This window comes from Anomaloglossus baeobatrachus, chromosome 5 (assembly GCF_048569485.1).
Source record: "Anomaloglossus baeobatrachus isolate aAnoBae1 chromosome 5, aAnoBae1.hap1, whole genome shotgun sequence".
Lineage (NCBI taxonomy): Eukaryota > Metazoa > Chordata > Amphibia > Anura > Aromobatidae > Anomaloglossus > Anomaloglossus baeobatrachus.
The window spans coordinates 26,946,261-27,018,349 of NC_134357.1; the positions used below are offsets into that span (position 1 = coordinate 26,946,261).

General features: G+C 48.1%; 1 long non-coding RNA gene across 1 annotated transcript; it reads right to left on the minus strand.

Moving 5' to 3' along the window:
* Positions 1-1,333: 1,333 nt before the first annotated feature.
* LOC142313238 (uncharacterized) lies at positions 1,334-27,594 on the minus strand. The gene is made up of 3 exons (XR_012754406.1): positions 27,489-27,594; positions 2,310-2,446; positions 1,334-1,408 (listed from the first exon to the last, which is right to left on the minus strand). It is a non-coding gene; the product is annotated as an uncharacterized LOC142313238 (long non-coding RNA).
* Positions 27,595-72,089: the final 44,495 nt, after the last annotated feature.

Here is a 72,089-nt window from a genome sequence, read left to right on the forward strand (position 1 = left end):
GTGCATCTCAGAAAACTAGCCCAAAGCAGGTCCCTGCCGGCTTCAGCCTGTTGGCTCCCTTACATCAACAAATCTTTGTCACTAGGGCGTTTAGCATAAAACATGCTGACCGTCATGGCGACATTAGACGCTTTTCACACTGACGATTCTGACAACCCGCCTAATGGTTTCTCTGCTGTTTCTAAGCTACACAGGCAGACTTGGATGTTAACCTCTGCTAACCTGCTTGTTAGGCTTCCAAACAACATGTGAGCCCAAAAGTCTATCATATCTGCTCCTCTCATACTTAGGTTGGAGGAGATTTTCCACCCATGCCGACTATAGTCTGTGCTGTGTTGGTCAGTGTGTTGTGGTATCCCAGACTTGCTGGAAAAAGCATTGCTTTGTGGTTGGTGTTGTTGTGGAGTTTACCTGTTGTCTAGTTGTTTCAACCCTGCTCTTGTTTTCCTCCTTATTTCTTATTGTCTTATACCTTAAATCTACTTTTCATGATGGTCCAATGGCTCCATCTATAGTCCAGTCATCTAGTGGATAATGACTTGTCCTAATGTCTTCCAATTATTTTCATTTCAATGCCCATATTGGTACAGAGCTTTTATGAGGATACAGCAAGCTGATGAGAGAAATCTTCTTAATCATACACAGACCTCTGCTACCACATAATAGCAGAGGACAAGAAATTAATGGAACTTTTTGAATCAGAAAACAGTTTCTGTTACAGTATCCAAAGGACTGTTTACTTCCAAATATGCCTAATGCGGGCGTCACACGAGACGAGCTATCGTGCGATGCATCGTCGGGGTCACGGTTTTCGTGACGCACATCCAGCATCGTTTGCGACGTCGTTTCGTGTGACACCTACGAGCGACGCTGAATCGGTCACAAATCGTGAGTCGTGTACACGTCCATTATTTTTAAAAAATCATTTATTTTTCATGGCGCCGGTTGTTCATCGTACCCGGGGCAGCACACATCGCTCCATGTGACACCCCGGGAACGATGAACACAGCTTACCTGCGTACCGCGGCACCCGCCGGTTATGCGGAAGAAAGGAGGTGGGCGGGATGTTTACGTCCCGCTCATCTCCGCCCCCTGCTTCTATTGGCTGGCCGCTGTGTGACGTCGCTGTGATGCCGAACGTCCCTCCCCCTTCAGGAAGAGGATGTTCACCGCCCACAGCAAGGTCGCTCAGCAGATAAGTACGTGTGACGGCGGTTTAATGACTTTGTGCGACACGGGCAGCGATAGATCGTACCGTGTGACGCTCGCATTAGACCAACCAACTTAAGATGCCGCTCCACTAGAACCAATGCTGAGTACATGATCTTACCTGGTGCTGGGTCCTCGGTTGGTATATGGCTCTGGGATGCAGCTGTCCTTATATCAGCGTAAACAACACTGGAGACATCTGAGGAAAAATAATGGACAAGTGTTATCAGAGCAATACCATATAGTTCAATGAGGAGTACTATAGGAGACAACTGAGTTTCCTATACTTCATCTATTCCAATACTGTAGAAAAAACTCCACTTACAACCATATTTTTAAGCAGAGATATAGCCTCATTGAAAAATATCTCAATATTCATTATACAACATATTAGGCTAAAGGTTGAGCTAGCTTGACTTATGTCTACCTTCAGCCTTAAAAACTATGAAAAAGGAATGAACCTATGTAATACGAATCCACACCCAAGCATTGTAGGCAAATTATATAATGGTCGGATGGGGTTTTGCTATTACATGTCGCCCATACGATGGTTATTCATAATAATATGTTGTGACTAAGGGTACCGTCTCACTAAACGACGTACCAGCGATTCCGACCACGATATGACCTGGTCAGGATCGCTGGTGCGTCGCTACATGGTCGCTGGTGAGTTGTCAATCAGGCAGATCTCACCAGCGACCAGTGACCAGCCACCAGCCAGCAGCGACTCGTGGAAACTATGCTGCGCTTGGTAACCAGGGTAAATGCTTTGCTTGGTTACCCGATATTTACTCTGGTAACCAGCGCACACCTCCCTGCACTCGTAGCCAGGGAACACATCGGGTTACTAAGCAAAGCGCTTCGCATAGTTACCCGATGTGTACTCTGGCTACGTGTGCAGGGAGCCAGCACTGGCAGCCTGAGAGCGGCATACGCTAGTAACCAAGGTTAATATCGGAGACATTGTCAGTAGTTTATAGAATAAAAGAACAATTTACATTTTACTAAAAAATATACCTATAAGGAGAAAAATCAGAAAAACTGACAATTTTGCAGTGGTCTTTTAATTTTTACCAGAGCCGTATATTCCCACCTCTTACCTTCCTCAGCAGGTCGCGTCTTGGGTGGATGTCCAGGACTTTTCTTGATGTTTAGTTTGGAATAGATAACCTGCTCCATATTTGTCACAAGTGTCGCTGTGCCCTTTAGAGATGGACAGTAAGTGACAGCTTGGTTTCTTAAAAAGAATAGATATTATTTATTAGAACAGGACCACATATAAAATGCACAAAGGTAGGTAACAGAAATATATCAATGCACTGTCTGCGCTACTTTGTAAGTCTGTGCTACTTTGTGATATACCACTGTGATTCATCATCGTCTTCGAGCTCTTCGCTTGCTTTACAGGAAAATCTGTGTATTTTTATAATTTGAAATAATATGAGACATGTGCACCATAACCATAGCAATGTATTGTGTTTTTAATCTGCATAAACAGTGCCTACAAGTAGTATTCAACCCCCTGCAGATTTAGCAGGTTTGATAAGATGCAAATAAGTTAGAGCCTGCAAACTTCAAACAAGAGCAGGATTTATTAACAGATGCATAAATCTTACAAACCCACAAGTTATGTTGCTCAGTTAAATTTTAATAAATTTTCAACATAAAAGTGTGGGTCAATTATTATTCAACCCCTAGGTTTAATATTTTGTGGAATAACCCTTGTTTGCAATTACAGCTAATAATCGTCTTTTATAAGACCTGATCAGGCCGGCACAGGTCTCTGGAGTTATCTTGGCCCACTCCTCCATGCAGATCTTCTCCAAGTTATCTAGGTTCTTTGGGTGTCTCATGTGGACTTTAATCTTGAGCTCCTTCCACAAGTTTTCAATTGGGTTAAGGTCAGGAGACTGACTAGGCCACTGCAACACCTTGATTTTTTCCCTCTTGAACCAGGCCTTGGTTTTCTTGGCTGTGTGCTTTGGGTCGTTGTCTTGTTGGAAGATGAAATGACGACCCATCTTAAGATCCTTGATGGAGGAGCGGAGGTTCTTGGCCAAAATCTCCAGGTAGGCCGTGCTATCCATCTTCCCATGGATGCGGACCAGATGGCCAGGCCCCTTGGCTGACAAACAGCCCCACAGCATGATGCTGCCACCACCATGCTTGACTGTAGGGATGGTATTCTTGGGGTCATATGCAGTGCCATCCAGTCTCCAAACGTCACGTGTGTGGTTGGCACCAAAGATCTCGATTTTGGTCTCATCAGACCAGAGAACCTTGAACCAGTCTGTCTCAGAGTCCTCCAAGTGATCATGAGCAAACTGTAGACGAGCCTTGACATGACGCTTTGAAAGTAAAGGTACCTTACGGGCTCGTCTGGAACGGAGACCATTGCGGTGGAATACGTTACTTATGGTATTGACTGAAACCAATGTCCCCACTGCCATGAGATCTTCCCGGAGCTCCTTCCTTGTTGTCCTTGAGTTAGCCTTGACTCTACGGACAAGCCTGGCCTCGGCATGGGTGGAAACTTTCAAAGGCTGTCCAGGCTGTGGAAGGCTAACAGTAGTTCCATAAGCCTTCCACTTCCGGATGATGCTCCCAACAGTGGAGACAGGTAGGCCCAACTCCTTGGAAAGGGTTTTGTACCCCTTGCCAGCCTTGTGACCCTCCACGATCTTGTCTCTGATGGCCTTGGAATGCTCCTTTTGTCTTTCCCATGTTGACCAAGTTTGAGTGCTGTTCACAAGTTTGGGGAGGGTCTTAATTAGTCAGAAAAGGCTGGAAAAAGATAATTAATCCAAACATGTGAAGCTCATTGTTCTTTGTGCCTGAAATACTTCTTAATACTTTAGGGGAACCTAACAGAATTCTGGTGGATTGAGGGGTTGAATAATAAATAACCCTCTGAATAAACTTTTCACAATTTAAAAAAAAAAAAGAAATAACATTCTTTTGCTGCATTTCACACTTCCAGGCTGATCTACAGTCCAAATGTCACAATGCCAAGTTAATTCCGAATGTGTAAACATGCTAAATCTGCAGGGGGTTGAATACTACTTGTAGGCACTGTAGCTGTAAACCCTATATACACACATCACATCGAGTGAGCTGATCTGGACATGAAAGATGGTGATCAAAGCCGATAACTAACTGCAGGAACTGGAGCTAGTTTTAAATTATTTATATCAGTTATTGGCTGCTTAAAAAAAACAAGGAGGAATGTAGTTTGTAGTGTTGTATTTTTAAAACTATCCAAATTAAATTAAGAAATATTAAATAGTGTGTATATGTTAATTGTAGAAACTAATGCTTGTTATAACAAATTCATAACAGTAGAAAAATGCAAAAACAGAATTAAAATTTTTGCTTAGAACAGTTTTATAAAGTAACATACTTCTTCCAATATCATTTTTTTAATTCTCTTTTTACGCACTTTTTTCTAGCCATAATTTTGTTTAGGTATTGTTTTTTTTGATTGTAGTCTTACATTATATCATACTGAATGACAATTCTTTGTGTGGTGAAAGGATAAAAAAAGCATAATTCTGCCATTGTTACTCTACTTTTGTTCTTACGGCATTTAATGATGGGTATAAATAACTTTATTCTGAAGGCTTTTGTGATTATACCAATATGAAATACTTTACTACTTTAAAAACATATAAAACTTCTAAAAAACATTTACTCTGTGTTGCTAAATTCTTAGATTCATAACCTTTCAGATTGGAGTTAACAGGGCGGATTGTTGTTGCTGGGTAACTTGAAATTTTTATTGGTACCAACTTGTTACATTTGATATTTTGATTTCTTTGTATGTTTATTTTTTGGGGAACCAATGTGAACAAAAAATAACAACTCAAAATTTTCTTATTTTTCTCTTTTTTTCTAATTATTTGGCTAAATAATGTTATGTATATAAACTCAGATTTTAATATATTTGCGTGTATATACAGTACAGACCAAAAGTTTGGACACACCGTCTCATTCAAAGAAATTTCTTTATTTTCATGACTCTAAAAATTGTAGATTCACATTGAAGGCATCAAAACTATGAATTAAAACATGTGGAATAAAATACTTAAAGTGTGAAACTGAAAATATGTCTTATATTCTAGATTCTTCAAAGTAGCCACCTTTTGCTTTGATTACTGTGTGACGCCCTGGGCAAGCCAGGGGTCACAGGTCACTGCACCATCACACCCTACATCCCAGTTAGGAACACCAAAGCTAAACTAAAATCCTTGTTGCCTTCCTCCAGAGGCTGATGTTCACACAAGGGGGTGGGCCAGGCAGTTGGCTCCGCCCACCGAGGAGTTCACAGCTCTGGAGGCGGGAAAAACCAGCAGTTGAAGTCTAGCTGAGGGCTAGAGAGAAGTCAAGCTAGGGACGGAGAGGAGTAAACAGCTAAGATGAGCTAAGGAAGTGAAAGTAGTGAAGCGAAGTGGAAGTGGTAAAGGAGGAGTAAGAGAAGCTGAAGGAAAGTGAGAACAAATACAGAAGAAAAGCTTGAAGTGTGTCCAGCTGTGTGCAGGACAGGGTCAGCAAGGTCAGCAACAGTGGTGATTGTCTGAAGGGGTGACCGTTTGGAAGTTCCTGGAAGGACCGCGGATGGGCAGTGGCCCGGCGGTCTGGAGCAGAGTACCAAAAGACAGTCAGCACCAGGGCAGGGGCCTCTCGGACCCCGGCAAGGCTAGGAGTCGCCAAACTTGCCAAATCCGTCAGTGAAGGGGACGTAGATCCCCCAACAACCAAGTCCCGAGTGAAGGTAACAGCCCAACCTGTACAACAGAGATACCGCCACCGCCAGGGCACCAGTTTCTGAGGGCCAGCGCCTGCGGGCAAAGAGTAGAGCTCCTCCGGTCCAGCTTGAAGCCGGGGAGCGGGTTACCGGTGGGAACCCATCGCGACCAACAGACAACATTAGGTGCAAGGAAAAGGGACATCACCGCTACCGACTGGGTGAGCAAGTGCAGCCGTCCGTGGGACCGACCAACCAGCCGTTTGTTTACCGAGAACTGTGTCACTGTCTCAGGCTGAGTGAGTACCACAGTGCCGCAAGGCACAGCGCTGCCCCCGCGTCCCTGCGCCCACCAGGCCCTGCATTCCACATATCATCACCGGGCCCCGGGATCACCAACCCCCTACCCACGGAGGGGCAACACAACACCTAGCTGCTCCACATCACCACCCCCGGGGACCCCCGTATTGAGCAGCGGTGGTGCTACAAATCACCACAACCGTGGGTGGCGTCACGGACATTATCCCAACACCCCAAATCCCCTTTCACTCATTGGCGAGGAGCGCCGCTCGAGAACCCCCGGGATCCGGCCCACAGCTCGAGCCACCACTGAGCAGCGGCAGCCGCCGGACCCGAGCAGAAGGGGTGAGCGTGGTGTGCTGACACCCTCCTCCCTGCCCGCGACAACTTGGCGCTGTGAACAGGATCCTACCACTCTGCCGTTTGGTAGAGGTGCGCCTTGTTACCGCCGGAGGTATCCGGCTGAAAAATTTCAAAAGCCGCCATCTTTGGCGCGAAAAGTTCCCGCTCGAGCGTCTTCTCGAGTAGCAGAGGCGCGAAGGCCAAAACCCCGCCCCGAGAGAGGAGGGGCCGGAAAGAGCTAAGGGGGACGAAAACAAGATGACTGCGCCCGACGGAGCCGCTGGAGGAGCGGTGGTCGCAGCCGCATGTAACTAACGCTGTAGCGTGCATGGACGCCAGGACTCTGCTGAAACACGTTCCTGGATCCAGAAGCAAGATGTGCCAGAAGCCCCAGGCCCAAGTCCACTTCATGCTGGCGAAGTGGATGTCGGAGATGAAGGGCCTGGTCGCAACGGTTTGGGCATCCGAAGTGGAGGTGGTCTCAGAGGAGCGGGTAAGCGACCCACGCCCCTATGTCCCCGATGGATCGGTCGATACGGCTGAGGGGCCCGGCCTGCTGCCGTCCACCACGCTACCTCCCTCACTGCCCATGCCTGCGGCCAACGCCCCGACCGACCCATTACCCCTGCCACCGGTAGCGGAGCCCGCAGCATCTGTGGGAGAGGACCCAGACCTGCGGCCCCCGGGCCTTAGCTTTACCACCGCCCTGGCACCCGTCCCGGCTTCCATCCCAGCCGCGACGGAGATGATGGCCCCGGCAGTCCGCCCGGCCGCAGCGGAGGCAATCCTCGATCAAACGCCAACGCGCAAGTCACGTTGACCGCTCCCAGGTACTGGGCCTCGGCTGAGGCACGGCGGGGATGTAGCTGCCAGAAGGCAGAGCAGGCCATGTCACAGCGGGGTCCCTCATTGATGAAGGTGCCGGTTGTGGCCGACACGGAGGGACTCCAGCTGGGCCCGTCCTTCGCACAGGCTGACCCAGAGCAGGCCACTGATTGGTGGGGCCCACGGCAGTATGAGAGGCCGGCGTAGCCGGCGTCGAGGGCACCCAGGTGGGCCTGGCTCCTGAGCGGGAGTTGCGGATGTGCATGCCCGCATTTATGTGGGAAAACAGTGGCAGCGGGATGCCGTGGCACCGTCCCCGTTGGGACATCCACTGAGTTTTTGTTGTTTGAAAGTTTTAAAAATGAGAAATGATTACCGAGTACCTCATCTGATTTTCTGTGTGATTTGCAACCGGCCGGAGCCGGCACCGTTGTCCCCGTGGGGACCGTTACAAGTTGTTTTGCATGGGAACTATCCATGGACAAGCCCGTGAACTTGCAGGGCAACCACAAACGTTAAGTGGCTTGTAAATAGTTGTTTACCGTTACCGTTTTCCGCATTGCCGCCTCCGGAGAGGCAGATTGGAGGGAGGGCCCGCAGCGGAGCCGGCTGGGGCCCAGCCACCAAATGGACCGGTGGTTACCCTCTGGAGGGGAAGGACAGATCCCGCTCGGGTACCATGTGCTGGACTGCGGGTCAAGGGGTGCTGCCTGGGTTTTAGGGGCAGCATCAGGGCCAGGTTACTTGGGTGGGAGAGAGCGGAAACCGTAACCGTAAACCGTTTGAAACGTTAAAGTAAAAGTGCCTCCCGTAAAGGAAGAGTTATTAAAAATGTATTTATGTTTTATTAACCTTGTTACCCCTTTTTGCAGAGAAATAAAACCGGTGTTGGAACGGCAGCCCGCGGACGGTCTGCATTTTGCTAAGGGGGAATGTGACGCCCTGGGCAAGCCAGGGGTCACAGGTCACTGCACCATCACACCCTACATCCCAGTTAGGAACACCAAAGCTAAACTAAAATCCTTGTTGCCTTCCTCCAGAGGCTGATGTTCACACCAGGGGGTAGGCCAGGCGGTTGGCTCCGCCCACCGAGGAGTTCACAGCTCTGGAGGTGGGAAAAACCAGCAGTTGAAGTCTAGCTGAGGGCTAGAGAGAAGTCAAGCTAGGGACGGAGAGGAGTAAACAGCTAAGATGAGCTAAGGAAGTGAAAGTAGTGAAGCGAAGTGGAAGTGGTAAAGGAGGAGTAAGAGAAGCTGAAGGAAAGTGAGAACAGTTACAGAAGAAAAGCTTGAAGTGTGTCCAGCTGTGTGCAGGACAGGGTCAGCAAGGTCAGCAACAGTGGTGATTGTCTGAAGGGGTGACCGTTTGGAAGTTCCTGGAAGGACCGCGGATGGGCAGTGGCCCGGCGGTCTGGAGCAGCGTACCAAAAGACAGTCAGCACCAGGGCAGGGGCCTCTCGGACCCCGGCAAGGCTAGGAGTCGCCAAACTTGCCAAATCCGTCAGTGAAGGGGACTTAGATCCCCCAACAACCAAGTCCCGAGTGAAGGCAACAGCCCAACCTGTACAACAGAGACACCGCCACCGCCAGGGCACCAGTTTCTGAGGGCCAGCGCCTGCGGGCAAAGAGTAGAGCTCCTCCGGTCCAGCTTGAAGCCGGGGAGCGGGTTACCGGTGGGAACCCATCGCGACCAACAGACAACATTAGGTGCAAGGAAAAGGGACATCACCGCTACCGACTGGGTGAGCAAGTGCAGCCGTCCGTGGGACCGACCAACCAGCCGTTTGTTTACCGAGAACTGTGTCACTGTCTCAGGCTGAGTGAGTACCACAGTGCCGCAAGGCACAGCGCTGCCCCCGCGTCCCTGCGACCACCAGGCCCTGCATCCTACATATCATCACCGGGCCCCGGGATCACCAACCCCCTACCCACGGAGGGGCAACACAACACCTAGCTGCTCCACATCACCACCCCCGGGGACCCCCGTATTGAGCAGCGGTGGTGCTACAAATCACCACAACCGTGGGTGGCGTCACGGACATTATCCCAACACCCCAAATCCCCTTTCACTCACGGGCGAGGAGCGCCGCTCGAGAACCCCCGGGATCCGGCCCACAGCTCGAGCCACCACTGAGCAGCGGCAGCCGCCGGACCCGAGCAGAAGGGGTGAGCGCGGTGTGCTGACACCCTCCTCCCCGCCCGCGACAACTGCTTTGCAAACTCTTGGCATTATCTTGATGAGCTTCAAGAGGTAGTCACCGGAAATGGTCTTCCAACAGTCTTGAAGGAGTTCCCAGAGATGCTTAGCACTTGTTGGCCCTTTTGCCTTCACTCTGTGGTCCAGCTCACCCCAAACCATCTTGATTGGGCTCAGGTCTGCTGACTGTGGAGGCCAGGTCATCTGGCGTAGCACCCCATCACTCTCCTTCTTAGTCAAATAGCCCTTACACAGCCTGGAGGTGTGTTTGGGGTCATTGTCCTGTTGAAAAATAAATGATGGTCCAACTAAATGCAAACCGGATGGAATAGCATGCCGCTGCAAGATGCTGTGGTAGGTATGCTGGTTCTGTATGCCTTCAATTTTGAATAAATCCCCAACAGTGTCACCAGCAAAGCACCCCCCCCTACACTGTCACACCTCCTCCTCCTCCATGCTTCATGGTGGGAACTAGGCATTTAGAGTCCATCCGTTTAGCTTTTCTACAAAAACACGGTGGTTGGATCCAAAGATCTCAAATTTGGACTCATCAGACCAAAGCACAGATTTTCACTGGTCTAATGTCCATTTCTTGTGTTCTTTAGCCCAAACAAGTCTCTTCTGCTTGTTGCCTGTCCTTAGCAGTGGTTTCCTAGCAGCTATTTTACCATGAAGGCCTGCTGCACAAAGTCTCCTTTTAATAGTTGTTTTAGAGATAAGAAGGTGTGTCCAAACTTTTGGTCTGTACTGTGTATATACACATACACATACACATACACATACTCCCTGGCAGACGTTCTGTCACTTATCCGTGTTATGTAAATAAAGGCTTATAACCCGTTTTTAAATTCATCCATTGTTTTTATAAAGTACTCTTTTGAAAGCTGAAATCCTCCCAAATTTGGTTTAGGTTATGAAAATGAAGTTGCTGCAAAGTTGAAATATAATTAATAAATATCCATAGGATAATGATTAGCGCTCAAACCCAATATTCCTATAATTCTGCAGCTAGATTTTCAGGCAAAACCCCTTAATTTAGAAAAAACAAAAAGCCAGCACCAAATGTGCACTTCAGCACTAAACATTCCAAACTGTACTTATAAAAATTTTGAGATTTTTGGCAAAAAATTGCAATTTCTTGAGCTGCCTCGCCACGTCACGGCAAATCTCATTTGAGGCAGTCCTACACTAAAATATTTTTATAAAATGTGCCATACGGCCTCACATATGAATAGTAGAACTGCTCTTAGCAGCACTCACCTGGTCTATTTCAATCCCGTACCCATGACGGAGTCATGGCTGTGGGCGGGACAGGTCCAAGCAAATGCTGCATGAAGTAAATAGCCTGTGGACAGGGCCTGATGACTGAATGTGAACAGCCACCAATCGCCAAAATCTAGACAGATGGAATACATCCAAAACCCCTTAATTTGCCTAGGGTCAAACTGAAAAAAAAATAGAAATAATTCCTATATATAAAATCTGCACTGAATTCAGGCTTAATTTTTAGTTTTTTATTATCTATTTCTATCCTTATTTCAATAATGGAAAACTTGTGATAAAAATGTACAAAAGATCACATAAATACACATAAATAACAGTATATATACTCTAGAAAAATTGTTCCTCTAAAAAGCGTGTGAAGCCCCGGCCGGCGGCTACCACCTTCAGATAGAAAAAATACACGATTACAAAACAGTTATAATGAAGAAGGGTTGGACGTTTTTTTTTAAAAGATGAAAAGGATTAAAGGACGTCCAAATAATATACATTATTCAATGATACGGTGCGTTCAGAGTCAGAGCAGTATTTTTGGGGTTTTAATAACTTCACATGGAAAGCTACAATCTCTCCAAGTCTTGCAAGTATTGCTACAAACCACGCGCTCCACATAAAACCAAGCTCTCCTTGGTATGTTTAAACTTCACGCACTCCTAGCGCTGACCACAGGAGTGTTGCAGGAATGCAACAATACACCGGGACACCCATGACGGGTACCCAGTGCAGGTTACCTGAAAAACGATACCAGTCTGGAGATTCCAAGGCAAATGCAGTCTTTGCGTGATGTATGTTTCTCGTGCCTGGATAGAGTAGTTCCATCAATGTTAGACCAGGTGTGCTCTGTGCGGAAACCTATGCTCGGAGAAACAGATGCTGGCAGGATTGTGTCAAATCAGGGCTCCGCTCTGAGAGACAAAGAGATCATTAGTTTCCGGGGTTAGAGGTTCTCCCAGGGCACGGGTAAAAAAGCTTTTCCTGGACTGTTTGGGGGTCCACCCGTTATACAAATTAGATGTTTAGAAGTCTTAGATGGATCAGACAATTAAGCTTTCACCGCAGATTAGTAGACTGAGCAAAATCCAACCCGCGTTTCGGGGGCATTAACGGTCCCCTTCCTGAAGGATGGCTCAGTCACTCCATTGGATCTGAGCAGCACCTTCCCTGAGTAAATTATTGTTGTTCAGCAGGAACCAAACATCATTGAACACTTCATTAAACTCTCCTGGAGGCGCATGAATGATGCATTTTGCTGCAACACGTACCTTGTCCTCATCAGACAGCTGATTGTCCACCTTGGTGATGTTCGGTTCCTGCTGAACAACGATGACTGAGCCATCCTTGAGGAAGGGGACCGTTAATGCCCCCGAAACGCACGTTGGATTTTGCTCAGTCTACTAATCTGCGGTGAAGGCTTAATTGTCTGATCCATCTAAGGCGGGCTTTGCACGTTGCGACATCGCAAGCCGATGCTGCGATGTCGCACGCGATAGTCCCCGCCCCCTTCGCAGGTGCGATATCTTGTGATAGCTGGCGTAGCGAAAATTATCGCTACGCCAGCTTCACATGCACTCACCTGCCCTGTGACCGTCGCTCTGGACGGCGACCCGCCTCCTTCCTAAGGGGGCGGGTCGTGCGGCGTCATAGCGATGTCACATGGCAGGCGGCCAATAGCGGCAGAGGGGCGGAGATGAGCAGGATGTAAACATCCCACCCACCTCCTTCCTTCCGTATAGCCGCCGGCAGCAGGTGGGAGATGTTCCTCGCTCCTGCGGCTTTACACACAGCGATGTGTGCTGCCGCAGGAACGAGGAACAACATTGTACTTGTCGCTGCACCGGCATTATGGAAATGTCGGTGAATACAACGATGATACGATAGCGACGTTTTTGCGCTCGTTCATCGTATCATCTAGCATTTACACAGTACGATGTCGAAAGTGACGCCGGATGTGCGTCACTTTCGATTTGACCCCACCGAAATTGCACGTGCGATGTCTTAACGTGCAAAGCCGCCCTAAGACTTCTAAACATCTAATTTGTATAACGGGTGGACGCCCAAACAGTCCAGGAAAAGCTTTCTTACCCATGCCCTGGGAGAACCTCTAAACCCGGAAACTAACGATCTCTGTGTCTCTCAGAGCGGAGCCGTGATTTGACACAAGACTGCCAGCATCTGTGTCTCCGACCATAGGATTCCGCACAGAGGAGAGCTGGTCTAACATTGCTGGAACTACTCTATCCAGGCACGAGAAACATACATCGCGCAGAGACTGTATTTGCCATGGAATCTCCAGACTGGTATCGTTTTTAAGGTAACCTGCACTGGGTACCCGTCACGGGTGTCCCGGTGTATTGTTGCATTCCTGCAACACTCCTGTGGTCAGCGCCAGGAGTGCGTGAAGTTTCAACATACCAAGGAGAGCTTGGTTTTATGTGGAGCGCGTGGTTTGTAGCAATACTTGCAAGACTTGGAGGAATTGTAGCTTTCCTTGTGAAGTTATTAAAACCCCAAAAATACTGCTCTGACTCTGAACGCACCGTATCATTGAAAAATATATATTATTTGGACGTCCTTTAATCCTTTCATCTGTGAAAAAAGCGTCCAACCCTTCTTCATTATAACTGTTTTGTAATCGTGTATTTTTTCTATCTGAAGGTGGTAGCCGCCGGCCGGGGCTTCACACGCTTTTTAGAGGAACAATTTTTCTAAAGTATATATACTGTTATTTATGTGTATTTATGTGATCTTTTGTACATTTTTATCGCAAGTTTTCCATTATTGAAATAAGGATAGAAATAGATAATAAAAAACTAAAAATTAAACCTTAATTCAGCGAAGCTTTTATATATAGGAATTATTTCTATTTTTTAAAGCTGAAATATTGATCATTTAATGAAACACAGAAAGGTCAGATTTTGGCAAGACAAAAGTTTTGTCGCCCTGTCATATAATGCACCCAATCCTAGTTTACATCCACACCTGTGCTCACTAAATGATCGGTTAATTAGTGGGTGTGTATAAAAAGAAACCCAGCACCTCAGACCTTCACTTGAACTGCAACTTGACCTGTGACAACATGCCAAAAATCCACCCTGCGACCCAAGCCTTGATTATCAAGAGGCTGAAGACCAAATCCACTGCAGAGGTGGCTGGCACCTTTAATGTGTCTCAGCGTCAAGTACAAAAAATTAAAAAAAAGATTTGAAGAGACTGGAGATGTTTTTGACAAGACCAGGTCCGGCAGACCCCGCAAGACAACTGTTTAGGAGGAACGTTTGTTGGTCAGAAAATCCAAAGCCAGCCCCTTTTCCACTGCGGCAGAGCTCCAAAAGGTCTGGTCACCTCAAGTCCCTGTGTAAACTAGAACAGTTTGTAGGATTTTGTCTCGCAATGGCCTCCAAGGTCGAATCAGTGCCCAAAAGCCAGCACTAAACAAAAGGCAATTAAAAAACCGTGTGGCATTTGCCAAGTCCCACAGCCTGCTAAACAGATGGACGCTGGAAAAGTGGCAGAAGGTGGATTTCTATGATGAATCTTCAGTTGAATTACACCACAGCCACCGCAAATACTGCAGGAGACCTACTGGAGCCCGTATGGATCCAGAAAACAGTTAAGTTTGGTGGTGGAAAGCTCATGGTCTGGGGTTACATTCAGTATGGGGGTGTGCGAAACATTTGCAAGGTGGAAGGCAATATCAATAGCCTAAGATATTAAGAAGTATTAGCTACCTCTTACATTCCCAATCATCAAAAGGGTCAAATTCTGCAGCAGGATGGTGCTCCATCTCAAACATCCATCTCTACAACAAAGTTCCTCCTGGCAAAGAAGATCAAGTTGCTCAAGGACTGGTCAGCCCAGCCACCAGACATGAACATCATTGAGCATGTTTGGGGGTAGGATGAAAGAGGAAGCTTGGAAGACAAAACCAAAGAATCTAGATGACCTCTGGGAGGCATGTAAGATGCATTCTCTGCTATTCCTGATGACTTCATCAATAAAATTGTATGAATCATTGTTGAACTGCATGGATGCAGTCCTTCAAGCTCATGGAAGTCACACAAAATATTAAATATGGCTCTAATAGCACCACAACTTCATTCACCAATGTTATGCAACATATCTTTGTATTAGAAGTTAATTATTTCTTTGAATTTCACATTACCTTCTGTGAGCGACAAAACTTTTGCCTTGCCAAAATCTGACCAAAATCTGACCTTTCTGTATTCATTAAATGATCAATATTTCAGCTTTGCAGCAACTTTATTTTCATAACCTAAACCCAATTTGGGAGGGTTTCAGCTGTCAAAAGAGTAATTTTTAAAACCAATGGATAAATTTAAAGTCAGGTTGTAAGCGAGTGTCAGGGAGTGTATATATATATATATATATATATATATATATATATATATATATATATATATATATATATATATATATATATATATTTTATGTATGTCTATTTTTCAAATGTTTTGTCCTTCTACGTGAACTGGAGATACAGAAGGGACACAATTGATCCCCCATAAGGTGTTAAATTGTAGAAATCAGTGCTAGCTGAGATCTCTGCATTTGTAAGCTGATTGTATGATATCACCAGCATTTGCCCTGTGTGCACTACGCGGGCTCAGCTCCAGAGGCAGTACCAAACACCGACACTGATATCGCACGTCAGGAAGGGCTTTAATGTTACTTTTTTTTATGAAAAATTGTACAAAAAATACACAGGAAAACTAAAAACAAACAATCAGATGATGGGAGGCAAAATGGAAAAATATGTTGCATTGTGTAGAACAAAAAGAACCAAGTTCTTAAGGAGGTAAAGAGAAATTAATCCTACTGTAGAAATGTGCGCATTTCCCAACTGATAATGTTTTCCTTAGACACTGATGTCCTATCCTTAGAATAAGTCATCAATGTCTTATCAGCCAGGGTCCATCACCCTGCACCCCCGCCGATCAGCTAGTCTTGGTTTCAGCGGCAACAGGTGGCAGGAAAAGCTCAGTTCTGGACCTGCCCGTACTGCACATTGCCTCCTATTGATTTGAGTGTGAGGCAGATGTGCAGTACCTGGACGCAGCCACTATCAGAAGACGGAGCGGCTCCAGAATTGAGCATTTCCAGTCACCTACTACCACCGTTGGCACGTAAAACAGCTAATCGGCGGATGTGCGGGATTTCGGATCCTGACCGATCAGACACTGATGACCTATCCTAAGGACAGGCCTTCAATGTTAAAATTGTGGAGAAACGCTTTTCTAAAAGCATCTTTGAAGCGCCATGAGTCGAACCCCTTCATAAATCTGTTTCATCCTGCATAAGATTTGTAACAGAAGTTGCTTGCCTCTCCACTATGGATGTTGGGCCATATTTATTCCCTCAACTTTAGACGTTTGTTTAAAGAAACATTTTAGGAAAGGGAATATCCTTAAATTGCTAAAATGGGTGGACAAATTCAATTGTTATAAGTTTTAGTTTCTTAAAAGAACAAATTCAGGTGTTTCCACAGGTTTAATAATTTGAGACAAAAGTTACATACATCTTTAACCCCTTCACCACATGGCGATTTTTCCATCTTTGTTTTTTCATCCCCCTTGTTCCAAGAACCATAACTTTTTTTATTTTTCCTTCAGTATAGCCATGTGAGGGCTTGGTTTTTGAGAGACGATTTGTACTTTTGAATGACACCATTCATTCTGACCCGTATTGTAGAAAATAGGAAAAAAAATCCAAGTGCAGTGAAACTGCAAAAGAGTTGCAATTCCAAGATTGTTTATTTACCATGTTCACTATATGGTAAAACTGACCTGTGATTATGATTTCCCAGGTAAGTACGAGTTTGTAGATACCAATCTTGTATAGTTTTATTTTTATTTACTTGGTAAAAACATAATTCAGAAATTTGGCAAAAAAAATAATTACTCTTTTGTCACCATTTTCTGAGACCGATCCAATTCATGAAGAAAAAATCCAGCACATTCATAAATAAGATGTACTGTCGAAACGCATTGTTCTGAGACGTTTTTCATATCATACTGCATGTCTCCTAACTTTTTAAAATACTGGAATAAAGAGTGATATTTTATTATACCTCAAGGAACGTGCTGGATTTTTCTTGATGAGTTGGATTTATCTCTATTGGCTACCTCAGCCTTGCCGTGCACAGCCTGTTGGATAAGGAGGAAAGACTACATCAAGTCGGTGAGCTGAAATTACTATTTCTTTCGGATTTTCTGAGAGCAGTAGTGTTCTCATTTTTCGGGATCTAGGGCTCAGTGATGGCTTATTTCTTGTACCCTGAGCTGATGTTTTTACTGATACTACTATGTTTTTGTTTTTTTTATCATAAAGGTTTTTATTGAGTTTTCAGAAAAATACAAACTTCTCATACAACAACATCAAGAACAGGAGCATTGAGTAGCAAGAGGTGGAATAGCCTCGAGCCATTATCAGAATATCAATCTGGGACATTAAATACCCCTTACAACAACAACCTGAACATAGGAGCAGGGAGGGAGGGGGGAAAGAGAGGGGGTGGGGGAAGCAGCTCTACAAGACATTCTTAGGCATAATCAATTTATTTATGGTGTAGGTGTCGGTATCTGGGGGAGGGCCGTTGCATAAAGGGAAGTGGCCCACGGGTGCCATTGTTTAAGTCTCGCCGTTCTCTTCTCTAGGTTGGGGGCCAAGTTGGTTTCGTATAGCCAGTGTAGGTTGATCCTCTCAATTAGATCCCTTTTTGTAGGGGGGCTCACCGACCTCCACTTGTATGCCACACAGTACCTGCCCGCTATGAGAATGTGAGAAATGATGTTTTTTAAAAGATCCGGGATCCCATCTAAGCCAATATGTAGCACCGCTAAGGTTGGGTTTGGAGAAAGGCGGAGACTAGTAACCTCATGGATTAGATTGAACACCTCCTGCCAGAAGTTAGATAACTTAGGGCAAAACCACCACATATGACATAAGGTGCCCCTGTGGTTGCAGCCCCTCCAGCACAGTGGTGACACATGTGGGGAAAAAGAAGCCAGTTTAGTAGGGGAGTTGTACCACCTCAGATGAACCTTTTTTAATTGCTCTATATGATTGAGACAAGAAGAGAACTTGTGGATCCATTTTGAGGCCGCGAACCATTCTTGCGGCGGAAGCGGAGAAGCTAGATCTTTTTCCCATTTGAGCATATACGGCAATTGTTTGTCCGGTTGTGGGGAGTTTAGCATATTATGGATATATGAAAGGCCTTTGATTTTGCTATTTTGAAAGAATTTTTTAATTGAGGCGTGGTCAGCTTGTCGTGGGAGCCGGGAGATGAGGAGCGGACTGAAGAAAGTGACGTATTTGAAAAAACTGGAATAGACTGTGTCGGGGAAGGTTAAATTTATCACACATTTCTGAGTACGGGAGTAGGACGCCTTCTCTATAGAGATCTGCTAGGGTGATTGGACCTCCACGTGTCCAGGCAGCAAGATTCAAGTTCGGAATGAAGGCTTCTAGCGATCTAAGGGGAATGCTGGGACCTAAAGCATGTGACACTGGCTTGCTCCACAAGGACCAAGCTTTCTTTAGAGCTGCTGTGGTGGGTAGAAGATCGCCGGGGGGCGAAGGGGTTAGGAGCAGGGAGTCTATGAATTGTTTAGGGGAGTGGACCTGTGCCCAGGTGTACTCAATCTGTAACCATCTTAAGTCTGAATCATTCCTCCACCAATCTCGAGCCGGTTCCAGGATAGCGGCTCTGTGGTATGTTAGAATATTAGGAATACCCATTCCTCCACCACTTAACGGGGCATGCATGCATCTCAGGGCTATTCTAGGTTTTTTCCCAGCCCATATAAATTTACTCATTAGCGAATGAATTTTGGTGAGATACCGTTGCGGAATTGTTATGGGCAGGCACCGAAGTAAGTAGATAATTTTTGGGAGGCAGATCATTTTAAAGGTCTGCATTCTCGCCACCCAAGAGAGCGGGAGAAGAGAAAGGCGAGTAAGTTCTCTATCCAGTGAGGTGTGCAGGGTCAGCAGATTTTTCCGGATCACGGAGTGTAGCGGGGCCAGTATAATACCCAGGTAGGGGATACCCTCGTCTTCCCATTTGAAAGGGTAAAGATGAGAAAGAGTGTCTCTAGTTGAGGCGGGCAGGAAGAGCGGAAAAATTAAGGACTTGGTAATATTAAGCTTGTAATACGAGACTTGAGCGAAGGAGGACAGGATCTCCATTACGTGTTTTAGGGACACCTCTACATTAGTGCAGGATAAAATCACATCATCCGCATATAGACTGATCACATGGTTTGTACTCCCCACTCGAATCCCCGAGATCCGAGGGCATTCACGGATAGTCTGCGCCAGAGGCTCTATAGCAAGGGCATAGATGATAGGGGAGAGCGGACACCCCTGGCGTGTCCCATTGGATAATTCAAAACTCCAAGATATAAATCCAGATGCCAGAACTTTGGCGTTAGGGTTAGAGTATAGTGCCATTATGGCGGTAAGTATGGGGCCTTCAAATCCAAACTTGGCCAGTACAGATTTCAGATATCCCCAGTGCACCCTGTCAAACGCCTTCTCTGCGTCCAAGGACAGGAATACACTGGGGATTTTCCTCCCCTCAGCCACCGCAATCAGGTCCAGCATACGTCTCGTCCCATCTTTCGCCTGCCTCCCCGCCACAAACCCCACTTGATCCGGGGAAATCAGTGATGGAAGGACTTTATGTATTCTAGCTGAGATTATTTTGGCGTACAATTTTAAGTCGCAGTTTAGGAGGGATATTGGCCTGAAGTTTCCTGGTGATGTAGGGGGTTTTCCTGGCTTTGGCAGGGTAGTTATAATGGCCTCTAGATTATTTGGTGAAATATCTGCTGTGGCTCGCCAAGAGGAGAAAAGTCTCAGGAGGAAAGGAGACAGGGTTTCAGTGAATTGCCTATAATAGGAGTTAGTGAGGCCGTCTGGGCCTGGAGCTGAATTTCTTTTGGCTGTGATCACCGCCTGGCGAACCTCTTCCAGGGAGAAAGGGGAATTTAGTTGCTCTAGATGTACTGTAGAAAACCGAGGAAGATTAATATTGTTTAAGAAGGAATTAATTGCCGATTGGGTAGGCTTTGGGGCAGTGGGGTCATTTTTAAGGTTGTAGAGAGACTGATAGAAATCAGCGAATGCATTGGCTATTTCCGTTGGGTTGCGTATTGTGGCATTAGAACCCGTCACGAGGTATTCAATTTTGTTTTGCATTTCTCGTTTTTTAACCCTCCTGGCTAGTAAGGCACCCGCCCTGTCACCCATCATATAGTACCGCTGTTTGAGGGATCTTAAATTTTTCTCATAGTCTACCATCAGCAATTGGCGGAGCTGTGTTCTTAGTTTCCTGAGTTCGTCAGATGTTGACATGTTTGGGGCAGATTTATTGTGGGCTTCTAAAAGCGCTATGTGGGACAGTAGAGCTTTGGAAGTTGCCTGACGCCTCCTTTTCTCCCTAGTGGCAATTTTGATGAATGACCCCCTAATAAAGGCCTTGTGTGCAGACCATAGCGTTTCCTCTGTCACCTCCTTGTTGTCATTAAATTTAAAAAACTCTGCGAGGTCGGCCTGCAACTCCTCAGAGAGTTGTCTACAGGCCAGGAGGGAGTCATTCATGCGCCACCGGGTAAAAACGGGCGTGCGGCTTTGCTCCTGGACTGTCAGGTATATGGGGGCATGGTCCGACCAAGCTATAAGTCCAATTTTTGAATCTGAGCAATCCAAAATAAGTGAGCTTTCAACCAGAAAGTAGTCCAATCTGCTGTATGAGGTGAACCGAGGTGAGAAGAATGTGTAGTCCCTCTCATTTGCATGTTGGTATCTCCATATATCATGGAGATGCCTTTCTGAAATTATTGTGCTCATTTCCTTCCTCTTTACAGCAGTATTGGAGCAATCCAGAGTGCTGGACATTAACATGTTAAAATCCCCGCAGATTATTTGCTTACCCTCTGTAACGGATGAAAGCTTGGAAAGAAACCTCCGCAGAAAGCTGATCTGACCAGAGTTGGGGGCGTAAAGGGTTGCAATAGTATACTTAGATCCATTTATGGAGCAATTAATAATGGCGTATCTACCTTCAGGGTCTAAATGTTGGGAATGTAGTGTGAACGCAACAGTATTTTTTACACAAATGAATACTCCAGCCTTTTTTTTTTCCCACAAGCCAGCAGTATGAAAGGAAATTTAGCATTATTTAACCTGTGCGAGTCCCCCTGGAGGAGATGAGACTCTTGACCACAAATCACGTCACATTTGGATTTAACCACTTCCCGCCAAAACATGGATCTCTTGGCCGGCGAGTTCAGGCCCCTAACATTTATAGACATACAGTTCAATACCATTGTACATGAAAAAAAGTCTCTTGCCTAGAGCTGCGGGGGGAGAAAGGAAGGTTAGGCAGGAAAGAGGTAACACTGACAACATTAACATCACTAACATTACTGATGTAGGGAGCATCAGTCCACATAGAAAAAAGCCCAAAAAGGGGGCCTGCGGTATGGTGGAAATGTACCGCCATGGGGGCTCAGGGTCCTGGTTGAACAGAACCAGCGGACCTTAAAAGTAGCAACTAAATCTCAGCCGCGACTCAGACATATCACATAACTCACGCGACGGACCAATCTTCATTCACTTTATCCCTTTGGGATGATCCTGTGGCTCTTGGAGATCTGGCCGGGAGATTTGCCATGTTCCATGAGGATAGGAGCTTTGCCAACTGTTGTGGGGAATGGCAGACGTGGGTGTTTCCTGCACGGAAAAGCAGGATCTTTACAGGGAAACCCCATCTATAGGATATAGCTTCATCCCTGAGAATTTTGGTATAAGGGGCAAATTCCCTCCTTTTTGCCAGGGTTCCTGCAGACAGATCCGGAAAAATGGACAGGTGCCGGAATTGCTCAGACAGAGGCGGCCTCCTTCTCAGGGCTTTCAGCAGGGCTTCTTTGGTCTTGTAAAAGTGCAGGCGAGCCAAAGTGTCCCGGGGGGCATCAGCACTGAGGGATTTAGGCTTAGAGACTCTGTGTATTCTGTCCACCAGGAAATCAGTTGCAGACAGGTCTGGGAGCAGCTCCTGCAGCAAGGAGCCTAGAAAGCTCTGCAGCCCCTTGTCTGGTATGGCCTCTGGAATTCCTCTGATTCTTATGTTGTTTCTGCGGGACCTGTCCTCTAAATCCAAGACCTTGGTATGGAGCTTTTGCACTTGTTCCTCCAGTGCTGCATTAGCATCAATGAGGCTATTGTGTGACTTTGTCAGCTCCTGCATTTTAGTTTCAATGTGTGCTGTGCGACTGCCTATGGCAGTGATATCTCCCCTCAGCTCAGCCACCATATCTTTCCAATCCTGCTGCAGTGATGAGCGGAGGGCACTGAGCAGTTTCTGCATGGTACCTTTGGTAAGCGGTATACCTGCAGCGTCTGTGTCCAAGTCTGGGTCTGCTGTGGATCCCCTCCTGGATGAGCGTGAGGAAGCTGTGGAGGAGGATGCTGCTGCCATTTTCCCTCGTCCCGTGCTGGAGAAGAAGTCTGTAACTTTCGCCGGGGACGGCTTCTTCTGGGACTTTCCCCTTGGCATGCCACGTTCCTGGGTACCTCCGCAGCACTTTCCCCCCGTGTGCAGAGAGATTGGTGCCACTGGTGAGCCGCAGTGAGCCAGTTAGGAGTCGAGGTGGCTGGAGCTCAGCAGCTAGGTGACCGGTGCCATTAGCAAGCAGGCCACGCCCCGATACTACTATGTTTTGATCGCCTTTTACTGTGTTTTACTGCAATCAAAAAAACCTAATTCTGGCATTTTGATTTTTTTCTCATTACGCCCTTTGCGGATCAGATTAATTGATTTTATATTTTGATAGACCGGGCATTTGTGTACTCGGCAATACCAAATATGTGTATTTATTTAAATAGTTTTATTTTCAATGGGGCAAAAGAAGGGTGCTTTGAACATTTTTTTTTTAGTTTTGTCATATTTTTAAAAACTTTTTTTAAAATTTTGTATTGATTTTGCTAGTCCCCTTAGAAGACTTGAAGCTGACACCATTACCTCTGAATGTCGGTGCTCAGCCAATCCACTCACTCTTGTTAGCTGCACATGTCGGCCGATCAGCTCAACTGATATGTGTGGGGAAACATGTGGGCTCGCTATGGGAGCCCGCATTAAAGGGACATACATGACCTTGGATGTACCAGTACGTCAAGTTTGTGAAGGGGTTACGATGCTCTAAGTTTGGCATCATTAGACCTGCGAATGGGACTTGATTTGTGAGTGCATGGATAAAGATGATATCTGAAAATCACTGTGGAATATGATCAAGCTATATAAGTAAGTAACCTGAATACGTGAGTAAACATGCCAACTGATCGTGTGAACCTCTGCTTAAGGTCCATTCTCACTACATTCATGTTATAATATTGTTTTTTTATATTTAATTGTGTGAATTTTACCAACACCACAACGACCTCCTAAATAATTTATAGATTCTGTATTTCCTTATTAGATTTTAGTTGCATGGGCACAGATTCCAATAGACACAATTTAAAATCTTGCCTGCAACGTTTCTTGAAAATTAGAGACTGGTAAAGCTGCCAAAGGGGGGAACCAACTTTTTTGGAATTGCAAACTCACATAGGTAGTTATCTCTGCTTTAGGCCCCCTTCACACGTCCGTGAAAAAAACGATCCGTTTTTCATGGACGTATTAAAGGGGTGGTTTGCCCCCCGTGTGCCGTGTTTGTGGCACATGCCTGTTCTTTGTGTGTTATACGTAATAACACATGGAGAACGCATAGTCCCACCTTACCTCATTCTTCCGAGTTGTCTGTGGTGCTGAATGACAGTGTCCGGCACAGGCCACACCCCGCTGACGCTACTTCCGGCCCCCAGTGAAGAAGACGCGTTGTTCAAATTCACTGGGGGACGGATGCAGGTGACAGCCGCAGCAGAGACTGCAGGGCTGGTGGATTTGAGTATGTTTTTTTTTATTTTTTACAATGCCACGTGTGTTTCTCCGACGCGCGTCACGTGGACCCGCATCCACACTACATCCGTGTGGTACGGGTGCCGGCCGCGTGACACCTATGCTGCTGGAGAATAACGGACATGCCTCCGTATGGAGCAGACGGGCTCACGTCTGCTTCACATGGAGGCACGGGCCACTGGCTACACACGTGCGTGCACATATACCCATTGATTTTAATGGGTATAAGTGTGCCCGTGTCTCTGGTACATGCGGGCACGGACCTAGCACGCACCGGAAACACGTGCGTGTGAAGGGGGCTTAGGCTGGATTCACATGAGCATATGACATCCGATTTAAGAGTATCGGATTTGAAATGCTAATGAGCCTCAGCTCCTGCTTGCTGTGAGCATGAGCCGAGTGTCATGCAACTGTTATCCAATCCAATCTTGTCATGCCAAAGAAGGGGGGAGCCAGTACTGCTTGAGAATGGTATGCATGCAAAAAAAATAAAAATCCAATCTTGTCAGTCTGTGTGTATATCGCATTGCACTCAGATGACATCCGAGTGCAGACCAATGTTTCACTCGCACCCATAGACTTGTATGGGTGCGAATGATGACAGACTCTCCGACAATTGCAGCATGCAGAGATTTTTTCCTCTTCCCAATAGGGCAGAGGAAAAACTCTGAGCTGCACCATTGTCTTAAATGGAGCAGAGTGCAATGCGAGATTTTCTCGCATTGCACTCGTGCAAGTCACACACTCGTGTGAGCATACCCTAACATGGTGACTGCAGTGTAAAGCCCACCTTGTACTTTAGAGAGCTCGATAGTTTTGTCAATCGTGACCAGCAGATTTCTCTCCAAGTTTCCCGTACACACGAGCACTCGCTCCGCCGGGCACTAAGATGTCCTCTATGACAAAGCTGCTGCCAGACTTCTATGGCAGCAGCTTATTTCTTAAAGAATAAAATGATCAGGAGCCCAAAATCAGACATTCTGGATACTTATTTCCCTGAAATAATTTGTCAGGGAAGAGCCAGGAGTCCCCCTACATTTTCAACTGTTGACCATAACCAATGATATCGGCAGGTTCAGACGACGTTAGTCTAAAGTGTATGGGGGACTCAAGGACCTGTTGAAGCACATTCAGCAAGAAACGTCCATCGTCCCCTGGAGTGCCTGCACCCGGCCTCTTCCTCACATGATTTTAGTACACCTTTTCCAATATAGCAGAATTTTACGCTATGGCAATGATGAGTGTCGCTTCCTTCTTCTACGCCTGAACAATTGATCAGGGCGGCACGGTGGCTCAGTGGTTAGCACTACAGCCTTGCAGCGCTGGGGTCCTGGGTTCAAATCCCACCAAGGACACTATCTGCAAGGAGTTTGTATGTTCTCCCCGTGTTTGCGTGGGTTTCCTCCGGGTACTCCGGTTTCCTCCCACACTCCAAAGACATACTGATAGGGACTCTAGATTGTGAGCCCCAATGGGGACAGTGTTACCAATGTATGTAAAGCACTGTGGAATTAACAGCGCTATATAAATGAATAAAATTATTAAAATTATTATTATTATGTTTGCCTAATTACTGGCGTGCACCCCTTGCCAGCATTCCACAGAGCACCTGAGCAGACTTCTTTTCTGACACCACCTGACAAGGTAATATCTGGTGGTGCAGGATCATATTATTCTGTTGCTTCTATGAAGATTACAGTTTTTACCCCTGCCAGCCAAGAAAAAATTTGCGAAGCTGGAAAGAAATAAACGCGCAATAGTGTCTAAACATTAATAGGAGGTCTGGGATAGACTCACCTTGTGTGATTGTGAGAGTCACACCCACTGTAGATAAGAAGTAAAGCCGGGCACTCCACGATGAATGCAAAAGTTGAATTTATTTATGAAGCAAATTCAGTGAAAGGTAAACAGCTGCATAATGAAAATCACCATTTGCATTCATCATGGAATGCCAGGCTTTACTTCTTATCTTCTGGATTTGTACCCTTCCGGTGCACCCCGACTTATACCATGAGTGCCACGATATCTCTTTTGACAACCACTGTAGAAACATAAACGGCTGCAGCAGAGACTCATGTGGAAGTCAATCAACAGTGAAGAGAAAGGGTTAATGCTCTGCGCTCCTGTGGGGATGAAGTCAATGAACAGATTAAATAGATTCATAGATTATGATTTATTATCAACGCATTTCAGAGTCGTCTAGGCGCCTTCCTCATACATATATATGATTTGTTCTGAGGAAGGAGCCTACGCGGCTCTGAAACGCATTGACAATAAATCATAATCTATACATCAATTTCATCTGTTCCTTGTATTCATACCCATGGCAGCGCGGAGCTTTTAATCTTTTCTCTTCACCGTTGATAGCCATGAAAAAATAACAGAAATAAAAGAATTCTGCATATCTACACATGTTGGATTTACTTATTTCCTATGTCTATTAGAGGATCCACAACAGAAATCCAAGTCTTCTCAGATTTCTGACTTGGGTGTTCCGGGTATGTGTCGCTCACTCGTTCCTCACATGGAGTGAACCGTAGCATGGAGCTAATCTGTGGCTTTTTCCTCTACAGCAGAGGTCTCCAACCTGTAGCTCAGGAGTCACATGTTGCTCACAGGCCCATGATGTGTGGCTCGTGGCTGTCTGCCAGCTTGGTGCATAAGCACCTGGTCTAACAGCTATGAAGAGCAGGTCTTCAGATGGTGACTTTTGTGAGTAGGTTCACATAGAAGAGTAGATCTGGATAGGGGTAGGTTGGGATCCCCTGGATTTTGGAATACTACCTTAGTGTGAGTTCTGTGGAGAAGTTTTGGCTGTCATTATACCAGTAATGACGACTCTGAATGTCACTACTGTGAGGGGTGTGAGCCAGATGTGGCTCGCGACCCTCTCTCAGAGCTCAATGTGGCTCTCCAGGTCATAAAGGTTGGGGACCATTGCTCTACGGTCTGCAAAAAGTAGAAAAGCGCTCATTCTTCTAGTGTTTTTTTTATTTGCAGCAAATTCAAGATGTGTGACTATACTAAAGATATTTCAACCAATAAACTCAAGTCTAGGAACATTCATCTAAGGATTGGATCATTAAATATTATAGCTACACATATGTCCAGCACCACTCTAAGTACAGTATTAAACATGTTCTCAGCAGTATTTACTATATATTTATTCTTCCTCCCAAAGTACAATGCTGCCTACAACAAATACAAAAAAATTGTTTAAAAGAACAGAGAGTCCTCAGTGGTTGATACCTTTTAATGGCTAACTGAAAAGATGGTAATAATTGCAAGCTTTCGAGACTACTCAGGTCTCTTCATCAGGCATGGTATAACACAAAATCTGAAGAGTCACGTATTTATACACAACAGGACATAGAATAGTGCAGTAAAAAAAAAAAAAAAAAAAAAAAAAAAAAAGATTTTGTGTTATACCATGCCTGATGAAGAGACCTGAGTAGTCTCGAAAGCTTGCAATTATTACCATCTTTTCAGTTAGCCATTAAAAGGTATCAACCACTGAGGACTCTCTGTTCTTTTAAACAATTTTTTTATCTCTACTGGCTAACACGGTACAAAGATATATTTTACTTGTACAACAAATACACAAATTACCTTCATGTGTTCTTGGCTGATGAAATTCTTCTTAAGCCAGGGTATCCATGCCCCAAGTTACAATGTAATTATTGTATTCACTGCTCACGTGTGCCTTCAAAATTAATAAAACAACAAACAAACAATTAAATTAGTCAATGAGCCCAAATAGATGAAGCTTGAGGACATCCTAGATAGCTAAGAATATGTCTCATATATACTCGCTTGTGCGCAATTTGTTTTCTAACACTACTTCCTCCGTGGTTTTAAGTTTTAGAAAAGGGGTCGGACTTCTGATACTTCAATCACGAATTCTAAGAATACACAAAGTGTCAAAAATAATTGTAGAGGATTATGTAAAGTGTAACTTTTTGGCCCAGTAAAAAAATAAGTTTAAGGTGAATGTCCATCATCACAGATAAAACAAATCCAAAATTCTGTCCTGATTATATTTCTTACTGAAAAGGTATACAGATATCCAAATCTTGTGCATTATAGGGAGTTTATCACATTGAACTCGATGATATATTTGAGTATATCGTAAGTGACAGCTGCAGTCAGAGTTTTATCAGTTAAAGGCAATATTATTATTATTATATATTATTATAGCGCCATTTATTTCATGGCACTTTACAAGTGAAAAGGGTATACATAAAAACAAGTACAACAATCATGAACAATTCAAGGCACAGACTGGTACAGGAGGAGAGAGGACCCTGCCCGCGAACGCTCACAGTCTACAGGAGATGAGCGAGGGTACAGTAGATGATGACAGAGCTGGTTGCGCAGTGGTGTTCTGGTCTGAGGTTTATTGTAGGTTGTAGGCTTGTCAGAAGAGGTGGGTCTTCAGGTTCCGTTTGAAGCTTTCCACGGTAGCCGTAGCCGAGAGTCTGATATGCTGGGTTAGAGCATTCCAGAGTATGGGGGAGGTACGGGAGAAATCTTGGATGCGATTTTGGTAAGAGGAGATAAGAGGGGAGTGGAGAAGGAGATCTTGTAAGGATCTGAGGTTGCAAGCAGGTAGGTACCGGGACACTAGATCACAGGTGTATGGAGGAGACAGGTTGTGGATGGCTTTGTATGTCATGGTTAGTGTTTTGAACTGGAGTCTTTGGACAATAGGAAGCCAGTGAAGGAATTGTCAGAGAGAAGGGGCTGAGGAAAAGCAGGGGGAGATCTGGATTATTCGAGCCACAGAGATTAGAATAGATTAGGGGGGTGCAAGAGTGTTAGAAGGGAGGCCAGAGAGGAGCTACCTAAATTCCTATATATAAAAGCACATCTTTATTTCATATTCTGTTAAAAAACAAAGTCACAAACAATCCCACACCGTGAACACATAACCCCATAGGACCAGGACCACAAAGAGCGTTAGTCAAATATAGATACTTGAATAAAGATATTTCATTGGGATAATAAACCAATATTCATTAATAATAGATTCTAGGAGGACCCTCACTAGTTCTCTCCGCTACCTAGCAATGGAGATATAACTGATGTTACACGCACCCTAAATGTAAATTGGTGCCCCCATTCCTCGGCAGCTGTCCCTCGGTATCTATCCCTATATCTCCCTCCTTATTGATCGGGATACATAGGATGATAAATATGATACCAGAAAAAAATGGTACTTATCTCAGACGTTTTCAAGAGAACACCTCCATTCTACTTATTCTCTCCAATATTCAAAAATTCCCACGCTCTCCATAGTCCTTATCCAAATCAATACATATCAAAGTCTCAGTCTCGACGCGTTTCTCCTTACTTATATATAGGGTTCATCAGGAGACAGTTACGGCTCAATCGCCAAAACAAAATTTCAGCTGCACATGTAGCAGCACATGCCTCTCTGGGACGATGCCTATGGTTTTATCATAGGCATCGTCCCAGAGAGGCATGTGCTGCTACATGTGCAGCTGAAATTTTGTTTTGGCGATTGAGCCGTAACTGTCTCCTGATGAACCCTATATATAAGTAAGGAGAAACGCGTCGAGACTGAGACTTTGATATGTATTATTGATTTGGATAAGGACTATGGAGAGCATGGGAATTTTTGAATATTGGAGAGAATAAGTAGAATGGAGATGTTCTCTTGAAAACGTCTGAGATAAGTACAATTTTTTTCTGGTATCATATTTAGGTAGCGGAGAGAACTAGTGAGGGTCCTCCTAGAATTTTATTATTAATGAATTTTGGTTTATTATCCCAATGAAATATCTTTATTCAAGTATCTATATTTGACTAACGCTCTTTGTGGTCCTGGTCCTATGGGGTTATGTGTTCACGGTGTGGGTCCAAGAACAAAACCTTGGGGAACACCAACAGAGAGGGCGCGAGATGAAGGAATGGTGTGAGAGTGGGAGACGCTGAAAGTTTGGTCTGTTAGGTATGAAGAGATCCAAGATAGGGTCATGTCTGTGATGCCCAGAGATGAAAGAATCTGTAGTAGGAGGGAATAGTCCACTTTGTCAAAGGTAGAGGACAGGTCCAGGAGGAGTAGGACAGAGTAGTTTGGCTTTGGCAGTTAGCAGGTCATTGGTGACTTTAGTTACTGTGGTTTCAGTGGAGTGATGCAGTCAGAAGCCAGATTGTAACCCATCAAAGACGGAGCAGGAAGACAGGTGGGAGGACAGTTCAAGATGGACATGCAGTTCCAATAGTTTTGAAGCATAGGGGAGAAGCGATGTGGGGCGATAGTTAGACACAGAGGTGGGTCAAGGGAGGGTTTTTGAAGATGGGTGTGATGGAGGCATGTTTATAGCATGACAGTAATACACATGTTGTTAGTGATAGGTTGAAAAGATGGATTAGGGTTGGGATAAGGACTGCAGTGAGGTTGGGGATGAGATGGGAAAGGAGTGGGTCAAGTGCACAGGTGCTGAGATGTGATCTTGAGAGAAGAGAGGAAAGATGATCTTCTGTCATGGTGAAGCTAGATTTGGAGAACGAAGGCTGAGTAGTTGTGAGGAGGGGCTGTGGGGATTGTGGGTTAAAGCTTGCTCTGATGTTATCAATCTTCTGCTTGAAGAAAGAGGCAAAGTCTTCAGCTGAGATGAGAGGAGAAGGAGGTGGCGCTGGGGGACGGATGAGAGCGTTGAAAGTGTTGAATAGCTGATTAGGGATGTGAGAGAGAGAGGATATGAGGGATGAGAAGTAAGTTTGCTTTACAGCAGTGAGTGTGGACTTCAAATGGGTGAGGGATTATTTGTATGCAATGAAGTGCTCAGTGAAGTGAGACATTTTACATCTCCGGTCAGCAATTCTAGAAGCTCGTTTCAGTTCTTTAGTCTGACTTATGTGCCAAGGTTGCCTGTTGATTGAGCAAGTTTTTGTATGCATGAGGGGGCGGCCGATTCGAGAGCTGCAGAGATTGTGGTGTTATATAAAGTGGCAGCAGCATTTGCATCATATAAGGAAACAATGTCTGCAAGAGGGATAGGGGACTCAAAGGGGTGCTTCACACACAGCGAGCTCGCTGCCGAGATCGCTGCTGAGTCACGCTTTTTGTGACGCAGCAGTGACCTCATTAGCGATCTCGCTGTGTGTGGCACTGAGCAGCGATCTGGCCCCTGCTGCGAGATCGCTGCTCGTTACACACAGCCCTGGTTCGTTTTCTTCAAAGGCGCTCTCCCGCTGTGACACACAGATCGCCGTGTGTGACAGCGAGAGAGCGACAAATGAAGCGAGCAGGGAGCAGGAGCTGGCGTCTGACAGCTGAGGTAAGCTTGTAACCAAGATAAACATCGGGTAACCAAGGTGGTTACCCGATATTTACCTTAGTTACCAGCCTCCGCAACTCTCACGCTGCCTGTGCTGCCGGCTCCGGCTCTCTGCACATGTAGCTGCTGTACACATCGGGTTAATTAACCCGATGTGTACAGCAGCTAGGAGAGCAAGGAGCCAGCGCTAAGCAGTGTGCGCGGCTCCCTGCTCTCTGCACATGTAGCTGCATTACACATCGGGTTAATTAACCCAATGTGTACTGTAGCTAGGAGAGCAAGGAGCCAGCGCTCAGTGTGCGCGGCTCCCTGCACACACAGCTAAGCGGTGTGCGCTGGTAACTAATGTAAACATCGGGTAACCATACCCGATGTTTACCTTAGTTACCAGTCTCCGCAGCTTCCAGACGGCGGCTCCGTGCAAGCGCAGCGTCGCTTGCACGTCGCTGCTGGCTGGGGGATGTTCACTGGTCGCTGGTGAGATCTGCCTGTTTGACAGCTCACCAGCGACCATGTAGCGATGCAGCAGCGATCCTGACCAGGTCAGATCGCTGGTCGGATCGCTGCTGCATTGCTAAGTGTGAAGGTACCTAAAGAGTGAATGAAGTCAAGGGGTTTGAGATTTCTGCGAGGGTGTGAAAGTTTGTGGAGGGGATTGTGTACTTGAAGAAGAGAGGGAAGAGAATGTAAGTAGGTTGTTTTCAGATAAGGGGAGAGGCGAGTTAGAGAGGTTAGATAGGGAACAGAAGTGATTGAAGATGAGGTCCAGTGTGTGGCCATCTTTATGAGTGGGAGTTGTCAATAGAGATGTTGAAATTGCCCATGATTATAGTGGGGATGTCGGTGGAAAGGGAGTAAAGTACCCAGGTGGTGAAATGATCAAAAAAGGCAGTAGATGGCCCTGGGGTGGGGGGTGGTGAATAACAGCCAGGTGGAGGTTGGAGGGAGAGTAGATGCGGACGGAGTGCACCTAAAAAAAGGGGAGAGTAACAGATGGTGGGATTGAAATTGGGGTAAAGGAGTTTTTGTCAGACAGTAGAAAACCAACTCGTCCACTGTGCTTGTTACTGGGGTGGGGAGTGTGAGAGAGATGGAACCCACCATAAATAAAGTGCAGCAGGAGAGGCTGTGTCAGAGGGGGTGAGCCAGGTTTCAGTGATGCTGAGGAAGGAAAGTTTGTTGGTGATGAAGAGGTCATAGATGTATGAAAGTTTGTTGCAGACAGAGCGAGCATTCCATAGAGCTCCTGTAAATGGTTCTGAGGGAGTTGGGTATAAAGGTTAGAAAGGCTGCAAACTTTTGTGGCAGATTGTGGGTGGGAGTTAGAAATGACTGTGGGATGTGGCGGGAGAGATGTCCAGGTCATTACTGGGTTTAGGGATCAGAGGGGGCAGTAGGAAATAAAGTATTACAGGGGTGAAAGTGAAGAGAAACACAAACATTGTTTTCAATGACTATGTATGCAGTTACCTTCTGGTCTCTTCCGGTCCAATTCGGATCTAATTCGTTGCTGCACACTTGTATAAATGCACACTTAGATAATACAGACTAAAAAAATGTGCACTTTTGTACTGAAATTTCTATTGTTAATTAGCTTCCTAAATGCAAATTTAAGCAACTTTTTAGGTTTCATTATACATTTTCTACTGTTTGCTGTGGGCAGAGGGTGAGCAAGTCCTTCACCCAATTAGTTTGCCTGCGAAAATGTCAAATGCGTCAGAGCTCAGCTCCTTGTTTGGCGGATATTACAAATAGCAGCAGGGAAGGGAAGGAGGATGGTAACAAATTAGATTATGGAAAGAGGAGAAAGGACTTTATGTTAGTGGTAAATTTAGGTCCCAATTTTTTCGGTTTATTTGTGAAAATACCAGAATTTTGGTGACAGTTTTGAATATGTTGCAATTTTCAAGCTTTTAATTTTTATGCTCATAAACTAGAGAGTTATGTCACACAAAATAGTCAATAAATAACATTTGTCACATGTCTACTTTATATGAGCATCATTTTTTAAACATAATTATTTATGTTAGGCAGTTAGAAGAGTTAACAGTTTATCAGCAATTTATAATTTTATGAGGAAAATTTACAAAACCAATTTTTTTAAAGACCACATCACATTTGAAGTGACATTGAGAGGCCTAAGTGATAGAAAACACTCATAAGTGACACCACCCTAAAAACTGCACTCCTCAAAGTAGTCAAAACCGCATTCAAGAAGTTTATTAATCCTTTAGGTGCTTCACAGGAATTAACTTCTCACAAAAAATAATGCCCTAAAGGCAGCTAATAGCAAGAGACCTTGAAGTGCTAGAGGCCCTCCACTCCCACCCGGGATAACCGTATGTACATTTGATATAGTTGAAAGCAATGATGGGATAGAGAGTCATTAGCTCCCTCCTCTGCAATTCTATGACATCCCAGTACAGCGGGTACGATGACGTCACCATATCACATCAACTATGTTGGACTGCAGAGACCAGAGCATTATGGAACTAGGGTGAAAAAAAAAGAGACGTGGTCCTGCACCACCTGGGGTTACCTTTACAATAGCGGTGTGAGAAAACTCTTGCTCAGATCCTCCCAAGTTAAATTGGCCATTTTATGTGTCTCCTCAGTGTTTTTCTGTTTTATCAATCCGTGTTGTTTTTAGTTGGCGGTGACGAAGACCGGTTGCACCCTCTTCAGGAGGGTGGTTTCTGTTCATTGTCAAGGACACGTAGAAGCGCAACCAAATGGCCATAGTCCTATGAGGGCCCACACCCGGCTTCTACACCGCATGTTTTAAAGCAACTGTTTGAATAAACTGAATCTTCACACAAGGACCACGGAGACTGCCGCCTTCCTTCTTTCATTTGAAGGGAACTAGGGTGAGTTGAGTATTATTTTCTAATTAATGAGTTCATTGTACTCATTCGGGTGATCAAACTGATTGGAGGGTTATGTAGGTCCATTATACTCTTTTGAGGGGCTATGTGGTGGCCCCATACTGTTTGGTGGGCACTTTGGGGGCCATTATACTGTTTGGTGGGCTATGTGTGGGTCATTACACAGTGTGGAAGCCATTATGCAGTGTTGGTGCCAATATATAGTGCGGGGGGCAGTGAGGGGACTATTATACTGTCTGGAGGGCTATGTGGGCCATTACACTGTATAGATAGAAGGCCTTTTTTACTGTATGGTGGACTGTTTGTAAGCCATGATATTGTACGAAGGCCTGTCATATTGCATTGAGGTCACTGTTGGGCCATCACTCTTTGCTTGTGGATAGTACAGTGGAGGAATGCTTCACTGTAGGGATATTATGTAGTGTTTTGGGAGCACTTTTGTTGGCATCACAGTTTATGGGGGGTCACAATTTTAGTGTTTGGGAAAACTAAAGGGCTGTAATAGGAGCAAAATTACTTTGTAACGGATGCAAAGTTGTAAGATATGCTCTTCTGTGACTCCGAATATTTTTATTTTTTTTGGGGTGGAGGGTCTAATAGGATGTCTGCCATGGGGACCCATCATTTCTATATACACTCCCATTTGAAGGATCACATACAGTATAAGTAATAGAATTCAGATGTCTCCAGCAAGTTATTTCAAGTAAAAGAGGCCAATAAGCCATAAGGTGGTAAAGCGGCATAGCTTTAAAATAATACATGTGAATGTTCTGGTACACAAATACAAAGTGAAACAAGAACATTTGAACCATTGACCACACACCATCTACTCCAGACGTCTGCTAACCACGAAAATGGTGTTTTAGCCATTTACTCAGAGACACCTTGACCAATGTAGAGTTTCATTATGTATATGTCTATATTATATATATATATATATATATATATATATGTATTATATATATATATATATATATATATATATATATATATATTATATATATATATATAGATATATATATAAAATATATAGAGCTGAGTGTATGTGCGTATGTTTGTATGTGCGTGTATGTGTATGTATGTCCGCTAAAGGAATCTCCACCGTCGCATTTACAATCACGAAATTTTGCACAGATGCCCCATGTGATGTGACTCAGGGAACGTCATAGACTATGTTTTGACAGGAAAATTTAACCCCGCACTTTACAGTTACTCTCCAAAATCCTGCCTCTATTAAACTGAATGGAGACGGGATCGACAGGTTTTTAATAGCAACTGTCAGTGGTTGCTATAGGAACAAAATAAACCGTTAGTATAAGAAGCTTATGTGTGAGGTAATAAGATGTCAGTGGGGAGACGGATAGAGAGAGACAGAAAGAGACAGAGACAGACAGACAGAGACAGGGAGTGGGAGACAGGGAAAGAGAGGACAGACAGACAGGGAAAGAGACTGAGAGAGAGACAGAGTCAAAGAGACAGACAGAGGCAGACAGACATAGACAGACAGAGAAAGAGACAGGCAGACAGGAAAAGAAACAGAGAGACAGACAGAGACAGACAGGGAAAGAGACAGAGACAAGGAAAGAGACAAGGAAAGAGACAGAGACAGGGAAAGAGACAGGGAAAGAGACAGAGACAGGGAAAGAGACAGAGACAGGGAAAGAGACAGAGACAGGGAAAGAGACAGAGCAGGGAAAGAGACAGAGACAGATGGGTAAAGGGACAGAGACAGACGGGAAAGGGATAGACGGGGAAAGGGACAGACGGGGAAAGGGACAGACGGGGAAAGGGACAGACGGGGAAAGGGACAGACGGGGAAAGGGACAGACGGGGAACGAAACAGACGGGGAACGGGAACGAGACAGACGGGGAACGAGACAGACGGGGAACGAGACAGACGGGGAACGAGACAGACGGGGAACGAGACAGACAGGGAACGAGACAGACGGGGAACGAGACAGACGGGGAACAAGACAGACGGGGAACGAGACAGATGGGGAACGAGACAGACGGGGAACGACACTTACAGACAGACAGACACAGAGATAGATAGAGACAGACAGAGAGACTGATACAGAGACAGAGAGATAGACACAGACAGAGAGTTAGACACAGACAGACATCGATAGAGAGAAACACACATGGATAGAGACAGACACACAGAAAGACAGACAGAGAAAGGGACAGACAGACAGACACACAGAGAGACAGACAGGGAAAGAGACAGACAGACACACAGACAGAAAGAGACAGAAACAGACACACAGTGACAGACACAAAGAGACAGACAGAGACAGATGGACAGAGACAGACAGAGACAGATGAACAGAGACAGACAGAGACAGATGGACAGAGACAGACAGAGACAGATGAACAGAGACAGACAGAAAGAGACACACACAGACAGACAGAGACAGACAAACAGACAGAGACAGATGGACAGAGACAGACAAACAGACAGAGACAGACGGACAGAGACAGACAAACAGACACAAAGAGACAAAGATGGGAGACAGACAGAGAGACAGTTACTATCCCGGGCTATGCCTAGCTACTACAGCTGGTATATATATATATATATATATATATATATATATATATACACACATGGATGTGATCTGCTGTTAAATATGTCACAGGAAAAAACACATTTTTAGTCATGTTATTCTTAGATGACCACTGAGACATTTTGTCAACTTTATACTTCCTTTCTCTCAGCTCTATATTTATACACTGCCACCCTACAACCCTTAACTGTATTATATATTACATAATAATAATAATATACTTATGCACTTATAAAGCGCTATTAATTACATAGAGCTTTATATAAATCAGCCACACTCTCACCATTGGGGCTTACAATCTAAAATCCCTATCAGTATGTCTTTGTAGTGTGGGAGGAACCTGGAGTATGGGAGATTATAAAACTCCTTGCAGATATTGTCCTTGGCGGGATTTGGACCCAGGACCCCAGCGCTGCAAGACTGCAATGCCAACCACCGATCCACTGTGCCGCCCGTGTATATATATATATATATATATATATTGTCACGCTCCCCGGGTCCCCTGCCCTGCTCCCCGGCTCACCTGCCACGCTCTCCGGCTCCCCTGCCTCGCTCCCCGGTTCCTCGGTCCGGTCTCCGCCGCTCCCCGCTCTCCAGCCTCCATTGCCTGCGCTTCCCAGACGTCCTGGTCCCCGCTCCCGGCGCCCATCGGCTTCTCAGCCCCAGCCCGGCTCTGCTGCTTCCTCCTCACAGCTTCCTGCTCTGGCTTCTGGCACCCGGGCCGCGCGCATGCGCATTAGGGCGCGCGCGCGGTCATTGACCCTTTCTTAAAGGGCCAGCGTCCACTGACAGGAAATGAAGCTCACAGGTACAGGGTATAAAGGGGTTTAGTGTCCAAGTGGGCGGGGCCTGTTCTTCGTGTTTCCCAAGCTAGGAGTCAGGTCTCCTTGTGTTCATGTGAGATACTCACCTCTCTCTCTTTTAGAGCCGATCCTGCCTTGCCATCCGGTCCTGCCGAACCCCGAACCCCGAACGCTGTCTATCTGCCATCCTGACAGTCCGTACCATCTCTGATCCCTGCGGTGACCCGTCATCTCGCTCCAACGGTTCCGGACTCCGCCTGACATCATCTCGGCTTCCGAACCTGAGCTCCGTCACCCGGACTACCATCAGTGACTCCGTGGTCCCAGGAACTTCTCCAGTATACTCTTGTGCACGGTCTGTCCTGCTACCTGTAGTGCTCCAGCTACCGGACCCCTTACCATCATCAAGGAGTTCGGCCCAGTGGATCCACCTCCTGGGTCTGCCCGTCCACCTGGCCCTAACAGTAAGAACAGGCCATGGATCCCGCTGCAGCACTAGCAGCCTTACAGGAGGAACTCGCACGCCAGCGTGAGGCCCAGACCCGCATGCTGCAATTCATGTCTTCTGTGGACGCCCGCCTGAACACGCTACAAGCGTCAGTTACGTCTTCAGCATCTCAGGCTTCCACTAGCCAATCCACGGCTCCAGCACCCGTGGCAGCCTCTTCGGATGCCTCCAGACTTTGTTTGGCCTCACCACCCCGGTACGCCGGAGATCCCAAGACCTGCAGGGGATTTATAAACCAATGCTCCCTCCATTTCACGCAGCTGCCGCATCTGTTTGCCTCCGACCAAGCCAAGGTCGCCTTCATCATGTCCCATCTAGAGGGTGAGGCCCTGGCGTGGATGAACCCCTTGTGGGAAAGGGAGGATCCTGTGACCACGAACATCCAGGAGTTCCTGCAGGCATTTCGTGGCACCTTTGACGAGCCCGGACGCGCCTCCGCGTCTGCCTCATCTCTTCTCCGGTTACGTCAGGGGACTCTGACGGTGGGTCAATACGCCATCCGGTTTCGCACCTTGGCTTCGGAACTCGGGTGGAACAACGAGGCCCTAACCGCCGCCTTCTGGGAAGGACTCTCGGGTCGAATTAAAGATGAGCTGGCTGGTCGCGACGTACCGTCCACCCTGGATGCCCTGATTACCCTAGCGACTCGAGTGGACATTCGCTTTCAGGAGCGATCCAAAGAGGTGTCCCGTGAGAGACGTCCGATACGGCATTCCTCTCCTCCGCAGAAGCCCGCCGTACTTCAGTCAACGGCATCTGGTGTCTCCATCCACGAGCCCATGCAGATCGACCGTGTGCGGCAGTCTGAACAACGTCGAGCAGAGCGGCTCGCCAAGGGCCTCTGCTTCTACTGCGGAGAGGGCACACACCTGCTACGCTCCTGTCCAGAGAGGCCGGGAAACTCCAAAGCCTAGGGTTGGTAGGAGAGGCCACCCTAGGTGCTGGGAATCTCTCAGACCCGGTTACGTGGACGGTGCAAGTGACAACGGGAGAGACGCGGTTCACGGCTGAGGCGTACCTCGATTCCGGGGCAGCAGGCAATTTCATCCAGCAGGCCACAGTGGACAAGTACCAGCTTCCTGTTACTCCACTCGACAAACCCCTCGTGATTGCCTCTGTGGATGGGAGACCCCTCTCTGACACCATCTCCTGGATCACCAGGCCGGTCGAACTGCGTATCGGTGCCCTGCACACCGAGAACATCGCTCTCTACGTCCTCCCACACATGTCCCATCAAATCCTGCTGGGACTTCCCTGGTTACGGACACACGAACCATCAGTCAGCTGGGGCACTGGTGAAATCACCAGATGGGGCTCTTCTTGCCATGAGAACTGCCTGAAGACCATACAACCCATCCGACGACCTCCGGTTCCAAAGTCCCTACCAGGACTGCCCTCGGCCTATTGGTCCTTCGTGGACGTCTTTGATAAAAAGGAGTCAGAGGTACTTCCGCCACATCGTCCTTACGATTGTGCCATCGACCTGCTCCCGGGAACCACACCACCTCGAGGACGGATATATCCATTGTCTCCAGCCGAAACAAGGGCCATGTCTACTTACATCACAGAGAGCCTGGCAAGGGGATTCATTCGGAGATCCTCCTCTCCTGCTGGAGCAGGCTTCTTCTTTGTTAAGAAGAAAGAAGGCGACCTACGCCCATGCATAGACTACCGGGGTTTGAACCAAATCACCGTGAAAAACAAGTATCCCCTGCCGCTCATCTCCGAATTGTTTGATTGGCTTAGAGGAGCTCGTGTGTTCACCAAGTTGGATCTACGGGGTGCTTACAACCTGGTCCGCATCCGCTCTGGGGACGAATGGAAGACCGCGTTCAATACTCGCGATGGGCACTATGAATACTGCGTGATGACCTTCGGCCTGTGTAACGCACCAGCAGTCTTTCAAGAATCGGTGAACGACGTTTTCCGGGACCTTCTCTACGTCTGTGTGGTGGTTTATCTGGATGATATCCTTGTCTTCTCTCCGGACCTCCAGACCCACAGAGAGAACGTGCAGCTAGTTCTACAAAGACTGAGAGAGAATCGTCTGTACGCCAAGTACGAGAAGTGTGTCTTTGAGCAGTCTTCTCTCCCCTTCCTGGGTTACATCATCTCCGATACCGGACTGCAGATGGATCCAAAGAAGGTCTCCTCCATTCTCAACTGGCCTCCTCCTTCTGGACTGAAGGCAATCCAACGCTTTCTGGGATTCGCCAACTACTACCGCCAGTTCATCCCTCACTTCTCTGCTCTGATTGCTCCTCTCTCCGCCTTGACCAAGAAGGGGGCTAATCCAAAGGACTGGTCACCTGCGGCCGACGCCGCGTTTGGCTCTCTGAAGCGGGCATTTGCCTCCTCTCCTGTACTCCACCGACCGGAGTTAAACCGACAGTTCACCTTGGAGGTGGATGCCTCCTCCTCGGGAGCCGGAGCAGTGCTCATGCAGAAGTCCTCCTCCGGGAAGATGGTGACTTGCGGTTTTTTCTCCAAGAGCTTCTCAGCGCCTGAACGCAACTACACCATCGGTGACCGAGAACTATTGGCAGTCAAACTGGCTCTGGAGGAATGGCGCTACCTTCTGGAAGGAGCAGTGTACACCGTTATTATTTACACGGACCACAAGAAATTGGAATACCTGCGGTCTGCTCAGCGACTGAACCCACGGCAAGCCAGGTGGTCCTTGTTCTTTGCCAGATTCGATTTCCAGCTCCATTTCCGACCCGCGGACAAGAATGTACGCGCTGATGCCTTGTCCAGGTCTTTCATGCCCATGGAGCAGGAGGAGGAGACATCCCAACCCATCATCTGTCCTAGTAAAATCATTCCGGTGGCTCCTGTCACCCTGGCCCAGATACCGCCCGGGAAGACCTATGTCTCTGAGTCTGACAGGCAAAAAGTGTTACACTGGGGCCATGCCTCGAAAACAGCCGGTCATGCTGGTCAGAAGAGAACATGGAGTGCGATTGTACGTCATTACTGGTGGCCATCCCTTCGCACGGACGTCGCTTCTTTTGTCTCTGCCTGCTCCTCTTGTGCCAGGAACAAGACGCCCAAACACCTGCCATATGGCCGTCTTCTGCCTCTGCCTATACCCTCAGTTCCGTGGCAACACATTGCGATGGACTTTATTACGGACTTGCCATTGTCCTCCGGACACACAGTCATATGGGTCGTGGTGGATCTATTCTCTAAAATGGCTCATTTCGTCCCTATGGCTGGACTGCCCTCTGCCCAGGAACTCGCGGACGCCTATATACATCACATCTTCCGCTTGCATGGCTTTCCATCACACATTGTGTCCGACAGAGGAACTCAGTTCACCTCCCGCTTCTGGAGGTCTCTCTGCAAACATCTGGGAGTGACTCTGGACTTCTCTTCAGCGTACCATCCTCAGTCGAACGGCCAAGTGGAACGGGTCAATCAGATCTTGACCTCCTTCTTACGTCACTACGTCAACGCCCATCATGACGACTGGTCCACGCTTCTTCCTTGGGCTGAATTCTCCCATAACCACCACGTCAGTGAGTCCTCCTCCAGCTCTCCCTTCCATGTCGTTTACGGACTTCAGCCTTCTGTCCCATTACCTGTTTCCTCTTTCTCGGATGTCCCTGCTGCCGATGCTGTAGTCCGTGACTTTTCTACAATTTGGGACTCTGTAAAGACGTCCCTTGAACGTGCTTCCCTGAGGATGAAGAGACACGCAGACAAGAGACGTCTGGACCCTCCGTGTTTCTCTCCTGGAGATCTCGTCTGGCTTGCTTCCAAGTACGTCCGCTTGAAGCTACCATCCTACAAGCTGGGTCCTCGCTACATCGGGCCGTTTAAAGTCCTCAGCAAGATCAATGAGGTCTCCTACAAGCTGCAGCTCCCGGCCACGATGAGGATACCCAACTCCTTCCACGTCTCCCTGCTCAAGCCGGTTGTCCTTGGTCCCTTCTCTGCTGCTGCCAGTCCGGCTCCTCCTCCTATTGCCGATGACGACATCTATGCGGTAAGGGATATCGTGGCCATGAAGACCGTACGGGGTCGCCAGTTCTTCCTGGTGGACTGGGCAGGGTATGGTCCTGAGGATAGGTCCTGGGAGCCCCGGGAGAATGTGGGTACTCCTCTGATCCGTGCCTTCCTGTCCCGGTTGCGGGGAGGAGGGCGTGGGGGGGGGTACTGTCACGCTCCCCGGGTCCCCTGCCCTGCTCCCCGGCTCACCTGCCACGCTCTCCGGCTCCCCTGCCTCGCTCCCCGGTTCCTCGGTCCGGTCTCCGCCGCTCCCCGCTCTCCAGCCTCCATTGCCTGCGCTTCCCAGACGTCCTGGTCCCCGCTCCCGGCGCCCATCGGCTTCTCAGCCCCAGCCCGGCTCTGCTGCTTCCTCCTCACAGCTTCCTGCTCTGGCTTCTGGCACCCGGGCCGCGCGCATGCGCATTAGGGCGCGCGCGCGGTCATTGACCCTTTCTTAAAGAGCCAGCGTCCACTGACAGGAAATGAAGCTCACAGGTACAGGGTATAAAGGGGTTTAGTGTCCAAGTGGGCGGGGCCTGTTCTTCGTGTTTCCCAAGCTAGGAGTCAGGTCTCCTTGTGTTTCTGTGAGATACTCACCTCTCTCTTTTAGAGCCGATCCTGCCTTGCCATCCGGTCCTGCCGAACCCCGAACGCTGTCTATCTGCCATCCTGACAGTCCGTACCATCTCTGATCCCTGCGGTGACCCGTCATCTCGCTCCAACGGTTCCGGACTCCGCCTGACATCATCTCGGCTTCCGAACCTGAGCTCCGTCACCCGGACTACCATCAGTGACTCCGTGGTCCCAGGGACTTCTCCAGTATACTCTTGTGCACGGTCTGTCCTGCTACCTGTAGTGCTCCAGCTACCGGACCCCTTACCATCATCAAGGAGTTCGGCCCAGTGGATCCACCTCCTGGGTCTGCCCGTCCACCTGGCCCTAACATATATATATATACACACATACAGTGGAGATCAAAATTAGAGAACAACACACACTTTACTAAATGTTGCTGTCATTATGTCGTCCTATGTGATTATATCCTAACATGAGCAAACTCGCATGATTTTCAGCTTAATTCATAAATTTAATTTATTTTAAGGCACATGATAAAAAATTAAATGAGATAAATGAAAAAGAACATGGATCAAAATTAAAGAATACTTTCAGATTCCTGCAATTATTGGTGTTAATCTGGCACCTGGTGCTAATTTCCTTAATTATATGACAAACCCTAACTTTCCAGTTTACACTGACTTTGCAAAAATGGTGTGCTGTTCCAAAGTGACTGAAACCCTCTGTCAGCAGGCTGTCCAGATGAAAGCCAAAGGGGTGACCTTATCAGCCATAGCAAGAGAAGTTGGTCATTCCAAGTCTGTGATTTCGAGAATATTGCATCTTTACAACATCCAAAACTCTTACAAGTGCCCTAAAAAGGCTGGTCACAATCTCAAAACAGAACAGGATAGTGTGGAGAATCTATATGGGTAATTCTTTCAACACTGCAGCTGGAATTGCTCGGCAGTTCAGCAGTAAACAGGGTAAGGATCTGTCTCCTCATAAAGTGTCACAACATTTAAGAGCATTTGGACTGAAAGCCCACTTTACAGTGACCAAACCTCTCATTAGCAGGAAGAATCACAAGGCTAGACTTACCTTTGGTGAGGAGCATTTTGTGTGGACAGAGAACAAGGGTCCATGGTTCATTTTAGTGATGAAAGCAAGTTTAATTTATTTGGGTCTGATGGGAAACATTGTGATAATCACGTTTTGGCAAAATAAAGGGGTTATGGTTATAGACTTTGGATATTTTGTAAAACACTGTTCTAGTGGCATGGTGTGCACACCTTAAAAAAAAAAAAATCAAATGTTGATCAATGTAAATTACATTATTTCTGAGAAAAGCAAGTGCTCATACATTGTTCTCTAATTTTGATCTCCTGTATATATATATATATATATATATATATATATATATATATATATATGCAATAGAGGTTGCGAGATGATCGGGAATACTTAGTTCCCCTAAATTTTGAAAATGCTAGCACTTTTCTAGCAGACCCCAGGAGGTCTGGGGAGACCCTAAAATCGCTGAAATAGAAACAGTGCTTAAGTGGAATGGGAACAGCATGGGGAGGAAACCTGTATACATCTCTGACTCCCAGGTCTCTGCTGGGAATTTGTGAAATCTCCTAGCTTTTGTTGGTACTGGAAAAATCAGCTTTTAATTTTTATAAAACTCATGAAAAAATTCTGCAAATAAATGCCACAAAAATGCAACGTGTAAACATAGCCTTGATAGTCATCTCTCACTATATTTCACCATATTTATCTAAAGGAGTGATTGCAAGAAACCCTGGAAGATATTTAAAGGAGGGCCTCAGAATAAATATTTGGACATTTTTTTTTAAAAAAAAAAAGTGTGACTCCTAAAGTCGTGAAGCCTATGCACTAAGTGCATGACCCATTTGGTAGCAGTGGGACTCCAGGACTCGTAAAGAATATGCACTATGTGCAAGGCTGCCAAAAATTAGAAGTAGGTGCTGCGATATACCTTGGAAGAGAGCAGGGTCTCACAAAATATATTTTTACCATATGGAAGGCTATGCAAGGGTTGAAAAACATATGTTGATATGGTGGAGGACACAAAAAAAGGAAGAAAACAAGAATTGTATACCCTTGTTGGGTGGGAAGGGGTCCATGGGAATACACCACAAAAGGAAAATTTTAATTGACTTTATGATCTGCTGCTGTCATCCGGTGGGGTTGAGAAGTCTGGGCCAATCCAGGCCTTTTTAAATTTTTTTATGGGTCAGCCTGTTAGCATTTTCAGATGAAAGACGAATGTGCCCATCAGTTACTATTCCCCTGGCAGCACTAAAAATTTTACTGTGACAAAACGCTAGTGGCAGGGCAGGCCTGTACCTCCAAGGCATATAGTGGGACTTTTTCTGCCACAAGTCCAGCTTGGATACCCAATAGTTGTACAGCACAGTGGAATCATGGAGGACGTTGGTACGATCGGCTTGGTACTCCTTCACCATCTTCATAAACTTTCAGGCACAGAAGAAAAGAGAATGGCATCTACCATTGCGTAAAATACAACTTTATTTCAAAACCAAGCGGGTTCATGGCCGGATGCAGGCACTCAGGAGGACGATGGCTATTTTGCACAAACTGCGCTTTTACGGGTCCTTCAAAAATATTTTTATAATTCGAAGGATCAGTAGAAGCGTCCTCCCGAGTGCCTGCATCCGGCCATGGACTTGCATGGTTTTAAGTGCATCTTGAAATAAAGTTGGATTTTACATAACGGTGGGTGCCGCTCTTCTTTTTTCTGTGCCTGGACTCAATTCTTGAGTAGAGTGAGCACCACCATCTAGTGTAATCTAGGAGTATCTGAACTCATCCCTCCATCCACAGCGCAGAACCAGGTAATATCGGTGGTGCAGGACCGCATATGCTTTTCTCTTCCATTTTCATAAACGTGTCCCTCCTTGTCAGAGTACCCTGATTATCAGAGCCTGGAAGGGTCTAATGAAACTGTTCCGGACCTTGAATAGTGTTCCTTTCCCTCTATTGGAACTGGTATGTGTCTCTTTCCTCTCTACTAATTGGTTTTCAAAGGAAATATTGTTGAGGAGATAAGAGTTCACCTTAACAATATCACTTCTGCTGCCAGCACTGTCAGATGGAAAACCTTTGACCAGTTCTTCAACTACGGCCTTCTGATACTGCACCATTTTAGAAGCTCTCTCCACTACAGGAAGGATGAACAAACAGTAATTGGTGTTGGCCAAAATGCGTATAACATGAGGGTCACGGGAGAGGTAGTGGGACCTTAAGTTTTCCATGTCTACAAACGCACAACAGGCAAGACTTCCCGGTCCCCACCAGAAGGATAACTCTACATCTCCTTCTCCTCATGCGCCTCCTTTTTATGCCATCCATGCTGAACAGACGAAAAGCTGGTGTTGGTAGTACCCTCTGTAGCAGACAACCATCTCCTGTTCCTCCTCCTCCTCAGCCTTCTCTTCATTATCACACAATCTGCACTGAGAAGATGAGATGAGGCTGGGTAGCAGCACCCTGCCTACTTTCTTGTTGCATCTTTACCTTGTCAGCATGCAAAGCTTCCTCTTTAATTGTGAACAGTGAGCATTTGAGTGAACATAAAAGCAGGACGGTTACGCTGATTATGGCATCAGCGCCGCTCCTCATCTTAGTTGATTCCTCAAAGTTTTGGAGAACTGCACAGATATTAGACATCCATGGCCACTCATCAGTTCTTATGTGCTGAGGTTGACAGGAATACCAACGAGCATGTTGTAGCTGGTATTCAACTATGTCAGATGGCACTATGAGGGATACTTCTGTCTTCATAAATTATACCCACTTAATTACTATATCTATAAATAATGACAAGACAACTTCCATTGGACGAATGGCCACAGCTTTATTTAACAAGTATATATATATATATCTTTCCCGCGGCTCAACATGCCGCCCCTTTAATTAAAACCATAACTGATATATATATATATATATATATATATACATTCCAAACACCACAAACAAAACACCGATAGGTCCGTCCCAGAAGCAACCAATTCTTCCTATCCCCTGGCCGTATCCTAAAACCAGCCCAAGGGACCACCTCGGCCGTGACCAAAACCGACCCGAGGTGTGAGAGGTATTAACGTTCCATCGTTAAATACCCCTCCCCCGAACCTGCAGGACCTACGCCCACAAGTTCCCAATTTCTTACGAAGCCACTACCCCTGAGTGACTTCGTACCACCAACCGAGTATCGGTACTCCCAGCCTCTGACAACGGACCTATCCCCCCGCCACCGACCGGCCACGTGACCCCTTACATGGCCCGGGCCCTCCACACCCCTACTGCGTGCTCCAAACCTTCCCGCAAACCGAGCATCCACAGATCCAAACCAATATCAGTGAGATGAACTCCGTCTTGCCGCAAATATTGATCCGACGACTCCTCTAAGTCCCTGTGCCGCACGACAAAGACTCCATTCCACGCCACAAACTGGCCACTCGCCCTGTTCAACTTGCTACACGCCCTGTTAATCCGCTAGACTGACCTGGCAAAACACCAACTCATCCGAGCCACGATATCTGACCAGACGATAACGATACCCGGAAACTCTCACCACACTAGCCAAAGGTCCAACTTAATTTTCCGCTTCAAATCTCTGGCTGCCTGCACTCCCAAATCATTTCCTCCCGCATGTAAATTAAAACCTTGGGATCCTGGTCAACCCTAGCATAATATGCCACCTCTGCGCATACTCTCCCCCACATCAAACCACGAATCCCAATCCATTTTACTCGCGCCTCCCCTCTCGCCATTCCGAGTTGTCGACCGTCCGTATGCACGTCCGCCCGCAACGCCCCCCAGTACACGTAGGAGTGCCCGAGTACACAGACAAGACACACACCTATAAGCTTATAAACACCATTAAGAACAGAAAAAACCCACATGCCGCACAGCCATTAAACATCCCCTATTAACCTCCAAACTGAATCGATCGCCCTCACTCGATTCCTTGGCACTGCTCCCACCCGTGCCAAACAAGACTTCAATATTGCTACAAATTTAAATTTGAACAATGACCCGTCCTCATGCCTCAGGAAGGAGCCAGGGTAACCCCCGCGCATCCTTAAAACCTGCCACCTGTGCAAATGTCCACGACCCATCTGATCCGTTTTGGAACGGTGCAAAGTACATTCAACTCGACCGTCCCCAAGCCCAACATCCCCTATTAAAAGGCCTCCTGCCACCTGCTTTGCAGGACTAATCAATTCACTAATGCGAAAAGCACAAAAAAACGACAAAACAAGCGCCACCGAAAACAATGCCTGCTCATACTGTGAACTGTGTTGAACACACCTCGCCCAAACAACGCACGATAAGTGCCAACAAGTGAATAGAAATTAGTCTTCTTGTGTCCCGAGCCCAAGGCCCTTTCCTAAAACCTTCCATGGCTTGCCGCACCAGAAAATCTTTTGTAGCATCTGTAACCACGTGCAATTTAGACAAAAACGCTAGTGCCGCCAACCTGTGTCCCATCACCGACACTGATCGTCCCGCCAAAAATTCTCAGCTAACAAACGTCAAAACCCCCAACACCCGTCCATTGTAACCAGGCCCCATTAAACCCTCTCGTTCCAATTCTTCCCATTTCTTCCACACCGACTGATATTGGCACCAAGTGATCTCGGTCATCGATCTCCTAATCCGTTCGAAAGGGACACTGATGCTAGATCACACAGCCAGCCTGGACAGTGTTCTCCATCCTCGTCCACCCCCGGCACCAGTTTCCTGAACCTGCGACACTGAAATCAAAACAGTGCGTCAGCCACCCCAATTTTGTACCCCCAGCACATGCCTTGCCACCACACAAATGTTGAAATCCAAGCAACGCAGCAACAAATGCCTTAAATACCCAACTACTGGGGGTGATTTTGCTGACAAAGTGTTAATAGCATGCACCACCGCCATATTATCGCAGTGTAAGCAAACCTTTTTTCCAACAAATTCTGAACCCCCCAACTCGATTGCCACTACAATCAGAAAGGGTTTGAGCAACGCCAGATTTTTTACCAACCCTTTTTCCTTCCACAGCCGTGGCCACTCCCCAACACCCCAGTGAGTCTGAAAATCGCTCCAAAACCCACCGCTCCTGACGCATCCGTAAACAGTTCCAGCTGACTATAGGACATTGTTATACTCATCCACAACGTCTTTCCACTGTACTTGTCAAAAAAGGAGTCCCAAACCAGCAAGTCCCCTTTAATCACCTTTTCCACTCTAACAAAGTGATTTGGCGATACGACACCTGAGGTCGCACTTGCCCATCTTCTATTGAATATCCGCCCCATCGGCATAATGCGACATGCAAAATTCAATTTACTGAACACCGGCTGCAAAACCCTCAACCTTACCTTTCTTGCCTGATACAACGCTCTAACAAACGCTTTAAATCCACCAACTTCTCTTCTGGCAGCCGGCACTCCATGGCAACCGTATCGATTTCGATGCCCAAGAAACATAAAAACCGTTGCTGGTCCTTCCATTTTTTTCTTTGCATACGACATACCAAAACTCAGCGCAATCCACTCCAAAGTAAACAATAACAAGGAACAAACCGAGGAACCCGCCGACCCAACGCACAAAAAAATCATCCAGATAGTAAATTACTGAATGAACCCCTGCCACGTCCCGCACTTCCCATTCCAGAAAGGAACTAAATGCTTCAAAATAAGCACATGAAATAGAACAACCCATGGGCAGGCAGAGATCACATAATATTCTCCATTCCACATGCACCGCAACAAATGATGGCTATCTGGATTGACCGGAAGCAAGCGAAAAGCCGCTTCCACATCTGATTTCGCCATCAACACCCCCTGTCCTGCCGCTCGCACTAATTCAAACGCCCTAGGAAATGAAATGCAAGAAACTGCGGACAGATCCGGTGAGATCCCATCATTAACCGACAACCCGGCCGGGTAAGATTACTGATGTAAGAGCCTGAATTTCATCGGCTCTTTCTTGGGCACAACCCCCCAATGGCGAAATCCTGAGGTTAGGGAATGGAGGGTCCTTACACGGACCCGCCATCTGACCTAGCTCCACCTCCTTAGTTAGCTTGTCCCTCCCAACTTCCGGGTGTTTCGTTGCAGACCTCAAATTACCTGAGCGAAAATCTGGTGCCCGAGAAACAAACGGGAACCTGCAACCGTCAACCAAAACCGTGCCGCAATAACCCTGCCGCCTGCACATCCGTATACCTATTTAGATAGGGAAGCATCTCCCTACTTTCACTGGCATCCTCCCTCTTTCCAGCCCCTTCCCCTGACTTCCCCTTTTCTTTTTAAAACACCTGACCAACGGGTGGGCACCTCAGCAACCGGAACTCTCGTGCTTGAACCGACATGAGGCCCCAAACTTGCAGTGCCCCTCATTACACTGTCAATATGCCCCCTTTCTTTTGCCAGCCGGCGACCCATTGCTCATACCCGGGATCCCGGCACCCCCACGAAAGGGCTGAGCCGGAGCCGTCATCAACCGCATCCACAAGGATATATCCTTGTGGTCCCATCTAAGGCCAGGACGCAGAGCCTTCCGTTGCCGGAACTGCTTATCATATCTTAACCACCCCAAACCTCCGTACACTCGATATGCCTCCCCACTGGAATCCATATAGCCTAAAAGGGGCAGAACAATGCTCCGGCTCCCTCTCCCTGATGATACTAGCTAGTATGGCAAACGTTTTCAGCCAATTAGTAAAGGTTCTGGGGATGAACCTATATCTCCTCTTCTCCTCATCCCCTTTTTCCTTCTTTGAATCGCTTAGTTTAACTTTAATCGAGATTAAACTTCTCCAGGGGGAGCAGGGAAAATATTTCCCCATACTCCCCCTTCCAAATTGTTTCCCTCACCTCCTTCTTCAAATGGACCCCCAGCGGACTCTCAAAGCAAACATACACTTCGCTCCGCGCCCTGTCATCTAAACAAACTACCTCATCCTCTTTCTCCTTGTTTGCATCCTTCTCCTTCGCCGTCTCAACCCCAGCCGAAACCCGGCCACTTGTGCTTCCACCGCAACCGCAACTCCAGCTCCCTGCACCCCTTCCTCCTGTACCACTGCAACCGATTGCCCAGCCCCAGTGGGGCCCACTCATGCACCCGCCAGAAACACGGACCCGCTTGCTCCCGATCACTTTGCCACCAACTCCTGAAACATGTACTTACAGCCGCAACCGACCCCCCCACCCCCAGAACCCACAACATTATGCACAATCGATGATCTCTCACCGGGCTGCCTCTGGTTCGATCCTGGAGCAGCCGTGACAAGATATTCCTGCTGTCGCTTCTCTCCTCCAGATGCGTTCATTCGACGTTCCTCATCGGCGGAATCCGTGGTGCTGCTGGCGTCCTCAGGGGGGACCCTCGGAGGGACAAACCGCTCCCGGCGGCCATCAACCCCCGCGGTCATCGCCCCTGCTCCGCCAACTGTCTCCTGCTGGTCGTCCGCCTTTTTAGCGGACGCGGCGTCCTGCCGCCATCAGCCCTCGCTGGATCATTGCCCATCTGCGAAGCCACCGCTCCATCGGCCGTCCTCAGAGGTCTCCCTCCCTGGCGGCTGCAGGAAGGCCGTATCCAGTCCGCCGTCTGCCGGGTCCACCCTCCAGCCAGATCCCCGCTGGAGGGGACCGTCACCATTGATCGCAGTCTGTGGCCCTGCCGACTGCAGGAGCCACCATCCCCTCCTCCCTGGCTGCTGTCCTCTGGCTTCTCGCTCTCTCCAGCCCACTGCCGATTCCGCCGCGGGCGGCTCCCCTGCGGCCTGCAGGGAGTCTCCACTGCTGCCACCTCAAGCTGGGCTCTGCCCCATGGCCCGCACGTCACCGGGGGCTGCCGTACGGCTGGTCCGGGTCCTTGCAGGCCGCGAACCAGAAGTAGGCCTCAGTGTAGCTCCGCCCACTTTCGGCTCACGGGGTCACAGATGCGGATTCCTCCCGGTGACCGGAGAGGAACCAGGGAAATATCTGCGGGCTCCCCTGTCCCGGAGGGTCCCCGAGGGGGCTTCGAAACTGTATTCTAATTCCCCCAGCTGGGGAGTAGCGCTCCGGTGGCCGCGAGCCTGAGCGTGCAGCTCAGGCCAAGGTGCAGGATCAGGCACCACCGGACCGGGAGCGTACACTGCAGCCAGCTGCTCACGCAGTGCCTCGACTCCCAGCACTACAGAGGCTTCCCGGACCATCTCCATCAGGGCCTCCAAGTCAGAAATCCTGCAGCTCTCCCGATGATGATGATGACCACCAGCACTTCCAGCAGCATGTGGCCACGCTGATCTTCCTGCAGCAAGAGGAGGTAACCACTGCCTCACCCCACCTATATACCCCCCTGATCAGCCAGCCTCCTATCCTATCCCCCCAATCACAACTGCCCCCTTTTCACCAATCCCATAACCCCATAGAATGCACACTTCTGCATTCCAAACATTAACTCCTTCAGACCCTAGCCCCCTCCAGATTGTCATGGGCTTATTCGCCCTTATAGGGCTCACTTGCCCTCTTTTGCAAGTGCTACTTCAACACTTCCAGACTAGCAGCAGTTTTAGGTGACTTGCGGAAATATGCGAACATGCTGCGTACATTGACATGTAGCTCATGCAAATATGAGTAGTGTGGCGCCCTGGACAAGCCAGGGGCCATAGGTAACAACACACACACACACCCACCCCCAGCAGTTTCACAGCAGACATCCCCAGTGAAACTTGATTCCTTTCCTCGGGCTCAGACTGACACACCAGGTGGGCGGAGTCAGGAGATGGAGACGCCCACCCAGGAGTTAGCTGGCCTGAGGCAGGAAACAAGTCCAGTCAAGTCCTAGGAGAGGAAGAGAGAGGAGGTCTGCAGAGAGGCAGACGCAGACTGGGGCCTAGGATTGGAGCCTAGGGCCTTCGTGCAGCAGAGAGTCAGGCAGACGGTAGTGGCCGTCTGCAGGGAGCCGGGGAGACAGTTAGTGGAACCGTAGGTAGCCGGGGCTGGGCGGTGGCCCACCGGTACCGAACCGGGGAGCCAGCTGGAAGTCGGAGCGCAGGAGGAGCGTGCACGGAGGTGGAAGAAAGGACTTACACCACCAAACTGGGTCAGGGGAGAAACAACAACCGCAGCCGTCTGTGGGCACCCGTCCATCCAGCCGAGTGTTTTACCAAGGACTGTGTCGTGATTACTGGCTGAGTGAGTACCCCGTGCCGTGCGGCACAGCGCTGCCCCTGCGACCCTGCACCTCACCGGGCCCCATAACCCGCCTGCTACCCATCCACCTACCTCACCGGGCCCCGGGACAGACAGCCCCCTACCCACGGAGGGGAGAACTAACATCTAGCTGCTCCATACCATCACTCCCGGGATCCCCGTCCAGAGCAGCGGTGGTGTCACAACCTCACCACAACCGTGGGTGGCGTCACGGACAATCTCCCTTACCAAATCCCCTTTTACTGTGGAGCCTGAGATCACAGACCGGGTCACGCCACCGTGATACCCACAGAAGTGACCCCGTGGCCCGGATCTGAGTACCCCCTGATCTACGGGCGACACAGTAGGTTTTCAGAAAGCACTGAATCACTTAGTTGAGCACATGGGCCAGGCATGATATGACTCACGGCTTGCCAAGCTTCAGATCCACCACCAGGTAATGGCCATTATCTCACATGACCATGCCTGGTTGGAGGTTTAGCGGCATGAGCCACAGATCTACCTGGTCTGTTAGACCTTTCAACAATTCTGCGGCAGCATGCCATTAGTCATCTAAAGATATGAGTTACAGCAGAGCCTGTTCTTCCCCGAGACAGTGCTTCTAGCTTGCGACTGATATGGGCAACAATTTGTCACAAGTAGTTTTACATAAAACTCGCCAACTGTCATGGCAGCATCAGACGCTGTTCACATTGCAGTTTCTGACACTCCGCCTGATGGTTTCACTGGTGTTTCTGATCCACACAGGCACACTACAGTATTGACCAGTTGTGTGTCATTCATATGGGGAGATAAGGTATGCACACCAGTGACTATGTAAGGGGAATACATGAAATAGCAGAAACTGCTGTGTGAATACTGACTTGAAAAATCCAATAGCTATATGCAAGAGTGAATATGTGAAAAATGGAATCTGCATTACTGCCATGAACATATGAATCAAGAGAAATTTAGCTACTGAATTGATCAATGCAATAGAGCCCCAACACTACGCCAAAGTATTTCTCTACGTTGGGGTCCCTAGCTTGTGTGTGTCCTCTCATGCAGTTAAAAAACCTACCGTGTATGGGAAGCTGAGACCCAGGCTATTTATGCGTATGATATGGATTGGCAATAGGTGTGGTTGGGGAGGGTTCACAAACGAAAAAATACTAACAAATAGGAATAACGTTTGGAACACCATTCTAAGTCCGAACTGGGTGCAAAAACCTAAAAAAACATCACTATGGGGAGATAAGGTATGCACACCAGTGACTATGCAAGGGGAATACATGAAATAGCAGAAACTGCTGTGTGAATACTGACTTGAAAAATCCAAAAGCTATATGCAAGAGTGAATATGTGAAAAATGGAATCTGCATTACTGCCATGAACATATGAATCAAGAGAAATTTAGCTACTGAATTGATCAATGCAATAGAGCCCCAACACTACGCCAAAGTATTTCTCTACGTTGGGGTCCCTAGCTTGTGTGTGTCCTCTCATGCAGTTAAAAAACCTACCGTGTATGGGAAGCTGAGACCCAGGCTATTTATGCGTATGATATGGATTGGCAATAGGTGTGGTTGGGGAGGGTTCACAAACGAAAAAATACTAACAAATAGGAATAACGTTTGGAACACCATTCTAAGTCCGAACTGGGTGCAAAAACCTAAAAAAACATCACTATGGGGAGATAAGGTATGCACACCAGTGACTATGCAAGGGGAATACATGAAATAGCAGAAACTGCTGTGTGAATACTGACTTGAAAAATCCAATAGCTATATGCAAGAGTGAATATGTGAAAAATGGAATCTGCATTACTGCCATGAACATATGAATCAAGAGAAATTTAGCTACTGAATTGATCAATGCAATAGAGCCCCAACACTACGCCAAAGTATTTCTCTACGTTGGGGTCCCTAGCTTGTGTGTGTCCTCTCATGCAGTTAAAAAACCTACCGTGTATGGGAAGCTGAGACCCAGGCTATTTATGCGTATGATATGGATTGGCAATAGGTGTGGTTGGGGAGGGTTCACAAACGAAAAAATACTAACAAATAGGAATAACGTTTGGAACACCATTCTAAGTCCGAACTGGGTGCAAAAACCTAAAAAAACATCACTATGGGGAGATAAGGTATTTTTTTTAGCTGCATGAGAGGACACACACAAGCTAGGGACCCCAACGTAGAGAAATACTTTGGCGTAGTGTTGGGGCTCTATTGCATTGATCAATTCAGTAGCTAAATTTCTCTTGATTCATATGTTCATGGCAGTAATGCAGATTCCATTTTTCACATATTCACTCTTGCATATAGCTATTGGATTTTTCAAGTCAGTATTCACACAGCAGTTTCTGCTATTTCATGTATTCCCCTTACATAGTCACTGGTGTGCATACCTTATCTCCCCATAGTGATGTTTTTTTAGGTTTTTGCACCCAGTTCGGACTTAGAATGGTGTTCCAAACGTTATTCCTATTTGTGTGTCATTCATAGGCAGGCTAGCAAGAGATAACCTCTACTACCTTGCTTATTAGCCTTCTGGGATCACATGTTGTAAGGAAGCCTATCATATCTGCTCCTCTCATCCTTAGGTTGATCTTCCACCCACACCAACTTGGTGTTGTTGTGGAGTTTACCTATCATCTTGTTGTTTCCACCCTACTCTTGTTTTCATCCTTATCGTCTTATACCTTTGTTTGTGCATGCTGTCTAACAGATATTTGGTTTTCACTGTTTGTCTATTTCTGAGGGTTAGGGGGAAGGGATATAACGTCAGGGCTGGTCATGAGTGCCAAGCAGGAAGGAGACTGAGACATCCCCACCATTAGTGGTATCTTTGACAATAGGGATAGCACAGGGTCCCGTAGTCTGAGGGTCAGTTTAGGGGCCCCAGTTTCTTGCTATTCCCATAGTCCATCGTCACACAATTCAGAGATGGAGTTTGAGGAGGAGGAGGACGTGTAGGAACTAATGTAGGAGGTGGAGGTAACCCTGATGGAACCAGGGCCCAGAATTCTAGGCGTCGGTAGCACATGTGACATCCCAAGATCCGACTTGGTCCCAGCCTCCACAAATTTCATCCAGTGTGCCATTAAGGAAGTGCGGGAGGCATCCGTGCCTGCATCCTGAATAGGGGATTACCCAATATGTAGCAGAGGAATAGAAGCAGTGGTATCACTCGCAGACACTGATTGTGCACTCAGGCATTCGGCTCACCTAGTCAGTTGCTTGGATGAGATGTGCCTGAGCATGCTGGTGGTGGTAAGCCTGGTAGTGATCAGTGGTAGTGGTCAGACCCCTACTAATCTTCGTATAGCACTGGTTGCAAATTACCGTTCATATTCTTCCACACTTTCTTGAAAAAAGCACAAGACTTGGGAACACCTAACCCTTGGCAGGAGAACTTGCTGTGTGAGGGTGCTTTGGGGAACAGTTGCCCGCCTTCTCACTCTGGCTACTCCACTGACTCTTCCTGCATGTTGTGTTGCTGCGGATTCCACCCTCTCTGTACTGTTGTGCTCGCTGTGCATACACGCTGCACAGGACTGCCAAACCCTTCGTCATCCACCCGGGGCCCGCTCCGCCTGTCCGGAGCGACACCATCCCCGCTGCCATAACACCTGCCCCAGCGAGGAATTCTGCAGCGGCGGCTACTCCCTGGCCGCATATCACAGGTGGCATCATGACAAACTTTCCCCAATCACCCCGCTTTCCTTTCATTTACTGCACGTCTCAGGGCAACGGAACCAGGCAAAGCCACCCATGACATCGCCTGGCCCGACTCTCAAAGGCCCAGCAACGAGTAGGTTAACCACCTGCCCCATGGGGTCCTGCATAGTGTCCTCTGCATAGACGGTAATGATTTCTGTATAGCGTGTTGTAGAATTGTTTTATGTTCTTGTCCAGTTTCTAGCTTTCATGTTTGAAGTTTAGTGATTATGTTTCATTTTCTTAAGAAAACAGAAGCTGTTGCGGCTGGAAACATTTGTGGTATTCAGGATGTTTACTATGATACTTCATACTGACCACCACAATACTGAGATCTTCACTTCAGACCCTGTAGTAATAGGAAAAACACTTCTAAAATGTGTGACCTTGAATTGTGATCAACACAGGAAAAATACAAGTTCAAATAAATGTTGTAACTATATGTGCCACCTCCGTGCCAGCAGCCGGCGCTGCTCGGATCCGGGCCTTCAGGGGTGGTGGCTCGAGAGTCTCCGGACCCGGGGGTCTCGCGGACACACCAAATAAATGGGGGGACGTAGATGTACAGACTAGGCCGTAGTAAGTTCGTGACGCCACCCACGGTGTGTGGTGAGGTGGGACACCACCGCTGCTGTTATGGGGGACCCGGGGGAGATGTTGTGCAGCAAGTTGTTAACCCCTCCGTGGGCAGGGTTGGTGGCCCCGGGACCCGGCGGCTCGGTGCAGGGGATAGCGACCGCAGGGAATGTTGGTGTACTCACTGTTAATAAACCACACAAGTCTCTGGTAAACCAAGGTGATGGTGGCCGGTGCCGCGGCCGGTTGCATTCAGGTCCCCCACCCGGCTGGTGGTCTCTATCCTTTTCCTGCACTGTTTGTGTAAGGTGGACTTTCCTAGTGTGAAACTCAGGAGTCCGCTCCCGGCTGGATGTGGCCTAAGGAGCCATGCCCGCAGACGCTGGCCCGTGGGATCTATGGGCCGTAGCGGTGACCTCTTATCCCTATCGGTGGGCTGTTGTCTTCTTTGAGGGACTTTGGGTGGGACAGGACCTCTAGTCCTGGCCTCAATAGGTTAATTAACCAGTTCCGCTTGGTTCCGGTCCTGGCTTCAGGGTCCGAAAACCCCCCTTTGCGCTACGGTTTCTGGGTCGGTTCTCCGTGTCGGTACCGGCGGGCTACAACCCTGTCCCAGTCCACCTCGGTTCTGCCGAGCCGTCTTCCCGTCTCCTGCTGACGGAGACCACCGTCTGCCTCCTAGCCAGTGGCACCAGGGCTCCTACCCTGGCACGGTTCAACTTGAACTTTCCTGCTGGAGCTACACTTAGCTCCAGCCCACACTCCTCTCCAAACTCCACTCTCAGCTTAACTAACTGTTTTTCCCACCCCGGGCTGTCTGGACCACTCGGTGGGCGTGTCCCAATTGCCTGGTCATGCCCACTGGTGTGTCTATCTTTCCCTAAGGGGGGTGACTAGGGATTCTGGTTGGCTGTGTGTTTCCTAATGAGAGACCGATGTAATGCGGGGGCCTAACTGTGACTACCTGGTTTTGCCAGGGCATCACATATACATTATAAATAGTGATGAGCGAGTATGCTTGTTACTACTCGGTACTCGCATGAGTATCACTGTACTCGGGCTACTCGGCGGGGACCGAGTAATCTCGCGATACTCGTGCTGTACTCGTGGTCTTCATCCCAGCATGTTGGCGCTCTTTTGAGAGCCAGCCCTCATGCAGGGATTGGCTGGCAGACCACTGCAATGCCACAGCCCTGTTAGTTGTGGAATTGCAGTGATTGGCCGGCCTGCACAGCGTGACCGAGCCTTTATACCGGCGGGCGCGCTGTGCTCTGCACACAGCCATCCAGACAGTCAGTGCAGGGAGAGTGTTGCTGCTTCAGGGAAAGGTTTGCGGCCCTTTATAGCTATTTCCGTAGCAGGGCTGCAAACAGTGTGACCAGAAGTCCTTCTTAGGACTATTCTAGTTGTATACAGGCAGGCAGGGTATAGCCAGGTCGGAGTACAGTAGCAGAGTCCTTCTCAGGACTATTGTTGCTGTATAAAGGCAGGGTATAGCCAGGCCGGAATACAGGCTAGTGACCAGAAGAGTCCTTGTCAGGACTATTGTAGCAGTATACAGGCAGGCAGGCAGGCAGGGTATATAGCCATTCCTAGTGGTGACCGTATACCAGCCTTCATCATATCTGGGACTGGTGTACACAGTCTAAAACAGTCCAGATAGTGTCAGACTTCTCAGTAATTGTCGCTCCTAAAAACCTGTTAGGTTCTTAGTGCGTCTGTGCTTGCATTTAAAAACCGCACGTGTGTGCCTGTCGGTGGCAGCGTACAGGTGCACGATTTGCACAAACTATTATATAACGCACAAGTCTAGTGTATAATACACGTCAGTCAGCAGTGTCTGATAGTGTCAGACTTCTCAGTAATTGTCGCTCCTAAAAACCTGTTAGGTTCTTAGTGCGTCCGTGCTTGCATTTAAAAACCGCACGTGTGTGCCTGTCGGTGGCAGCGTACAGGTGCACGATTTGCACAAACTTGGATATAACGCACAAGTCTAGTGAATACACGTCAGCATAGCATTGCAAAATGCGCAAGGGCGTTGGCAAGGAACAAGGAAGTGGACGTGATGGTGGTGCAGGCAGAGGCCGAGGTCGTGGGCAAGCTCTAATTTCGCCACAACAAAGGGCCACATCTAGTCGCTCGCACGTCCTGTCCCAAATTCTTGGGGACCGCAGCAGTACACCGCTCTTGAACCAAGACCAGTGTCAACAGGTTGTTAGTTGGATAGCGGATAATGCTTCCAGTCAGATTGGCACCACCACAAACACTCTGTCTTCCACACGGTCAAGTGTCAGTAGCCGTGATACTGCACCGCACATTTCAGAACCTGATCCTCCTTCCTACCACAAGGCTGAGTACACGTCCTCGGACATTACTGATCCGACACTTGGACACTCGGAAGAGCTGTTCACGTTTCCATTCGCATATTCTGGCCTCTCGCCAGCTCCTGTTGAAGTGGGTCATGAGGAGATCGTATGTACAGATGCCCAAATATTTGAGCAGCCACGTTCTCACGAAGTTGGCAACGTGTCTCAACAAGGGGTGGACGATGATGAGACACAATTGTCAGGAAGTCAGGAGGAGGAGCAGGGTGCGGAAGAGGAAGACGACATGGTGGATGATCCAGTAACTGACCCAACCTGGCAGGAGGATATGCAGAGCGAGGACAGCAGTGCACAGGGGGAGGGAGGCGTAGCATCCCAACAGGCAGTAAGAAGCAGGGTGGTGGCTCCAGGCAGAAGTCAGGCAACCGTTCCCCGGAACAACAACACGACACAAGGTGCCTGTACAAATGTTAGGTCTTCCCGAGTCTGGCAGTTTTTTAAGTTGGCTCCAGATGATTCTAAAAAGGCCATTTGCAACACCTGCCGTGCCAGCATCAGCAGGGGTACCAAAACTAGCAGCCTGACCACCACCAGCATGATCAGGCACATGTCAGCCAAGCACCCGACTTTGTGGGAAGTACAACAGAGTCGAGGAGCAGTGCTTGCTGATGTCACTGCTACGTCTTTGCTTGTTGTGCATGCGAGCCAATCCCCTGTCCATGCTGCCTGCGAACAAGCCTCCTCCGGACCTGCACCTGCAGTTGCCTACGCAGAAATAACACCATCATCAAGCACGTCCTTGTCCCAGCGCAGCGTTCAGTTATCCATTCAGCAAACCTTTGAACGCAGGCGCAAATACACTGCCAACGCCCCACATGCCACAGTTCTAAATGCTAACATTTCGCGACTGCTTGCGCTGGAAATGTTGCCTTTTAGGCTGGTGGAGACAGAAGCATTCCGCGACCTGATGGCGGCAGCTGTCCCACGTTACTCGGTCCCCAGCCGCCACTATTTCTCCCGGTGTGCCGTCCCCGCGTTGCATAACCACGTGTCACAAAACATCACACGTGCCCTGAACAACGCTGTTTCAGCCAAAGTCCACCTAACCACAGACACGTGGACAAGTGCTTGTGGGCAAGGCCACTACATATCGTTGACGGCACACTGGGTTAATATTGTGGAAGCTGGGACCCAGTCTGAGCGAGGGACGGAACACGTCCTTCCCACACCAAGGTTTGCAGGCCCTACCTCAGTCAGGGTTTCACCCACAATCTACAGCTCCGGAATGTCATGCTCTTCAGCCTCCTCCTCCTCCTGCGCATCCTCATCCACTTTACCCTCCACACAAGTCCCAAGCTGGAAGCACTGCAGCACTGCCTCGGCGAAGCGGCAACAGGCTGTGCTGAAGCTAATCTGCATAGGTGACAAACCCCACAATGCAGAAGAGGTGTGGACAGCTCTGAAACAGCAGGCAGATCACTGGCTCACACCTCTGAACCTAAAGCCAGGAAAGGTCGTGTGTGACAATGGCCGGAACCTGGTGGCGGCTTTGAGGCGAGGCCAGCTGGCACATGTTCCATGCGTGGCCCATGTGCTCAATCTCGTGGTTCAGCGGTTTCTAAAGTCATACCCAGAGCTGTCTGATCTGCTGGTAAAAGTTCGCCGCCTGTCTGCACATTTTCGAAAGTCACCTACTGCTTCAGCCGGCCTTGCCGGCTTTCAGCGCCATTTGCATCTTCCGGCTCACAGACTGGTGTGTGATGTCCCCACGCGTTGGAATTCAACTCTGCACATGTTGGTCAGGATATGTGAGCAGAAGAGGGCAGTTGTTGAGTGCCTGCATCACCTAAGCCGTCGGGAAATGGGTCAAACTCCACACATAACACCTGAGGAGTGGAGATGGATGTCCGACCTATGTACCATCCTCCAAAACTTTGAGGACTCCACCAAGATGGTGAGTGGTGATGACGCCATTATTAGCGTCACCATACCGCTTCTCTGCCTTCTAAAACGGTATCTGCTCAAAAACAAACATGATGCATTGCAGGCGGAGCGCGATGAGTTGCAGCAAGAAACAGTAGTGGGTGTGGGTGATAACACACAGCCCAGCCTCGTCTCATCACAACGTGCAGTGGAGGACTATGACGAGGAGGAGGATGAAGACATGGAGCAACTCTCCGGCCAAATTGAGGATATGACATGCACACCAGTCATATCCTCGGTTCAGCGTGGCTGGCCAGAGGACAGGGTAGATGAGGAGGAGGAGGAGGAGGAGGAGGACAGCATGTTCAGTCATCGTGTTGGTCAGGATACTGAAGTACTGGCTGTTAAGAGTCTGGCGCACATGGCTGACTTTATGGTAAGCTGCCTGTCTCGTGACCCTCGCGTTAAGAACATCTTGGCCGACAATCATTACTGGTTGGTAACACTGTTAGACCCACGCTACAAGGAGAACTTTATGTCTCTTATTCCCGAGGCGGAGAGGTCAACCAAAATGCAGCAGTTCCGGAAGGCCATAGTCACGGAAGTAGGCAAAGCATTCCCCTCACAAAACGCTAGCGGCATAGGTCAGGAATCAGTGGACAACCAAGGCGTACAGCCGAGAGAGGCACAAGTCCAATCCGCCAGAGGTAGGGGAACAGTCTTTAAGATGTGGGACAGTTTTCTCAGCCCCTCACGTACCACAGCCCCTGAGGTGCGGGGTAGTGCCACAAGAAATCCTAAGTTTGCCCAGATGCTCAAGGAGTACCTTGCAGATCGAACAACTGTACTCCGACATTCCTCTGTGCCTTACAATTATTGGGTATCCAAGGTGGACACGTGGCATGAATTGGCTCTCTACGCCTTGGAAGTCCTGGCCTGCCCTGCCGCTAGCATTTTGTCAGAGCGTGTTTTTAGTGCCGCAGGTGGAATCATTACAGATAAATGCACCCGCCTGTCAACTGAAAATGCTGACAGGCTGACTCTGATCAAGATGAACAAGGGTTGGATTGGGCCAGACTTCACCACACCACCAGCAAATGAGAGCGTAATTTAAAGTTTGAAACGGGAATTTGCCATGTACCTCCACTCACCCATGGGTACACACTTCTGGACTTTGGATAATCGCTGGACTGCTCCTCCTTCTCCTCATGCGCCACCATGATGACCGTTACAATAGTTAGGCCTTTGTTTCAGGTATACCCCCAGTGGTAAATTTTTTCGCCCATTCTTTCAGAATGGACATTACAACGACAGGAGACCCGCTCCTTTGCAATGGGAACAATGTTTTGAGGCCCTCATGCACGTCTCTATCCAGGGACAACGTGGAGCCTCCCAATTTTTGGCTGCCCTGCCAAAGGGCTATACTACAATACACCCACTTCCTGACAATGGACACTTCAGGTTTACAGGCCCTCATGCACGTCTCTATCCAGGGACAACGTGGAGCCTCCCAATTTTTGGCTGCCCTGCCAAAGGGCTATACTACAATAGACCCACTTCCTTACAATGGGCACTTCAGGTTTACAGGCCCTCATGCACGTCTCTATCCAGGGACAACGTGGAGCCTCCCAATTTTTGGCTGCCATGCCAAAGGGCTATACTACAATACACCCACTTCCTGACAATGGACACTTCAGGTTTACAGGCCCTCATGCACGTCTCTATCCAGGGACAACATGGAGCCTCCCAATTTTTGGCTGCCCTGCCAAAGGGCTATACTACAATAGACCCACTTCCTTACAATGGGCACTTCAGGTTTACAGGCCCTCATGCACGTCTGTATGCAGGGGCATTGGTGAACCTCACAATTTTGGACTGCCCTGGCAAAGGAAAATACTACAAAGACTCACTTCCTCAAAATGGACACATTAGACTCAAGAGGCCTTCATGTACGTCTCTTCTCAGGGACATCGGAGTGCCACACAATGTTTTACGTAAAATCTTTCATGTATTAATCTCAAAAAGTAACATACACCAGCTCTATCTCACTATTGGGTATGTGCCCTTAACATTTCCGCCATGAAAATTCATTTTGGTGTCATTTTGGAAGGTTTTCTGGTGAGTCCGTAAAAATGGCGTAAAACGCGGACAAAATTGTTCACAGCTGTGACTTTTGAGTGATAAATGCTTCAAGGGGTCTTGCCCATGCTGTTGCCATGTCATTTGAGCACTCTTCTGAGACTTTTGTGACATTTTTAGGGTTTCTACATGCTGCCGGGGGTGATTTCATAAAAATACTCGGGTCTCCCATAGGATAACATTGGGCTCGGTGCTCGGGCCGAGTACACGAGTATCTTGGGATGCTCGGCCCGAGCCTCGAGCACCCGAGCTTTTTAGTACTCGCTCATCACTAATTATAAACAGTAAATATTCCTCCCAAAGATAAAATCATTGTCTTTACAAAAGCATTACCACGGCTGTGATCCTGTATATGTTAAAAGTTCTCACTGTTCTAATGGAATCTGACAACAATCTGCAGTTAAAGAAGTTGTACGACCATAAACGCAAACATTTTTTTTAAGCTAATCTGTGCTGTCTTATCATCTAAAAGACCCCTACATTTTTTTGTTTCTAACTTTTATTCCTCTTGAATTATCACTTTATTCTCTACACCCACTTTATTTACCTACAGCTCAAGCAAACTTGACATCTTCCTTTGCATGACCGCAGAACCTCACAGTCAGAGCTGGCACCGCCCTGCCTCACTGTCCAGCCCCGCTTTCTGCCCGCCCTCTGCACACTCATTGGCTGTCAGTATTCTGCCCAGCACTGACCTTGCATCACTCCAGCATTGGAAATAACAGCCCCACATAGCACTCTGCACCCCCTAGATAGTGCTCTGCATCCCCCACATAGCGCTTTGCACCCTCCCACATAGCACTCTGCACCCTCATCACATAGCACTCTGTATAAAAAGGTATAAAAACAGGAGAAAATGGGACAACACTGCGCTGCCGTGTGGAAATAAGCGTTCCAAGTATTAATATAGTGATATTATTCGTCAATGTGTTTTTGTGAACACTTTCGCCTTCTTCAGGACAAAAATCACATGTGTTGTCCATCTTCTTCTTCAGTTTTTATGCAGCAGCCATGTTCATGCTCATATACTAGGTGTGGCTCCCACAGCTGCCACAGGTAAGCCTCCATTCCTTCTGTAAGACCTCAATTCCCCCAGATAAGGCCCTTTTGCGCTCCTATTGTCTCTTCATCTTATCTCAAGCTCTTTAAAGGGAATCTGTCAGCAGGTTTTGCTGTGTAAGAACATCGTTTGCAACGTGCAAACACATATCTAAGAACAGCATGATGTAGAGGCTGAGACCCTGATTCCAGTGATGTGTCACTTACTAAGGTGTGTTATATCAATAAAATCAGTATTTTAGTATCAGGAGTTTATCACTAGATGATAAGCTGCTTTATGCCATCTAGTCCTCTTGCTCTGTGTAACGCCAAACCAACCAATGATTGTTAGCTTTCTTTCAATATACATTGTACATGGAAAGCTGCCGATAAGCGGTGTGGGCAGGGTTACTTAGGACTCAGCATTCTTAACTCTAATAGGTCTACACCAAAGAAGACAGTGATTCTGTCACAATTGCTGCACTCAGTAAACTTAGTGACGCATAGCTGGAATCAGGGTCTCTGCCCTTACACCACTATGATATTCTCAAATTTGGTAACAAAAAACCTGATGACAGATTATCTTTAACGCAAATGACAGCATTAGTTAATAATGTCAGACTGAGTTAACATGCAGTATATGCAATGGAAACACGAATGGTAGTCAGCAGTAACCAACTATCTATTTCTCATGTACTAATCTGCTTCTTACTGTGCTGTCACACACTACGTGTACAGTTTCTTCAGTGTTTTATGGCATTCTCATCTTATCTCTGTAGCTAAGATGTGACGTCCTCTCACTATCCAGATTCACCACAAAATGGTTGCTGCATTTATTTCTTCTATAAATAGGTACCGTATATTAAAGTACAAAGGGAGTGTGTGGGGAAAACATAAAACCTATATATGAATGTGCACAGCACTAAATTACATTATAAATATGTTTATTAATTACTCAAAGAATTTTTTAAAAAGCAAGAAGAGATCAAACACATGTTGTGACACAGTAAAAGGAATGGTAATTAATGGGAGCTATTTCCCTCCTAGCGTGTGCTCTGTGCACTGGTGTGCAGCAGTGAAGAGGGTAATCTTGGCTTGGATCTTCTCTGCTAGGTCAGGTTCTCTGGTGCACAGCTGCGTAATTAAGGCAGCATAAGAAGGCAGCCAGATCTCCTCAGTGTGTGTGTGACGCCCTGGCAAAACCAGGTAGTCACACAGTAGGCCCCCCATAACACCTTCCCACACAGGGTTATATTCAGCCAACCTGAAATCCCAGCCACCCCCCTTTGGGTAGTACAGACACACCAGTGGGCCGGACCAGGCGGATGAGAAACGCCCACCTAGGGGTCTGGAGAACCCGGGGGCAGGAAAGCAGTCAGGTGAGTTTAGAGTTGGCAGTTTGCAGTTGAGCTAAGTGAGCAGAGGAGGTTGGAGGTGCTAGTTGACAGGCGTCGGGGTTGGAGCCCTGGCGTATTGGCTAGGTGGCCAGTATCAGCAGGAGACAGGAAGACGGCTGCCAGAGATCCAAGGTGGACCGGGGCAGGGTTGTAGCCCGCTGGTATCGACACCGGAGAACCAACCCGGAAACCGTGCACACAAGGGGGTACTTGGACCCTGAAGCCAGGACCGAAACCAACGGCCTAGCTAATTAACCAATTGAGGGCAGGATTATAGGTCCTGTCCCAACCTAAGTCCCTAAAAGAGACAACCACCCACCAAGAGGGATAGGGCATCTGCCAGGGCCCGGTAGATCCCAAGGGTCAGCGTCAGCGGGCAAGGCTCCCAACCAAAGGACCGGGAGCGGACCCCCGTATTTCACACCGGGATGTCCAACACACAATACAAAGCATGCAGAGGAGAGAGACATTGACTACTAGCCCGGGTGTGGGATAAGATACACCCATCTGCGGCCGGCCACCAACACCTTGGTTTACCAAAAGGACTTTGTGTTTATTGACTCCACACATCAGTGCAACTTCATCCAGCACCAGAACAACCGAACTGTAAGTTTACTGGTTCCTGCAACCCTGCACACCCCTGGGCCCCGGAGCATCCATCTCTACCCACGGAGGGGTTAATATCCAGCTGCTATCCAATCGCCCCTGGGTACCCCATAACAGCAGCGGTTGTGCCACATCTCACCACACACCCTGGGTGGCATCATAGACTAACTACAGCAAATCCCGTACAAATACGTCCCCTTTTATTCGAAGTGTCCGCGCGACCCCCGGGTCCGGTAGAGTCCCTCGAGCCATACCGCAGATCCGGATCCAAGCAATACGGCTGCTAGCACGAGGGCGGCACATGTGGGTGGTAGGGCTGGAGAGCTGCTGGAGGTTTGCATTTGTGGTTGTGAAACCTGTGGACTGGTAGGTTCTGGACTATTTTCCCAGCTGGGCTTTCATCTTTTCTTCTGTTTTATACATTCTGAAGAAAGACTGTTTATATTTTGAGCAAACACGTGTGAAATAAAAACAGGTTTTGGACTGAAAGCCTGTCTACGCCACTTACTGCGTCCCTACCTACGCCTACCAAAGCTAAAACCATACAATGTGGATAAAAATACACTGGCTCCTAGCTGCTAAAACAAAATAACAAAAATAATGCTAAATGCAGCGAGCAAATAACAGCCAATCAAAATTATATATGCATAGAAATAGATAGCAATATACAAATTAAATACAACGGAGAGAGGAGTAAATATAATTATAGGTGTGGTGCCCTGGACTAGCCAGGACGTCACAGGTACTGCAACAACACACCCCACACCCCGGTTAGGCACATCAGTCACACACAAATCCTTGTTGCCTCCCTCCAGGGGCTGATGTCCACACCAGGTGAGGTGGAGCCAGGCGGTTGGCCCCACCCACCGAGGAGTTCACAGTCCTGGAGGCGGGAAAGGACGAGAGTAGAGTTGAGTTGAGTTCGGTTAGGGAGAGTGAAGAGGAAGGAGTAAGTGGCAGGAGAGGAGCAGTCTGACCGTGTCCGGGTACGTGGCCCGGGCACATACAGCAAGGTTGGCAGACGGTGGTGACCGTCTGCAGGAGGGGCCAATCGACGCGGAACTGTAGGACCAGGGACGGGCGGTGGCCCGCCGGTACCGAACCGGGGAGCGAAGAGAAGCCAGCACCATTCGGCAGGGCCTACGGACCCCGACCAGGCTTGGAGCCGCCGTTAAACCGGTCAAATCCGTTAGCGACGGGAACCTCCGGGGTTTCCCTGCAGCAAAGACCCGATTGAAGGCAACCGCTCAACCGTGAAGGGAAATAAAGTCACCGCCAAGGCTACAGTTCCCAGGGCCAGAGCCTGCGGGCAAAAGGGGCTCCCTCGGCATCTATCCACGCTGGGGAGCGGGTTACCGGTGGGAAGCCATCGGGGCCGAAAACACACTACAGGTGCAGGGAAAGGCAGTCACCGCCAACCTACCGGGAGTGACCACCGCAGCCATCTGCGGAACCCGTCCATCCAGCCGTTTGTTTTACCAGAGACTCCGTGTACATTACTGGCTGAGTGAGTACCACAGTGCCGTCTGGCACCGCACTGCCCCCGCGACCCTGCACCTCACCAAACCCTGCCATCCGATCTCCAGTTACCCTCACTTGGGCCCCGGGACCACCCAAAAAACCCCCTATCCACGGAGGGGAGAGAAACATCTCGGCTGCTCCCTGTCATCGCTCCCGGGATCCCCGTCCAGAGCAGCGGTGGTGTCCCAACCTCACCACAAACCGTGGGTGGCGTCACGAACCGACTTCCCCAATCTCAAAAACTACCCACTTTCACTCACGGGCGAGGAGCGAGGTTCGAGTCCCCGGATCCGGACCACCGCTCGAGCCATCGAGCATCGAGCAGCAAGCAGCAGGCTGCAGCAGCGCCGGACCCGAGCGCCAGCGAGAGCACTGCAGCGATGGCCCCCTCCCCGCCCGCGACATAGGCACTAAACACATACTGTATGTATAGTGTATGTAAAGTAACATGAATAGGCCCAGTAAATAGAGAGGGTGTCCAAGCAGCAGCAAGATGGTGAGATAAGGATGTCCTAGATGAAATAGGAGTTAGTATGGTATATTAGAATTATTAGGCAAGCTGTATTTTAGAGGATTTTTTTTTATTATTGATCAACAACTACAGTGCCTACAAGTAGTATTCAACCCCCTGCAGATTTAGCAGGTTTACACATTCGGAATTAACTTGGCATTGTGACATTTGGACTGTACTGTAGATCAGCCTGGAAGTGTGAAATGCACTGCAGCAAAAAAGAATGTTATTTCTTTTTTTATTTTTTTTTAAAATTGTGAAAGAAGGGAATTTTGTTTACTTACCGTAAATTCCTTTTCTTCTAGCTCCTATTGGGAGACCCAGACAATTGGGTGTATAGCTTCTGCCTCCGGAGGCCACACAAAGTATTACACTTAAAAAAGTGTAACCCCTCCCCTCTGCCTATACACCCTCCCGTGGATCACGGGCTCCTCAGTTTTGGTGCAAAAGCAGGAAGGAGAAAACTTATAAATTGGTCTACGGTAAACTCAATCCGAAGGATGTTCGGAGAACTGAAAACCATGAACCAAAAGAACAATTCAACATGAACAACATGTGTACACAAAAGAACAACCAGCCCGAAGGGAACAGGGGCGGGTGCTGGGTCTCCCAATAGGAGCTAGAAGAAAAGGAATTTACGGTAAGTAAACAAAATTCCCTTCTTCTTTGTCGCTCCATTGGGAGACCCAGACAATTGGGACGTCCAAAAGCAGTCCCTTGGTGTGTAAAAGAATACCTCAATAAAAAGAGCCGCAACGGCCCCCTCTTACAGGTGGGCAACCGCCGCCTGAAGGACTCGCCTACCTAAACTGGCGTCTGCCGAACCATAGGTATGCACTTGATAGTGTTTCGTGAAAGTGTGCAGACTAGACCACGTAGCTGCCTGACACACCTGCTGAGCCGTAGCCCGGTGCCGCAATGCCCAGGACGCACCCACGGCTCTGGTAGAATGGGCTTTCAGCCCTGAAGGAAGCGGAAGCCCAGAAGAACGGTAGGCTTCGAGAATCGGTTCCTTAATCCACCGAGCCAAGGTTGACTTGGAAGCCTGCGAACCCTTACGCTGGCCAGCGACAAGGACAAAGAGCACATCTGAACGATGCAGGGGCGCCGTGCGAGACACGTAGAACCGGAGTGCTCTCACTAGATCCAAAGAGTGCAAATCCTTTTCACATTGGTGAATTGGATTAGGGCAAAATGAAGGCAAGGAGATATCTTGATTGAGATGAAAAGGAGATACCACCTTAGGGAGAAAATCCGGGACCGGACGCAGAACCACCTTATCCTGGTGAAACACCAGGAAGGGGTCTTTGCATGACAGCGCTGCAAGCTCAGACACTCTCCGGAGTGATGTAACTGCCACTAGAAAGGCCACCTTCTGCGAAAGACGTGATAAAGAGACATCCCGCAGCGGCTCGAAAGGTGGTTTCTGAAGAGCCGTTAGCACCCTGTTAAGATCCCAGGGTTCCAGCGGACGTTTGTAAGGTGGGACTATGTGGCAAACTCCCTGCAGGAACGTGCGAACCTGCGGAAGCCTGGCTAGGCGCTTTTGAAAAAAGACGGAGAGCGCCGATACTTGGCCCTTGAGAGAGCCGAGTGACAACCCCTTGTCCATTCCGGATTGAAGGAATGAAAGAAAAGTGGGTAAGGCAAACGGCCATGGAGGAAAACCGTTATCAGAGCACCAGGATAAGAAGATTTGCAAGACCTGTAATAGATCTTGGCGGACGTAGGCTTCCTGGCCTGTCTCATGGTGGCAATGACATCCTGAGATAACCCTGAAGACGCTAGGAGCCAGGACTCAATGGCCACACAGTCAGGTTGAGGGCCACAGAATTCAGATGGAAAAACGGGCCTTGTGACAGCAAGTCTGGGCGGTCTGGAAGCGCCCACGGTTGTCCCCCCGTGAGATGCCACAGATCCGGGTACCACGACCGCCTCGGCCAATCTGGAGCGACGAGAATGGCGCGACGGCAGTCGGATCTGATCTTGCGTAACACTCTGGGCAGCATCGCCAGAGGAGGAAACACGTAAGGCAGTCGAAACTGCGACCAATCCTGAACTAACGCATCCGCCGCCAGAGCTCTGTGATCCAGAGACCGAGTCATGAATGCCGGGACTTTGTTGTTGTGCCGTGACGCCATGAGATCGACGTCCGGCGTTCCCCAGCGGCGACAGATCTCTCGAAACACTTCTGGGTGTAGAGACCATTCCCCCGCATCCATGCCCTGACGACTGAGAAAATCTGCTTCCCAGTTTTCTACGCCCGGGATTTGAACTGCGGAGATGGTGGAGGCTGTGGCTTCCACCCACTGCAGAATCTGCCGGACTTACTGGAAGGCTTGACGACTGCGAGTGCCGCCTTGGTGGTTGATGTATGCGACGGCAGTGGCGTTGTCCGACTAGATACGGATCTGCCTGCCCTCCAGCCACCGATGGAAAGCCAATAGGGCTAGATACACTGCCCTTATCTCCAGAACATTGATCTGAAGGGAAGACTCTATCGGAGTCCAGGTTCCCTGAGCCCTGTGGTGGAGAAAAACCGCTCCCCAACCTGACAGGCTCGCGTCCGTGGTGACCACAGCCCAGGTTGGGGGTAGGAAGGATTTTCCCTGCGATAGAGAATTGGGAAGGAGCCACCACTGAAGAGACGTCTTGGTTGCAAGGGAAAGAGAGACGTTCCTGTCGAGGGAAGCCGACCTCCTGTCCCATTTGCGGAGAATGTCCCATTGGAGTGGCCGCAGATGGAATTGCGCGAACGGCACTGCCTCCATCGCTGCCACCATCTTCCCCAGGAAGTGCATGAGGCGCCTTAAGGGGTGTGACTGACCCTGAAGAAGAGATTGCACCCCTGCCTGCAGAGAAAGCTGTTTGTCCCGCGGTAGCTTGACTACCGCTGACAGTGTATGAAACTCCATCCCGAGGTAAGTCAGTGATTGGGTCGGTCTCAACTTGGATTTCGGGAAGTTGATGATCCACCCGAACTGCTGGAGAGTCGCCAGAGCGACGGTAAGGCTGTGTTGACACGCCACCCGAGAAGGGGCCCTGACTAGGAGATCGTCTAAGTAGGGAATCACCGAGTGGCCCTGAGAGTGTAGGACCGCCACAACGGATGCCATGACTTTGGTGAAAACCCGTGGGGCTGTCGCCAGGCCGAAAGGCAATGCCACGAACTGAAGGTGTTCGTCCCCGATGGCGAAACGCAAGAAGCGTTGATGCTCGGGTGCGATCGGCACGTGGAGATAAGCATCCTTGATGTCGATCGATGCTAGGAAGTCTCCTTGTGACATCGAGGCGATGACCGAGCGGAGAGATTCCATCCGAAACCGTCTGGTTCTCACATGTCTGTTGAGTAGTTTGAGGTCCAGAATGGGACGGAATGATCCGTCCTTTTTTGGCACCACGAACAAGTTGGAGTAAAAGCCGCGACCACGTTCCTGAAGGGGAACGGGGATCACAACTCCTTCTGTCTTCAGAGCGTCCACTGCCTGAAAAAGTGCGTCGGCCTGAGCGGGGGGCGGAGAGGTTCTGAAGAAACGAGCCGCAGGACGAGAGCTGAACTCTATCCTGTAACCGTGAGACAGAATGTCTCTCACCCATCGGTCTTGAACATGTGGCCAC